This window comes from Ambystoma mexicanum, chromosome 13, assembly GCF_040938575.1.
Source record: "Ambystoma mexicanum isolate Mex_15411 chromosome 13, UKY_AmexF1_1, whole genome shotgun sequence".
Taxonomy (NCBI): Eukaryota; Metazoa; Chordata; class Amphibia; order Caudata; family Ambystomatidae; genus Ambystoma; species Ambystoma mexicanum.
In genome coordinates this window covers 12,703,260-12,773,417 of record NC_090938.1, presented here as the reverse complement: position 1 = coordinate 12,773,417, position 70,158 = coordinate 12,703,260, and the positions used below count along the sequence as shown (strand labels likewise).

General features: G+C 52.2%; 1 protein-coding gene across 2 annotated transcripts; it reads left to right on the top strand.

Annotated features, from left to right (window-relative positions):
• Positions 1–14,764: 14,764 nt before the first annotated feature.
• On the top strand, positions 14,765–47,474 carry LOC138520742 (triggering receptor expressed on myeloid cells 2-like). 2 transcript variants are annotated; one of them, XM_069633025.1, is made up of 5 exons: positions 14,765–15,078; positions 20,075–20,419; positions 26,923–26,977; positions 33,913–34,040; positions 47,056–47,474. In XM_069633025.1, the coding sequence occupies exons 1-5, from the start codon at positions 15,033–15,035 to the stop codon at positions 47,067–47,069; spliced, it is 588 nt and encodes a 195-aa protein (XP_069489126.1). In that variant the 5' UTR covers positions 14,765–15,032; the 3' UTR covers positions 47,070–47,474. The 2 variants fall into 2 exon arrangements, with proteins under 2 accessions (XP_069489126.1, XP_069489125.1); XM_069633024.1 differs by having other exon boundaries at positions 14,885–15,078; positions 33,913–34,033; positions 47,056–47,358.
• Positions 47,475–70,158: the final 22,684 nt, after the last annotated feature.

Here is a 70,158-nt window from a genome sequence, read left to right as displayed (position 1 = left end):
CTCACAGTATATCAATGCTTTGATGCAAGGAGAAGACGCGTTGCTACTCTCCAAGGAGCCTGCAAACGCTTTGTGAGTCCATGTGAGGGAATTCTTCTCTCAAAATCCTTGACTTACTCTTTGCTCCTGTGTGTGGTTGTATGAATCAGTATGCGAGTTTAGGCGTCACCTCTTAACATCGTTTTCCTACATTCAAAACTCTTTGCAGTTGTCAGTTTCTTCGATCCGGTTGGAACGGCTGGAGCCACAAAGAACACTCGAGTCTGATACTCGCCAGTTTGAGATTCTGCTGCAACAATCACCCCTTACCGGTGTTTGTTCGGGTAGACTATTATTACTTCTTCTGATAGGGTATTTTTCTTACTTGCCTTGGCAGTATTAGAGATTCCTTTCTGAATTATTCTATTCTTTTCTATAGATCTGACAAGGTCCTTTTTTCTAGCAAGAGATAACTTTATTAGGATTGATTCTGGTTGTTCACAGGTAGACTTCTTTTCTGTTTTACTTTCTCTCTTGGAGTATTCTGAGTTTTTGTTTTCAGAATAGGTTGATGGTAATTGTACTCTGACTTACTTCCTGACCTAGAATTCCGGTCCTACCAGAACATCCTCATTCCCCTTTGTGATATCACCCTTACTTCCTGGCCATTGATAAGAATTTTGGACTTTGGATCTTCATCTTCTATCTCTACTAGTTGGTATCTAACCACTCTTATCTCTTTCTCCTCACCAGTCATTCTGACATCACCGGTCAGGATCAGAAATTCTAAAGCCAATTCCGTTCTACATCAGACTCCCGGGATAATACATCTTGATCACTGGGACCTGCCAAGGAGCCTATGTACTCAAGCAGCTCCTCAGGGTTTTATTCCCTGTGAGGGTTTCCCTGGGATTCTCCCGGGGATCAAGCTTATTGCCGGGTCGCCTCTGGAGTCTCAGGGGGATTCTATTTTCATCTAGGAGATCACCCCTCTTCCAGTCTGGTTAAATAAGATATCTAATTCACATCCTCAGCTCTTCTAGAGTCAGGTGAGAGACCTATGGTTTGATGTGTATCTTACTGGGCACAATAATGTTTGCAAAATTGTACAATATTTAATTATTCATAACACACACACCCTCTCCACACTGCTCTTCTCCTACCTCCACCCAGTTTCTCCACACTGCTCTTCTCCCACCTCCATCCCGTCTCCACACTGCTCTTCTCCCACCTCCACATGCCGTCTCCACGCTGCTCTTCTCCCACCTCCACAAACCGTCTCCACACTGCTCTTCTCCCACCTCCACCCCCGTCACCACACTGCTCTTCTCCCACCTCCACGCAGCCTCTCCACACTGCTCTTCTCCCACCTCCACACCCTGGCTCCACACTGCTCTTCTCCCACCTCCACACAGCGTCTCCACACTGCTCTTCCACCACCTCCACACGCATCGCCACACTGCTCTTCTCCCACCTCCACACGCCGTCTCCACGCTGCTCTTCTCCCACCTCCACACGCCGTCTCCACACTGCTCTTCTCCCACCTCCACCCCCGTCACCACACTGCTCTTCTCCCACCTCCACACAGCCTCTCCACACTGCTCTTCTCCCACCTCCACACCCTGGCTCCACACTGCTCTTCTCCCACCTCAACACAGCGTCTCCACACTGCTCTTCCACCACCTCCACACAGCATCTCCACACTGCTCTTCTCCCACCTCCACACGGCGTCACCACACTGCTCTTCTCCCACCTCCACATGCCGTCTCCACACTGCTCTTCTCCCACCTCCACACGCCATCTCCACGCTGCTCTTCTCCCACCTCCCCACACCGTCTCCACACTGCTCTTCTCCCACCTCCACCCCCGTTACCACACTGCTCTTCTCCCACCTCCACACAGCCTCTCCACACTGCTCTTCTCCCACCTTCACACCCTGGCTCCACACTGCTCTTCTCCCACCTCCACACAGCGTCTCCACACTGCTCTTCCACCACCTCCACACAGCATCTCCACACTGCTCTTTTCCCACCTCCACACGCCGTCTCCACGCTGCTCTTCTCCCACCTCCACACATCGTCTCCACACTGCTCTTCTCCCACCTCCACCCCCGTCACCAGACTGCTCTTCTCCCAACTCCACACAGCATCTCCACACTGCTCTTCTCCCACCTCCACACACTGTCTCCATACTGCTCTTCTCCCACCTTCACACAGCATCTTCACACTGCTCTTCCCCCACCTCCATACAGTGTCTCCACACTGCTCTTCTCCCACCTCCAAACAGCATCTCCACACTGCTCTTCTCCCAGCTGCACATGCCGTCTCCACACTGCTCTTCTCCCACCTCCACACACCATCTCCACACTGTTCTTCTCCCACCTCCACCCCCATCTCCACAATGCTCTTCTCCAACCTCCACACAGCATCTCCACACTGCTCTTCTCCAACCTCCACACCCCATCTCCACACTGCTCTTCTCCCACCTCCACACAGCGTCTCCACACTGCTCTTCTCCCACCTCCACACAGCGTCTCCATGGTGCTCTTCCCCCACCCACCTCCACACACCATCTCCACGCTGCTCTTCTCCCACCTCCACATGCCGTCTCCACACTGCTCTTCTCCCACCTCCACCCCGTCTCCACACTGCTCTTCTCCCACCTCCACACAGCATCTCCACACTGCTCTTCTCCCACCTCCAAAGCCCGTCTCCACACTCCTCTTCTCCCACCTCCACACAGCGTCTCCACACTGCTCTTCTCCCACCTCCACACAATGGCCCTCATTACGACCCTGGCGGAAAGCGACTGACCGGAGCGCCACAGCGTAAATAGCGTTTCCGCCATTGCACGAAGGAGCAAAGTGCGGCCCATTCCGACCCATCGGGCACGAGCACCACGGCATGGCGGAAGTGCAAAGTCCGCGATGGCGGAAATGACCCCAAAACGGCCCACACCGCCGCCGTACGGCGCCCCAGGTGCAATACCGCCACCCCTCTTAGCGGTCACCGCAGTGTGCGCCTACCGGAAAGTACGGTGCCCGGAAATATACGGAAACGGAAGTCAAAACATCCCGGCGTACACCTATAAATACACTAAAACCACACAACCACTAAAATCACTACCCTGAAACACACCCCAACCCGTCAACCACCCTAGCGAAACCAAGAATAATGGGAAAAGCAGCGAAGAAAGCGTGCGACCGCAAGCGGCAGGTCCACTTCTCCCGTGAGGAACTCACCGTGCTAACAGAGACCCTCCAGGAGAATGCTGCTGTCGTCTTCTGCACGCAAATGACCAGGACGGCACTTGCAAACAAGAAGGCCATATGGGCTCTGGTGGCACAGCGGGTAAGTGCGGTGGGGACCGCACCCCGCACCCCACAGCAATGCCGCAAGCGATGGGACGACCTGCGGATACGCGTCCGCAGCATACTCTCTGCCAACCGCAACATTGCCACAGCCACCGGGGGAGGTCCTGAATCACCCATCAAGTTGACCCCCTGGGAAGAAATCTGTGCCTCCACCATCGGAATGGAGAGCATAGAGGGAGTCGGAGGGATGGAGAAAGGAGTGCAGACATCCGAAGATACAGGTAGGTGGGCCAGAAAAAACAATGCCAAATCCACACAGTCCATCCATGTGAAGTACCATGCGTCCACATAGTGCAACAGTAACACATGTCCAGGAGAACGTCCACACACATCGGCCTGATAGCGCACGTTAAAACCCACAATAAATACATAAATAATTAAAAACCCCTAATACACGCACTACACGTGCAGCAGGCACACCCTAACTGCAGGCTGCCAAACAACTGCACCCTCACTCCACACACAAATCAAAGCACCTCCAAGGGCCCGGCCCAAATCACCCTCAGGTACCACCCCAATGCATGTGATAAAATGCCATTCCAATTCCCACAGACCCACCAATAACCCTCGCCCTCCTCTACTCCACCACAGGGTCCGATCCAAACGACGAGCTACAGGACACCCCTACCAGCACACCTGCAAAGAGGGCCAAGTCCAACGGCCAGAGACCCTCCACCTCAGCTGCACGCATCAAGACACGGCAGCAGCACAAATCAGGTGGCAGCACAGAGGAGGGAACATCAACAGGCACCCCAGCAGCCAGCATGCCCACAACACCACCACCACAGGTCCCCCCAATGGATGCCACAGAAGGCACTGCCTCCGGTGGCAGCAGCACCATAGGTGACACCCCATTGATGGCAGCATGCTCCGACACAGAAAACGGGGATGCCGAAGTCAGATCCATCCATGACCTGTCCCAATCCCCCTGTCTGTACCATCCCGTACAACATGAGGATACCACGCAGGGGCACCCACCAGACGACGACTGGCCATCCCCCACAAGCCCTGTGGCAAGGCAACATGAGGACAACAGCCCCTCTGTGACACCCCCGCAAATGGCCTTGGCCCAGCAGAGGCAACAGTCCCTCGACCAGTTGATCGAACAACAGCAGCAACTGGCCACGCTCCTCAAGGACCATGCTGATGAATGTGGGGGCACTAAGGCAGACATAGAAACATCAACTGAGACACTTAGGGCACAAATCGAGAGTAGCACCGAGAGCCTGAGAGTCCAAATGGAGAGAAGCACCGAGAGCCTGAGAGTCCAAATGGAGAGAAGCACCGAGAGCCTCAGGGGGGAACTGCATGCGACGGCCAAGGACGTATGTGCCGAACTTGCCGCAGTGCGCCGTGTGCTCACTGAGCTCTCGCAAACCCTTAGGGACATGCATGGACGTGAGCAGGCAGACACATCATCCGTTGCAAGCTCCGTCCAGGGCAGCCCCCAACGTAGATCTGGAAGGAACCTGCGCTCCACAGGCAGGGGTGCCCCTGATACCCACAGAGGGGGCTTGCAATAGCGACAGCCCACTGACAATGAGCATCTTTGGACACTGGTGTTCGGGGGGAGGTAGGGGGGTGGAGGGGGTGTGTTGGGCTCACTTGGGTGGCGGGTCGATAGGGTGTTCAACATGACATCACATATGCCATAAAAAGTGCACGATCAACCAATGAGATGTGTGGACATTGATCTTTGTGTACTAGGCCATCATAGGCGTACAGTCCATATTGTGCATGTCCCAGACACACGCAGTGCCACGAGTCCCGTGTCCATGTATCAGCCACCAGGCGTGAGTGCTAGAAGCATACATCAATGAGATGCTGACGAATGTCACGGGCCTCCGGTGCCTCGCAGACTCCATGAGGTGCTGCCACATCCCCACCCTCATCATGACCATCTTCAGGTGCTTGCAGTTCTGCGTCAGGGGGCATGGGCACATTTCTACGTACGCACATGTTGTGGAGCATGACACATGCCATCACCATCTTTGCAACCTTCTCATGGCGGTACAGGAGTGCCCCGCCAGACCTGCTGAGGCAGCGGAAACGGCCCTTCAGTAGGCCGAATGCCTGTTCTATGACTACACGGGTACGTGAGTGGGCATGGTTGTAGTCCTCCTCATGCTGGTCCCGTGGGTTCCGGACTGGTGTGAGGAGCCATCTCTTCAGTGGATATCCAGCATCACCTGTATGTGGACGAGAAACGTATGATGTGGAATGCCATTGATACGTACGCACACCCCCCCCCCTTCCTGCCAGGTCATTGCCAATTCACATACCCCACATCATCATGCATGTAATGAGACTCACCGAGTAGCCAGGATCTGTTCCCTGCGTGTCGCTCCATGTAGCGTGGTATTGTAGAGTTCCTCAAGACCATAGAATCATGGGTTGATCCAGGGAATCGGGCACAACAATGTGTAATGATCCTGTTGGAGTCACACACCATTTGTACATTCAGGGAATGAAATTGTTTTCGGTTGCGGTACTGGGCCTCCATGGCATGTGGGACGACCAATTCAACATGGGTGCAGTCGATGGCACCAATGCAACCCGGTATGCCGGCAAGTGCATGGAATCCCACTTTCGTGTTTGTAATTTCCTGCTCCGAGCGTGGTAGGGAGATGTAGTCGTCTGCGTGCTGCAGGAGGGCATCGAGCACTTGCAATAGTGTCCGTGAGAACAGTGGCTGAGAAATGCCATGCAACTGTCCGACTGTGTGCTGGTAGGTGCCTGTGGCCAGGAAGTGGAGTACAGACACCACCTTCAGTAGGGGTGGGATGGCGGTTGGGCTATCTATCATGCTGACAAGGTCAGCCTGTGTCATGTCCACAATGGCGGCTATGGTGTCCCGGTCCAAACGGTAGAGGGTGTGGATCTGCTCATCAGTGAGGTTGAACGGATGTGCTCGGAGGCGTGGGATTGCGGGCTGCCTGCGTGGTGGTAGTGGCTGTGCTGGTGGGCCTTGCTGGCCCTGCCTTGCCCTCCTCCTCCTCCTGCGTCTCCTCCGTGCGGCCGGTTGTAGTTGGTGTTCGTCTTCCTCTTGGAGTTGGAGCACTTGCAGTGCTAGCAGGTCCCCCAGGGCCAACATCGCGAGTCCTGCCGGTAGCATTTCGGTGTGGTTGTGGGAGGAGACTGGCTGTGCAATTTATGTGTTTTCAGGCTGTATGGCCTCCACCTGTGGTGATTCATTCCACCTGTGCAAACTGCCCTCCCCTTTGGCCGAGCACGTCACGCGCACAACGCTGCAATTCGGGGAATGGTATCTTGCTATTGCTATCATGTATTTGTACCCGATGGCCATGTTGGATTGGTTGTTATGTTCATTCGGCTATGGTCCCATTGTTTCCCATTCTATCTGTGCAGTCGCGAACAGACTTGTGAAGGGTCAGTGGAACGTAGTACTCGAGTAACGGTGGGCCCTCATGCATCACTGTACCGAGTTGCAACGACGGGCGGGGCGTCCCATTCGTGGGTGAAGGCAGTTGCCATTTTCACACACAGCCGCACTCGATGGAATAATTAGTGATTTCAAACGGCCACAGATGCCTTTCCGACGTGGTGTTGCAAATGAGGAATTCGAAGGGCGGCGCTTTCGGTCTTCAGCTGGCGGCGAGGAGATGCCCACAGGTCTGACTGCAAATATAACGTTCTATTGTTCAATGTCCTTGAGACAGGGCCCATGGCGAGGGAGCAATGATTGATATGAATAGTTTGGGATGCGCATTAGCTACGTGGGCGATGAGGCCGGCCGTTCCCAAATACATGTTACTTCACAACACTGGAATTACGGGCTGGGGCACTGTGGATTTTGCAGGCTGCATAACGCACAGACTCAATGGATGTTTCTAATGTCATGTGAGTAATTATTCAGGCGTTTTGATCCCGGGATGAGGGAATGATGAATGGATGCATGGGCAGGTGATTTGATACAGAGTTTGCCATGTACAGGGCTTCTTGGGATCTATCCGCCTCCCCTACGCTATGTGATGCAGGGCTGCCATAGTGGGACCATCGTCTATCTGGCCTTGTTGAGCCCTCCCTGTCTCGAGGCGCCCTCAGACACTTGTGTCCATGCACGTTGACATTCCCATCTGATGGATTCTGTTTTGACAGGCGCATGCACAGGTACACTCGTTTGTGATGGTGTTTGCACCTCGATATAGATGGTTATGAGTCGCAAGTGGTTTTGGGGTGGTGATGATCCTTTTGAGTGGGCTAGCATGCATATGGCTGTGGATTTCGTGTGATCATTGAAGTGAGTTGTTCGAATGTAGTTCTGATGGCCATTCTGTTCTTTTTCTTTTCTTTTGGTTGACAGGTATCTCCTCCCCTTTTGCCACTGCCATCTGTATGCCACTCCTGCAGATGGATTTTACTCCCGACACCTGCTGCTTCGTGTTAATCGGTGGAGCAGCATTACGATCTTATGGGACGATCGCCTATGGCCCACATGCCCTTACGCAGTACTGGTGTCTCGGAGCAACATTTCGGCCTTTCAGCTGGACTAGTGCCTCCCCATTGGGACAGCCCTGCGGTTCTGTGCGCTTCCATGTTGCCTTTTCGTACGTGAATGTGGCTCTGTGTACCATGGGGGTACAGGGCGACACACAAGTAGTGGCTGGTCATTTCTTGCGGATGCAGCCCACAATGGTGATTAGTGTTTTGGAGTTCATGGCCTGATGGCTGTATGGGCTTGGTGTCTTTGATGTGCATAAATTGCTATTCTGATTTGGCCCGTGTAGCGTTTTTCTTTGCAAGTGATGTGGCATATGCCTATTTGGGGGGCGATGTATTGTGAGGAGATCTGCATTGGGTTCCAGCTTCGGGGTTTAGTTGCGTGGTACTGTACTGGGCGCGTTTGCCTACTGAGCCCGTGAGGTCAGGGATGGGGGCTGCCTATATGACAGTTTGAATGTTGTCATGCTCAGGGGCGGGGGATTGGGTTTTGTGTAACAGATGCCGGTCAGCCAGGTGGACTGGTGGAATGATGTGATTTTCGGAATATTGCTGGGCACAGGTGCCTGTGTTTGCGTGCGTTTCTTGGTGGGGGACTGTGGTCATGTCCATTGGGATGGCTTCTGTATTCGTGCCATCTGTGACCTGCAGCTCCCATTGGCCCCTCTTGTGTTGCTTTTGTTCGTTGGCATGCATGGGTGCTTTGTACATTTCAATGGTTGCATTGTGACTTCATTGCACCTACCGGGAGTTGTACTTTGTGGGCAGGGAGCGGTGTACAGGCACTCAGTGGGGCCGTTTACGGTTGATTCGCGATGCCGTACTTCTCGCCATGGCGGAATGGTACATTCCGCCATGCCTGATGGCGTTAGGTACATGTCCGCTAGGGTCGGAATTGGCGTTCCGTTGCACCATGGTGGTGTTTGCGGTTTGGCATGGCGCGCGCGCGCGTGCTTGGTGCAGTTAGCGTTGGCGTTCACTACGGTGTCGCTAATGGCTTCGTACTTTGCGGTGACGGGTCATAGTCGCACCGAGCGCTATTCGATGGCGGTATTGCATTTCCGCCATCGTTTTTCGATTTCCGCCAGGGTCGTAATGAGGGCCAATGTCTCCACACTGCTCTTCTCCTACCTCCACTCAGTGTCTCCACACTGCTCTTCTCCCAACTCCACACAGCATCTCCACACTGCTCTTCTCCCACCTCCACACCCCGTCTCCACACTGCTCTTCTCCCACCTGCACACACCATCTCCACACTGTTCTTCTCCCACCTACACACCCCGTCTCCACACTGCTCTTCTCCCACCTAGACACCCTGTCTCCACACTGCTCTTCTCCCACCTCCACACACCATCTCCACACTGCTCTTCTCCCACCTCCACACAGCGTCTCCACACTGCTCTTCTCCCACCCCCACACAGCGTCTCCACACTGCTCTTCTCCCAGCTCCACACGCCATCTCCACACTGCTCTTCTCCCACCTCCACCCCCTTCTCCACAATGCTCTTCTCCAACCTCCACACAGCATCTCCACACTGCTCTTCTCCAACCTCCACACCCGGTCTCCACACTGCTCTTCTCCCACCTCCACACAGCATCTCCACACTGCTCTTCTCCAACCTCCACACCCGGTCTCCACACTGCTCTTCTCCCACCTCCACACAGCGTCTCCACACTGCTCTTCTCCCACCTCCACCCCGTCTCCACACTGCTCTTCTCCCACCTCCACACAGCATCTCCACACTGCTCTTCTCCCACCTCCACCCCGTCTCCACACTGCTCTTCTCCCACCTCCACACAGCATCTCCACACTGCTCTTCTCCTACCTCCACACAATGCCTCCACACTGCTCTTCTCCCACCTCCACACCCCGTCTCCACACTGCTCTTCTCCCACCTGCACACACCATCTCCACACTGCTCTTCTCCCACCTACACACCCCATCTCCACACTGCTCTTCTCCCACCTGCACACCCCGTCTCCACACTGCTCTTCTCCCATCTGCACACAGCATATCCACGCTGCTCTTCTCCCACCTCCACACACCATCTCCACACTGCTCTTCTCCCACCTCCACACAATGTCAACACACTGCTCTTCTCCCAGCTCCACCCCCGTCTCCACACTGCTCTTCTCCCACCTCCACACAGTATCTCCACACTGCTTTTCCCCCACCTCCCCACAGCATCTCCACACTGCTCTTCTCCCACCTCCACACCCCGTCTCCACACTGCTCTTCTCCCACCTCCACACAGCATCTCCACACTGCTCTTCTCCCACCTCCACACAGCATCTCCACACTGCTCTTCTTCCACCTCCACACAGCGTCTCCACACTGCTCTTCTCCCACCTCCACACACCATCTCCACGCTGCTCTTCTCCCACCTCCACACGCTGTCTCCACACTGCTATTCTTGCACCTCCACACGCCATCTCCACGCTGCTCTTCTCCCACCTCCACACACCGTCTCCTCCCTGCCCTTCTCCCACCTCCACCCCCGTCTCCACACTGCTCTTCTCCCACCTCCACACAGCGTCTCCACACTGCTCTTCTCCCACCTCCACCCAGTGTCTCCACACTGCTCTTCTCCCACCTCCACACACCGTCTCCACACTGCTCTTCTCCCACCTCCACACGCCGTCTCCACGCTGCTCTTCTCCCACCTCCACACCCCCTCTCCACACTGCTCTTCTCCCACTACCACACCCCATCTCCACACTGCTCTTCTCCCACCTCCACACCCCCTCTCCACACTGCTCTTCTCCCACCTCCACACAGCTTCTCCACACTGCTCTTCTCCCACCTCCACATCCCCTCTCCACATTGCTCTTCTCCCACCTCCACACCCCGTCTCCATACTGCTCTTCTCCCACCTCCACACCCTGTCTCCACACTGCTCTTCTCCCACCTACACACCCCGTCTCCACACTGCTGTCTCTCAGTGAGAAATCAATCTCGTCTTACATTGCAGCTGCTTGTCTCATGAGCCTGCTCTCTCTTAGCTACCTAAGGCATCTCTCACTACAATACCCCAACACATCTGCACTCCTGATCGCGATCTTATCTCTCTCCCCTCTCCTTGCTGCACTCCTCATCACTCCTCAATCTCTCTCCACTCTCCTTCCTGTGCTCCTCATCACTCCCTACTTTCTTTCTGCTCTCTTTCCTACAATCCTCATCACTCCTTAATCTCTCTCTGCTCTCCTTCCTGCTCTCCTGATCACTCTCTAATGTCGCTCCCCTCTCCTTCCTGCACTCCTGATCACTCTCTAATGTCTCCCCCTCTCTCCTTCCTGCACTCCTCATCAATCCCTAATCTCTCTCCCCTCTCCTTCCTGCACTCCTCATTACAACCTAATCTCTCTCCCTTCCACTCCTCATTACAACCTAATCTCTCCATGCTCTCCTTCCTGCACTCCTGATCACTCCTTAATCTCTCTCCCCTATCCTTCCTGCACTCCTCATTACAACCTAATCTCTCCCCGCTCTCCTTCCTGCACGCCTGATCACTCCCTAATCTCTCTCCCCTATCCTTCCTGTACTCCTCATTACAACCTAATCTCTCCCCGCTCTCCTTCCTGCACTCCTGATCACTCTCTAATCTCTCTCCCCTCTCCTTCCTGCACTCCTCATTACTCCCTAATCTCGCCCCGCTCTCCTTCCTGCACTCCTGATCACTCCCTAATCTCTCTCCCCTCTCCTTCCTGCACTCTTGATCACTCCCTAATCTCTCTCCCCTCTCCTTCCTGCACTCCTGATCACTCCCTAATCTCTCTCCCCTCTCCTTCCTGCACTCCTGATCACTCCCTAATCTCTCTCCCCTCTCCTTCCTGCACTCCTGATCACTCCCTAATCTCTCTCCCCTCTCCTTCCTGCACTCCTGATCACTCCCTAATCTCTCTCCCCTCTCCTTCCTGCACTCCTGATCACTCCCTAATCTCTCTCCCCTCTCCTTCCTGCACTCCTGATCACTCCCTAATCTCTCTCCCCTCTCCTTCCTGCACTCCTGATCACTCCTTAATCTCTCTCCCCTATCCTTCCTGCACTCCTCATTACAACCTAATCTCTCCCCGCTCTCCTTCCTGCACGCCTGATCACTCCCTAATCTCTCTCCCCTATCCTTCCTGCACTCCTCATTACAACCTAATCTCTCCCCGCTCTCCTTCCTGCACTCCTGATCACTCTCTAATCTCTCTCCCCTCTCCTTCCTGCACTCCTCATTACTCCCTAATCTCGCCCCGCTCTCCTTCCTGCACTCCTGATCACTCCCTAATCTCTCTCCCCTCTCCTTCCTGCACTCCTGATCACTCCCTAATCTCTCTCCCCTCTCCTTCCTGCACTCCTGATCACTCCCTAATCTCTCTCCCCTCCCCTTCGTCTTCTCCCGCAGTCTTCTGCTCCTTCTCGCTTCTGATTCCTTTCAACGGGAATTTAACCCTTCACAGTAGAATCTGTACATGTCATTGCTCCTTCCAGTCCTCAGTTAAGCAGCACCACCTTGACGGTTGCCCATCCACCTAACACCACATTCCTCATCCGGCCTGACCCTGCAGCTTCTCGCCTTACTGTGCACTATTACCCGTCTGTACTGCGCGTGTGTCCTATCACCAGTCTCTGGGCCTTTATCACCCATCGTCCACCCACCCACAACCATCGTGCCCTCTCTAAAGAAGACTCAGGAATTCTAGGCGGTCTGTTTACTGCGTCTGCATGGGTTTCTGATCCAAGCCAGTTTCCTCAATACATGAATAAAATGCGAACTATGAGGTGACAAGGTTGCGACTGTTGCAGAAAAGGCGGCCATGTTTGCAAAGTTAGCCCAGGAGGGGGGCATCCACTTCATCTTTCTGCGGCAGAAGCTATTGCGCGCGTTCACATCTCCACCTACCTTGGGTTGTTAGTGAATGTAGACTTAGGGTACACAGCTGGGGTGCTGGGAACGCTCCCAGTTTATCTACCATGCTCGCTGCGCCAGCAGAAGAGAGCTCCACCTCTCTGATTGGACCTGTAACAAGCAACGTCAATGGGAGGCACAAAATGGCCGCCAAAGGGAAGTGCTTCTTGGGGAGGTAACATGTATTCAGACAATAGAAATAGAAGAAGGATTCTTCAATATGGAATCATAGATAAAGCTTGTCATGACCCCATTCCATTGTCCAGTAGAAGACCCTGCTCTTTCTCCTTGGGGTGCAGGTTTGTGGTTTTCCTGAACCCACTACCTGAGAGGTGGTATTAAGGGACCGGAGAGGCCAACATGTCACATTATCACAGCTCTATCTCCCCCCTCTAGCTTTCCTCCCACCTCCTCCCCAGTGGCAATGGCTCTCTCCATCTCCGCCTGGTCCTTACCTCCTCTCAAGATTCTCCCCCTTTTAAACTGCTGAATGACTCTCTCTCTCCCTCTCCAGATGGTATCAATTCTCCTCCAATATAACTTCTCCAACCAACAACTCCCCCCTTCCAGCTCGTCTCTCACTATTCTCTGAGCACCCTCCTCCAACTCCTTCGGGACCACCCACCCACTTGGACCGAGCAAGTTGGCTTTTAAAGAGTGGTCACCCTTTCCTTTGGGCATAGATGACACCTGTGTAGTTTGGGCTGGGGTGCTCTGTGAGAGGCTGTGTTGTTCTGGTCATGTGGGCTGAAAGTGGGTTGGCCTGAGGGTATTGCCTGCCTGCAGCAACCTTGGATTTCGAAACTGCCCTGGCCCGTCGCTCCCCTCTAGAATCCTGCGGACTAGGACTGCTGAGAACCGAACTGGGCCCAACTCTTTTCCCGGTGTGTACATACAATGGCCGGAAAATCTTTCGTGGGCAAGAGAAACAGTTTGGTAACAGATTCATATAGCATAGCATTGTCGTCTTTGTAACCTCTTAGCAGGAGTGAGAGGAAAGTGTTGGGTTGTTTTGCATCTCGTGCGGATAATGCACCTGCACCTGCACCTGCACCTGCGTGTTCGTTGAGCACCATGTGTCCTCTGGTGTGGCAGGGTCTGCGCTGGTCTGCGCAGCAGTGCCAAAGAATGGGACGCATTTACGCATGCGCGGGTGAATAAAGACTGCTGCCCCTCCATTCCTTCAAGGGGAAATAGCATCAATTCCTACACTGGGTGTTTGGGTCGGCTTTGAAGATGCAATAGCTCTCTGGGAGTACTAGTGCTTGAATAGGGTTATGCTCAAAGGCTTTGTCACTGACTGCCGTAGCCTGGTTGTCATTGGTGTTTATGGGTGGGGTGTGGGACTGCTCCTATGGCTGCCTCCTGCCTGAGCGCAGGGACCCAGGAGGGTTGGTCTGAGGATCCCTACGTGATATGATAGGTTATTTATAACGCGCATAATAGCCAGAGGTTTCTAAGCGCGGACCCGGGGATCGAACCTGTGATGCTCCGTATCGTCTTGCTTCCAAGGCGAGCGCGTTGCCGCTCAGCTATCCTCCCGAGAACGTGGATTCGTGCATTCTCTGCTTCCACTTGCTCTGGGCACACCTGGCCGCTTTAACCAACAATCAGTGGTCCCCAATCTTATGCAGCGGACTGTGTCCATCAGGCCCAGAACATGTCTGGGGTTGCTTGTGTTTCCCTGCCGAGGGGACCTGGCCTGGCAGTCCTGGCAGGGCTGCTCCCGTTGCTGGCAGTGCCCGACTGATCTGCATACGGTTGGTCCCCTTGTGCCGTGCCACAGATGGGCAAGACACGGTAGTGCGGCAGGTTTGCCAGAGCTCTGCCCGTGGTTAAGATTCATGCCAAGCCCCCCCCACCCGTCCCATGTTCTGGTTGTCAATGCATATGTGCCCAGGATATGGCGCACAGGGCATAGGAAAGTGTTTGCCCAATAGTCATGTCGGAACCGCAGCCAAGTCGACAGATTTTGTGCTTCGGGCAGCAGCTGATGCCAAGTTGCTCAATCTCCGGGCAGCAGAGATAAATCAGAGCCTCCGGCACGTGGTTCCTCACAGTCGTTCCTCGCCCCACTCCCTGACAGGGGCCAGAAGAGCGTGCCAGACTCCGGCGACCACCAAGCAGCTCTGTGCCCGACGGTGGGGTCTTCCCAGCGTAGTGGCCATGTCCTCGACTCTCTTCAGCCTCCTCCATCACTGACTGCTGGGCCTTGGGCTGTGCTGGGCCACCTCCTTACAGGACTGGCAAGTCTGCGGGTTTCCTCGAGCCCCTCGGGTTCACACTGACAGCTCCTCCTGGGCACCTGGGAGATCCGGACAGCGATGGACGTCCTGCCCCTGCTCCTCCTCCTCCTCATCCCTCCGAGAGGTAAGAAGCTGCACGTGACACTCCAGAGTCTGGGGTCTGCGAGGGGCCTCTGAGAGCGGGGGCTTTGGGAATGTGATGCCACGGCGGATGGCTGTGAGCAGAGGTTTATCCATTGCACGCCAATTCCAGGGCAGCTTCCGCGTGCCCACAGGGCACCATCCACGCGCCCACAGGGCTGCATCCGGAAGCCCACAGGGCACAACACGCGAGCTCACAGGGCATCATCCGTGCGCCCACAGGGCAGCATCCGGGAGCCCACAGGGCACAACACGCGAGCTCACAGGGCATCATTCGCGCGCCCACAGGGCAGCATCCGTGCGCCCACAGGGCAGCATCCGTGCACCCACAGGGCACCATCCACGCGCCCACAGGGCAGCATCCGCACGCCCACAGTGCACCATCCACGCGCCCACAGGGCAGCATCCGTGCGCCCACAGGGCACACCACACGAGCTCACAGGGCAGCATCTGCACGCCCACAGGGCACACCACACGAGCTCACAGGGCAGCATCCGCACGCCTACAGGGCACACCACAGGAGCTCACAGGGCAGCATCCGCGTGCCTACAGGGCAGCATCCGCGCACCCACAGGGCACACCTCACGAGCTCACAGGGCAGCATCCGCGTGCCTACAGGGCAGCATCCGCGCGCCCACAGGGCACACCTCACGAGCTCACAGGGCAGCATCCGCGTGCCTACAGGGCAGCATCCGCACGCCTACAGGGCACACCACAGGAGCTCACAGGGCAGCATCCGTGTGCCTACAGGGCAGCATCCGCGCGCCCACAGGGCACACCACACGAGCTCGCAGGGCAGCATCCGCGCGCCCACAGGGCACACCACACGAGCTCACGGGGCAGCATCCGCGCTCCTACAGGGCACACCACACGAGCTCACGGGGCAGCATCCGCGCTCCTACAGGGCACACCACACGAGCTCGCAGGGCAGCATCCACGCTCCTACAGGGCACACCACACGAGCTCACAGGGCAGCATCCGCGCTCCTACAGGGCACACCACACGAGCTCACGGGGCAGCATCCGCGCTCCTACAGGGCACACCACACGAGCTCGCAGGGCAGCATCCACGCTCCTACAGGGCACACCACTCGAGCTCACGGGGCAGCATCCGCGCTCCTACAGGGCACACCACACGAGCTCACGGGGCAGCATCCGCGCTCCTACAGGGCACACCACACGAGCTCGCAGGGCAGCATCCACGCTCCTACAGGGCACACCACACGAGCTCGCAGGGCAGCATCCGTGCTCCTACAGGGCACACCACACGAGCTCGCAGGGCAGCATCCGCGCTCCTACAGGGCACACCACACGAGCTCACAGGGCAGCATCCGCACGCCCACAGGGCACACCACACGAGCTCACAGGGCAGCATCCGTGCTCCTACAGGGCACACCACACGAGCTCACAGGGCAGCATCCGCGCGCCCACAGGGCACACCTCACAAGCTCACAGGGCAGCATCCGCGTGCCTACAGGGCAGCATCCGCGCACCCACAGGGCACACCTCACGAGCTCACAGGGCAGCATCCGCGCGCCTACAGGGCACACCACATGAGATCAACGATTACGTTATGTTATGTTGCACTGCCTCATGTGGAATGGATGTTCCGGGTCTCTGATCTGTTAACAAGCCAGAGGGTTGCACAACCCAAGATCAGTAACACGAATGTGCTCCCCTCTTTGTCACCTCATGCTAGATGTGCGTGCTGATTTGTAGAGGATCGGGTGCTGCTGATTGGAAGAGGATCGGGTGCTGCTGATTGGTAGAGGATCGGGTAATGCTGTTTGGTAGAGGATCGGGTCATGCTGATTGTTAGAGGATCCGGTCGTGCTGATTGGTAGAGGATCGGGTCGTGCTGATTGGTAGAGGATCGGGTCATGCTGATTGGTAGAGGATCGGGTCATGCTGATAGGTAGAGGATCAGGTGGTGCTGATTGGTGGAGGATCAGGTAATGCTGATTGGTAGAGGATCCGGTGATGCTAATTAGTGGAGGATCGGGTAATGCTGATTAGTGGAGGCTCAGGTCATGTTGATTGGTAGAGGATCAGGTGATGCTGATTAGTGGAGGCTCAGGTCATGCTGATTGGTAGAGGATCAGGTAATGCTGATTGGTAGAGGATCGGGTCATGCTGATTGGTAGAGGATCGGGTCATGCTGATTGGTAGAGGATCGGGTGATACAGATTGGTAGAGGATCGGGTGATGCTGATTGGTAGAGAATCAGGTGATGCTGATTGGTAGGGGATCAGGTCATGCTGATTGGTAGAGGATCGGGTAATGCTGATTGGTAGAGGATCGGGTCATGCTGATTGGTAGATCAGGTCGTGCTGATTGGTAGAGGATCGGGTAATGCTGATTGGTAGAGGATCGGGTCATGCTGATTGGTATAGGATCAGGTCATGCTGATTGGTAGAGGATCAGGTCATGCTGACTGGTAGAGAATCAGGTGATGCTGATTGGTAGAGGATCGGGTCATGCTGATTGGTAGAGGATCGGGTCTTGCTGATTGGTAGAGGATCGGTCATGCTGATTGGTAGAGGATCGGGTCATGCTGATTGGTAGAGGATCATCGGGTCATGCTGATTGGTAGAGGATTGGGTCATGCTGATTGGTAGAGGATCGGGTAATGCTGATTGGTATAGGATCGGGTCATGCTGATTGGTAGAGGATCGGTCATGCTGATTGGTAGAGGATCGGGTCATGTTGATTGGTAGAGGATCATCGGGTCATGCTGATTGGTAGAGGATTGGGTCATGCTGATTGGTAGAGGATCGGGTAATGCTGATTGGTATAGGATCAGGTCATGCTGATTGGTAGAGGATCAGGTCATGCTGATTGGTAGAGGATCGGGTCATGCTGATTGGTAGAGGATCGGGTAATGCTGATTGGTATAGGATCGGGTAATGCTGATTGGTATAGGATCAGGTCCTGCTGATTAGTAGAGGATCAGGTCATGCTGACTGGTAGAGAATCAGGTGATGCTGATTGGTAGAGGATCAGGTCATGCTGATTGGTAGAGGATCAGGTCATGCTGATTGGTAGAGGATCGGCTCATGCTGATTGGTAGAGGATAAGGTCATGCTGATTGGTAGAGGATCGGGTCATGCTGATTGGTAGAGGATCCGGTGATGCTAATTAGTGGAGGATCGGGTAATGCTGATTGGTAGAGGATTAGGTCATGCTGATTGGTAGAGGATCGGGTCATGCTGATTGGTAGAGGATCCGGTGATGCTAATTAGTGGAGGATCGGGTCATGCTGATTAGTGGAGGCTCAGGTCATGCTGATTGGTAGATGATCAGGTGATGCTGATTAGTGGAGGCTCAGGTCATGCTGATTGGTGGAGGATCAGGTAATGCTAATTGTTAGAGGATCCGGTGATGCTAATTAGTGGAGGATCGGGTAATGCTGATTGGTAGAGGATCGGGTCATGCTGATAGGTAGAGGATCAGGTGGTGCTGATTGGTGGAGGATCAGGTAATGCTGATTGGTAGAGGATCCGGTGATGCTAATTAGTGGAGGATCGGGTAATGCTGATTAGTGGAGGCTCAGGTCATGTTGATTGGTAGAGGATCAGGTGATGCTGATTAGTGGAGGCTCAGGTCATGCTGATTGGTAGAGGATCAGGTAATGCTGATTGGTAGAGGATCGGGTAATGCTGATTGGTAGAGGATCAGGTCATGCTGATTGGTAGAGGATCAGGTGATGCTGATTGGTGGAGGATCAGGTAATGCTGATTGTTAGAGGATCCGGTGATGCTAATTAGTGGAGGATCGGGTAATGCTGATTGGTAGAGGATCGGGTCATGCTGATAGGTAGAGGATCAGGTGGTGCTGATTGGTGGAGGATCAGGTAATGCTGATTGGTAGAGGATCCGGTGATGCTAATTAGTGGAGGATCGGGTAATGCTGATTAGTGGAGGCTCAGGTCATGTTGATTGGTAGAGGATCAGGTGATGCTGATTAGTGGAGGCTCAGGTCATGCTGATTGGTAGAGGATCAGGTAATGCTGATTGGTAGAGGATCGGGTAATGCTGATTGGTAGAGGATCAGGTCATGCTGATTGGTAGAGGATCAGGTGATGCTGATTAGTGGAGGCTCAGGTCATGCTGATTGGTGGAGGATCAGGTGATGCTGATTGGTAGAGGATCAGGTGATTCTGATTAGTGGAGGCTCAGGGACCATTTTTGTCAGGAGTCAGTAGAAAAGTTGAAAGCAAACATCATAAAAGAAAGTAATGAACACAAGATTTAAATGTTTTCCTTTAAGACACGTTCTTCATGTGAGAACTTCTATAATTTGGCCGAAAAATACAAAATATTTGTTTCCACATTGAAATCCAGGGAGGAGGAGAGTCAAGAGAAAGTTCCCAGGGAGTGAAGACCCCTGAGAGGAGCAAAGAGCCGAGGGGCTCAACATCTCAGGGGGGGGGGGAGAGACAGCAAGAAGGGGGGCGTGGAGGAAAGGGCTGGCAAAGGGTCACTAGGAAAAAACACAAATAGAAAGAAGGTGGAGCCCCCCCCCATCTCCACAGCAAACGTCAACCTTTTTGATATTTCCAAATTCCTGTCAAATCAGCCAATGTTCCTTTCTGTGACATCATCAGGTGTGACCAAAGGCTTTGGGGGGAGGGCTTCCTCTAGCGTGTTGGGGGGCTCCAGCACCCCAGGCTTCAGGTACCTGTGGGGAGGGGGGAGGGGGGGCTGGTGATCAGGTTTCAGGTCTCCAAGGAGGAGGGCTTCCTCTAGCGTGTTGGGGGGCTCCCTCCAGCACCCCAGGCTTCAGGTACCTGGGGGGGTGGGGCTAATGATCAGGTTTCAGGTCTCCAAGGGGGAGGGCGTCCTCTAGCGTGTTGGGGGGCTCCAGCACCGCAGGCTTCAGGTACCTGGGGCCAGGGGGGTTGATGATCAGGTTTCAGGTCTTGAATTCCCTAAGCTTCTGCTGTATCACCTGACTCTCCTAACTTTCTTCTTCCCACAGAAGTGGCCTCAGCATACCCCAACGCTACAGTGTCGGCCCTCCTGGGGGGAGCAGTGACCATAGATTGCCCCTATAGGAAGCGGGGGGACGTGTGGAAGGAGAAGGTCTGGTGCAGAGAGGATGGCGCGGGTCGGTGCCAGGAGATACTCAGGACCTCCAGCTTCTACCTGCCCTACGTACGACGCAGCCGCGGCAACACCACACTCACTGACTACGTCCGGGAGCATCGCATGGTGGTGACCATGAAGAACCTAAGCCTAGAAGATGCCGGAGAGTATCAGTGCCAGACACATGCCGGGGGCCACTTCCACACGCTGAGGGAGGTCACAGTGGAGGTACTTGAAGGTAAGTGAGCTACCGTGCACCGCAACCGGCTCTACTCAAACCCAACAACAGGGCCAGTGTGGAAAGGTCCCCCTGGAAGGGAATTTTGTGGGAGCGGGTTGGCGCAGTGTCAGGTAGTATGCCGGATCTTTCTGGGTGATCATTTTAGGCCAAACATGGCATGTGTGATCCTTGGATCGCCCCGGGGTTGCACATGCGATGCTAGACTCCTGTCGCCACCATGTTCTCTGTGAGTTCAGCTCTTAGGCCCAGCGGCACTTTGCATGCTGGCACTTGCAGGCCGATGCACTTAAGAGTAAATGTAATGAAACTAAGTGTTGTTGCTGCAGGGAGGGTCTGGCTCCACCCTGTCTAGAAGGCACTGGGGCGCTTGGTAGTGCTGCGCGCACCCCCAGCCTGAGCCCTCCGGAGCCCCTGGTCGGGGGACTCAGGGTGTATGCAGACACCCTGTGCAGGCACAGTGTGCACAGTGTACGTAGCTTTGTAATGTGTAATCTCGTGGCAGACATATGAATGGCTCCCGCCAGTATGTAAACGTGGAGCTCCGCCATGTTCCTGTCTGAATGTGCAATGTGCAATCAATCTCCTCGTACCCGAGCCAGGAGCAGGAAGCTGTCAGGGTGGGGCGGGGGCGGGGGAGGGTGAGGGAGGGCTCTAACGCATCATGATGTCATAATCGGAGGCAGGGCCTAGAAAGGCTCTGGCTTAGCCTCGAATTGCCAGCAGCCAATTAAACTTCAAAGGGGCGGGGCCTAAGTAGTAGCGCGACACATCTGGCCCAATCACATTTTCATAAGTGCAGTAAAAAAGGGCCTAGATTCCACTTTAAAAGATGTCTTAAAATATAATTCATGGTCTGAAAAAATATTGAGCAAAATAAATATATTCAAATATAAGAGAGACCATCAAATCAAAATAGCTGCATGCACCGTGCAATAAAGACATCCATGATTCTTAAACATGCACCGTGCAAGAAAGACATCCATGATTCTTAAACATGCACCGTGCAATAAAGACATCCATGATTCTTAAACATGCACCGTGCAAGAAAGACATCCATGATTCTTAAACATGCACCGTGCAAGAAAGACATCCATGATTCTTAAACATGCACCGTGCAAGAAAGACATCCATGATTCCTAAACATGCACCGTGCAATAAAGACATCCATGATTCTTAAACATGCACCGTGCAAGAAAGACATCCATGATTCCTAAACATGCACCGTGCAATAAAGACATCCATGATTCTTAAACATGCAACGTGCAATAAAGACATCCATGATTCCTAAACATGCACCGTGCAATAAAGACATCCATGATTCTTAAACATGCAACGTGCAATAAATATATCCATGATTCTTAAACATGCACCGTGCAATAAAGACATCCATGATTCTTAAACATGCACCGTGCAATAAAGACATCCATGATTCTTAAACATGCACCGTGCAAAAAAGACATCCATGATTCTTAAACATGCACCGTGCAATACATACATCCATGATTCTTAAACATGCACCGTGCAATAAAGACATCCATGATTCTTAAACATGCAACGTGCAATAAAGACATCCATGATTCTTAAACATGCACTGCAATAAAGACATCCATGATTCTTAAACATGCACCGTGCAATAAATACATCCATGATTCCTAAACATGCACCGTGCAATAAATACATCCATGATTCTTAAACATGCACCGTGCAATAAAGACATCCATGATTCTTAAACATGCACCGTGCAATAAAGACATCCATGATTCTTAAACATGCACCGTGCAATACAGACATCCATGATTCTTAAACATGCACCATGCAATTAAGACATCCATGATTCTTAAACATGCACCGTACAATAAATACATCCATGATTCTTAAACATGCACCGTGCAATAAAGACAGTCGTGATTCTTAAACATGCACCGTGCAATACATACATCCATGATTCTTAAACATGCACTGTGCAATAAATACATCCATGATTCTTAAACATGCACCGTGCAATAAAGACAGTCGTGATTCTTAAACATGCACTGTGCAATACATACATCCATGATTCTTAAACATGCACTGTGCAATAAAGACATCCATGATTCTTAAACATGCACCGTGCAATAAAGACATCTTAAACATGCACCGTACAATACATACATCCATGATTCTTAAACATGCACCGTGCAATAAAGACATCCATGATTCTTAAACATGCACCGTGCAATTAAGACAGTCGTGATTCTTAATCATGCACCGTGCAATAAATACATCCATGATTCTTAAACATGCACCGTGCAATAAAGACATCCATGATTCTTAAACATGCACCGTGCAGTAAAGACATCCATGATTCTTAAACATGCACCGTGCAATACATACATCCATGATTCTTAAACTTGCAACGTGCAATAAAGACATCCATGATTCTTAAACATGCACCGTGCAATAAAGACATCCATGATTCTTAAACATGCACCGTGCAATAAATAAATCCATGATTCTTAAACATGCACCGTGCAATAAAGACATCCATGATTCTTAAACATGCACCGTGCAATAAAGACATCCATGATTCTTAAACATGCACCGTGCAATAAAGACATTCATGATTCTTAAACATGCACCGTGCAATACATACATCCATGATTCTTAAATATGCACCGTGCAATAAAGACATCCATGATTCTTAAACATGCACCGTGCAATAAAGACATCCATGATTCTTAAGCATGCACTGTGCAATACATACATCCATGATTCTTAAACATGCACCGTGCAATAAAGACAGTCGTGATTCTTAAACATGCATCGTGCAATACATACATCCATGATTCTTAAACATGCACCGTGCAATAAAGACATCCATGATTCTTAAACATGCACCGTGAAATAAAGACATCCATGATTCTTAAACATGCACCGTGCAATACATACATCCATGATTCTTAAACATGCACCGTGCAATAAAGACATCCATGATTCTTAAACATGCACCGTGCAATACATACATCCATGATTCTTAAACATGCACCGTGCAATAAAGACATCCATGATTCTTAAACATGCACCGTGCAATAAAGACATCCATGATTCTTAAACATGCACCGTGCAATACATACATCCATGATTCCTAAAAATGCACCGTGCAATAAAGACAGTCGTGATTCTTAAACATGCACCGTGCAATACATACATCCATGATTCTTAAACATGCACCATGCAATAAAGACATCCATGATTCTTAAACATGCACCGTGAAATAAAGACATCCATGATTCTTAAACATGCACCGTGCAATACATACATCCATGATTCTTAAACATGCACCGTGCAATAAAGGCATCCATGATTCTTAAACATGCACCGTGCAATACATACATCCATGATTCTTAAACATGCACCGTGCAATAAAGACATCCATGATTCTTAAACATTCACCGTGCAATAAATACATCCATGATTCTTAAACATGCAACGTGCAATACATTCATCCATGATTCTTAAACATGCACCGTGCAATAAAGACAGTCGTGATTCTTAAACATGCACCGTGCAATACATACATCCATGATTCTTAAACATGCACCGTGCAATAAAAACAATCGTGATTCTTAGGTGCTAATGAAAATAATTGTAATAACACTTCATAACAATGTGTTGCAAACATCAAATGATGTAATTCTAATAATTTCCCTTCAGTGTGTGAAAACAGCCTGAGTCCAAATGTATTGAACTGATCCTGGGACTCTAATCATGGCTGATAGTGACATCTACTGTCAAACAGCAGTATTGCCACTCATCTTTTTACGTACATTACTACAGGGGTGAAATCTGGAGAACCCTGGCAGAGTCCCAGCTCAATGGAAATACTTGCAGACTGCCAGGACTCAGTCCTGGCTAGCCCTGCTTGACTTAAAGCCCTGTGGATCATCCTAAGGTTAGGAGGGTCAGGGATCACATGCCCTGAGATTCTTACAGGTGGATCTTAGGATAGGGTCATAGCTAGAAACCTCATACACTAGATTGTCTGTCTTGCTGTTTTGCATAGCGCTAAGATTGTGTTTCTGAGCACTTATAGACAGTGTAGCATGGTGCAGTGCATGCAAAAGCCAAGAAAGTGAGGATCTAATCCACCAGAGGGCCTATGCTTGGAGCAGCTGCATATAAACAAGAGGATGTGGGTAACGCGCGACAAATTGCTGAGACACTCAAGCAAAATAAGTAACCATCATATGGGAGCCCAAATGAGGGGATAGGCCAGGTCAAGGATAATAAAATCAATTAATCTTTATTGTTTACATATCAAATCACATAACATATGGTACTGAATCCATCATAAAACAGCATAAAAACAGACAATCAATATAGAATATATACAGATAAAGTGCATGACAACCACCTAAGCTCCCTGCTATGCAGGATGAATACAAAGTGCAAAGTGCAATGTTTAACAGTCTGTTTAGGTCAAAATGGTGGCAAGCGTTGCAGGTGGCACCTCTTACATATCTTGCACTGCAAGCTTGTCCATTAAGTTGTATAAATAATTTCTGTCACTTTTGAATATGATACTGGAGAGGTGTCGTAATTTTGTAATTTTTGCATTTCTCAAATTTTTCTTATTTTCTATTCTTAATTGTTGGAATAGTTGCAGCTAGATTCAGAATTAATTTTTGGACGGTGCATGCATTTCGAGATTTGAGTCAGTATTAGGACTGCCCCTTTTCAATTTGCTCTGATCCTCCCGGTAGATTGGTTTCTCCTTTCCTTTCTCCCTGGGGGGCTATTGCACTTTGCACTTTGTATTCATCCTGCATTGCAGGGAGCTTAGGTGGTTGTCATGCACTTTATCTGTATATATTCTATATTGATTGTCTGTTTTTATGCTGTTTTATGATGGATTCAGTACCATATGTTATGTGATTTGATATGTAAACAATAAAGATTAATTGATTTTATTATCCTTGACCTGGCCTATCCCCTCATTTGGGCTCCCATATGATGGTTACTTATTTTGCTTGAGTGTCTCAGCAATTTGTCCCGTGTTACCAACATCTGGTTGAGTTGATTGTTTATAAAACTCGTACAGAGCCTCCTGAGAGGGAGCAGATCACCCCACGAGACAAACGTCTCAGATTATAGCTACAAACACTGTAACAATTGTATAATCGTTGTGATACTTATGTTATGCTCTTATGTTGTTTGATTAGACGACTACGTCAGAAATTTATATTTGGAAAACCGTTGATTGGTTAATTAACATGAACCATATCTATAAACACAGTTGCAAATACTGGTCTATACCTTTGGTCTATTGAATTACATGCTTGACAGTGAAGGTACCATTGAAAACAGTATTGTACAACCTTTACTAATTTAGTAAAAGACCGTTTTAAGTTACTTGCATTTATCTAAACCCGGTAGGGTATAAAATCCACTTAAAAGTCATTAATCGAATATCTGAACTTATGTTCCTTTAGGCGTGCATTTGGGCTTACTGCTGAGCAATACGCAGTTCTGTTTTTGAGCAGCTGCATAGACCCCAGAGGGCCCCTTTGATAGGATCCTGAGAAGGCTGGTCAGATAGCACAGAGAGTTGAGTGCTTGTTCTGACATCCGTGCGTAGCCTGATAACGCAGGTCCCAATCCCGGCAGGGCCAACTCAGCCTTTCATCTTTCTGAGGTTGATAAATTGAGTACCATGAAGTGGGATAACAATAACAACTGTTATTGCAGCACTCAGATACCTGCGAGATTGTAGCGCTATATAAAAACAAATTATTATTATTAAGGCCTGATAAATCAAGTGCAAATCTGATATGCTCATGAGGGCAGTGATATTCCATTGTGTCCAGTTAGAACAAGCACAACCATGCAGCCAGATTACATTATTCCCAGGTGTGACTAAATGCCAATCCATCATTCACTTAAATGCAAATATTATTGAAAAAGTCCCAACGAGTTTATGCGAAGCTTCTCCAGAGAACACACACGGGTAATAGTTATTTTAGTGAGTCAATCTTTAGTTTGGAACTTGGACATGGTAGTTTACTGCATACGTAACACTAGCCAGAGCAACAGCAATAGCAGAAGACGTCAAAGGAAACAGGTAATTATTGCGGTCCATATTGGCCTACAAATTCTAGCCCACTTGGTCTGTTGAAACGTTTGTGCGGGCGTTGATGTATTACCCAATGGCCAGTCCACGTTTGCCCCCAGGCTGCATGAGGAGGGGAGGCTGGGTTACCCAAAAGATTCCAGGTTTCATCCAGGGGCTCTTCTGTGTGCGGGTGAGTCCTTGGTGCACCCAAAATCTCTCCCTGAAGGATCCCATTTTCTCCCAGTTGTACAGGGTTCTGGCCCATCCCAAGGCTCTTCAAGCACTGTGAGCAGCGGGCAGAGGGCAGCAGAGGGCTCCCCTGAGCCCCCCCACCCCCGCAGCCTGAGATGAATTATATTTCACAAGATGGAAAGGGTTTGATAGAAAATGTCTCTGATTTTATCCTCAGCGCCCTCCGAGATGCCAGTGATGCAGGAATCTAGGATCGACAACAGGAACCACAGGTATGGGGGGTGGGGGAGATTAAAGGGTGGGTCAGTGTGGGTGTGCATGGGTGGTATAGTGCTAGTGTGCATGGGAGGTACAGTGCAGATGTGCATGGCTGGTATGCTGCAGTGTGCATGGGAGGTACAGTGTGGTGTGCATGGGTGGTACAATGCAGGTGTGCATGGGTGGTACGGTGTGAGTGTGCATGGGTGGTACAGTGCAGGTGTGCATGGGAGGTACAGTGTGGGTGTGCATGGGAGGTACAGTGTGGGTGTGCATGTATGGTATAGTGTGGTGTGCATGGGCAGTACAGTGTGGGTGTGCATGGGTGGTACAATGCAGGAGTGCATGGGAGGTACAGTGTGGGTCTACATGGGAGGTACAGTGTGGGTGTGCATGGGTGGTATAGTGCGGTGTGCATGGGAGGTGCATGGGAGGTATAGTGTGGGTGTGCACGGGTGGTACATTGCAGGTGTGCATGGGTGGTACAGTGTGGGTGTCCATGAGAGGTACAGTGCAGGTGTGCATGAGAGGTACATTGCAGGTGTGCATCGTTGGTACAGTGCTGGTGTGCATGGGTGGCACAGTGTGTGTATGCATGGGAGGTACAGTGCAGTGTGCATGGGCTGTACAGTGTGGGTGTGCATGAGAGGTGCATGGCAGGTATAGTGTAGGTGTGCATGGGTGGTGCAGTGGAGGTGTGCATGGGAGGTACAGTACAGGTGTGCATGGGTGGTACAGTGTGGTGTGCATGGGAGGTACATTGCTGGTATGCATGGGTGGTACAGGGTGGATGTGCATGGGTGGTACACTGCTTTGTGCATGGGAGGCACAGTGTGGGTGTGCATGGGTGGTACAGTACAGGTGTGCATGGTGGTACAGTGCGGATATGCATGGGAGGTACAATGCAAGTGTGCACAGGAGGTACAGTGCAGGTGTGCATTAGAGGTACAGTCCAGATTGTGCAGGGGAGGTACAGTGCAGTTGTGCATGGGTGGTACAGTGTGGTGTGCTTGGGAGGTATATTGCTGGTGTGCATGGGAGGCACCGTGTGGGTGTGCATGGCTGGTACAATGCAGGTGTGCATGGGTTGTACAGTACATGTGTGCATGGGTGTTATAGTGGGTATGCATGTGAGGTACAGTGCGGGGTGCATGGGTGGCACAGTGCGGTTATACATTGGAGGTACATTGCGGGTGTGCATGGGTGGTATAGTGCAGTGTGCATGGGAGGTCCATGGGAGGTATAGTGCGGGTGTGCATGGGTGGTACAGTGCAGGTGTGCACGGGTGGTACAGTGTGGGTGTGCATGGGTGATACCGTGTGGGTGTGCATGGGTGGCACAGTGTGGGTGTGCATGGGAGCTACAGTGCAGGTGTGAATGGGTGGTAGAGTGAAGGTATACATGGGAGGTACAGTGTGGGTGTGCATGGGTGGTATAGTGTGGGTGTGCATGCGAGGTACAGTGCGGGTGTGCATGAGTGGTATTGTGCGGTGTGCATGGGAGGTGCATGGGAGGTATAGTGTGGGTGTGCATGGGTGGTACAGTGCAGGTGTGCATGGGAGGTACAGTGTGGTGTGCATGGGTGGTACAGTACAGGTGTGCATGGGTGGTACAAAGCAGGTATGCATGGGAGGTGCAGTGCGGGTGTGCATGGGTGTATAGTGTGGGTGTGCATGGGAGGTACAGTGCGGGTGTGCATGGGAGGTACATGGGAGGTATAGTGCAGGAGTGAATGGGTAGTACAGTGCAGGTGTCCATAGGTGGTATAGTGTGGGTGTGTATGGGAGGTACAGTGCAGGTGTGCATGCATGGTACAGTACGATGTGCATGGGTGGTACAGTGCGGGTATGCATGGGCGGCAGAGGCTGGTGTATGGGACATTATTTTTGTGCACTGGGTGAGAGAGTGTGAGTTTTGGGTCACTGAGGGAGAAGGGAGAGCTGGGGGTCAAAGGGTGCTGATGTTAATGTTTCAGAGAGAGTAGGTATGCATTGTGAGCGCGATGAGCGATCGAAGGGGGCTCAACGAGTGCTAAAAACACTTTGGGGAGTGGCTAAAGGAGTGTCTGTAAGAAATTACCCTTTCATACATTCATCAGTGCTGTAAAATCCGTACAAACAGTACATGCAATATGATAAGGGACAGTAAAGGCACTTATCACCCAGAGAGTATATGCTTAAATGGCCTGTGGTGGCATGTGGCATGTCAGAAGAAGGATACAGACCTTGTGTATCTGGGTGACATCCCAAGAACGCCTGCCATGCCCCCTCCCGTTTCTCCCTCCCTGCCCCCCCAACCCTGATGCCCCTTTGCCTCCAAAGGTTATCTGCTGCCTTCCATGACTGACCATTACCCTCTTACCACTCCCCCTCGGCCGCCTTTCACTACCTTGTTTGAGCAATGGACATTTTGCACGTGTTGCCTGTCAATCACCAGAAGCCCACCGAGTCAGGTCCAGCGTGGTGCTACTGCTTGCCTTCACCAGGTGACACTTGGAAAAATCGCTGTAACAGGTAGGGTTAGAGGTTTGGGGTTAGGAGTTAGCGCTTGGGGTTAGGGGTTAGGGTTAGCGTCAGTCCCCTGTAATCAGAAGGGTTAGGGTTAGCACCAATCCCTTGTAATCAGAAGAGTTAGGGTAAGGGAAAGGGAAAGGGAAAGGGAAAGGGTAAGAGTTAGGGTTAGGGTTAGGGATAGCTCCAGTCCCCTGTAATCAGAAGGGTTAGGGTAATGGTTGTGGTCAGCCCCAGTCCCCTGTAATCACAAGGGTTAGGGTAGGGGTCAGGGTAAACCCCAGTCCCCTGTAATTAGAAGGGTTAGGGTAGCGGTTAGCAAATGTCCCCTATAATCGGAAGGGTTAGGGTAAGGGTTAAAGTAAGGGTTAAGGTTAGCACCAGTCCCCTGTAATCAGAAGGGTTAGGGTAAGCCCTTGCCCCCTGTAATTACAAGGGTTAGGGTAAGCCCCAATCCCCTGTAATCAGAAGGGTTAGGGTTAGCACCAGTCCCCTGTAATTAGAAGGTTAAAGGTAAGGGGTAGGGTTAGCACCAGACCCCTGTAATCAGAAGGGTAAGCCCCAATCCCCTGTAATCAGAAGGGTTAAGGTTAGCAACCCCTGTAATCAAAAGAGTAAGGGTTAGCCCCAGCCCTTGTAATCAGAAGGATTAAGGTTAGCCCCAGTCCCCTGTAATCAGAAGGGTCAGGGTTAGGGTCAGTCTCCTATAGTCAGAAGTGTTAGGGTTAGTGGGTAGGGGTAGGGCTTAGGGGTTTGGGGTTAAGTGTTACATTTAGGGGTTAGGTTTAGCACCAGTACCCTATAATCAGAAGAGTCAGGGTTAGGGATATCCCCAGTCCCCTGTAATCAGATGGGTTAGGGTAAGGGTTAGGATTTGCACCCATCCCCTGCAATCAGTAGGGTTAGGGTAAGGGTTAGAGTAGGGGTGGGCATCAGTCCCCTGTAATCAGAAGGGTTAGGGTAAGGGTTAAGGTAAGGGTTAAGGTTCACCACAGTCCCCTGTATTCAGAAGGGTAAGTGTTAGCCCCAGTCTCGTGTAATCAGAAGGGTTAGGGTTAGCCCCAGTCCCCAGTAATCAGAAGGGTTAGGGTAAGGGTTATGGTTAGCACCCACCAGTCCCCTGTAATCAGAGGGGTTAGGGTAAGCCCCTGCCCCTGTAATTACAAGGGTTAGGGTAAGCCCTCAATCCCCTGTAACGTAAGGGTTAGGGATAGCCCCAATCCCCTGTAATCAGAAAGGTCAGGGTTAGGGTCAGTCTCCTGTAATCAGAAGGGTTAGGGTCAAAGGGTAGTGGTAGGGGTTAGGGGTTTGGGGTTAAGGGTTACGGTTAGGGGTTAGGTTTAGCACCAGTACCGTATAATCAGAAGAGTTAGGGTTAGGGATATCCCCAGTTCCCTGTGATCAGATGGGTTAGGGTAAGGGTTATGATTTGCACCCATCCCCTGTAATCAGTAGGGTTAGGGTAAGGGTTGGAGTAGGGGTGGGCATCAGTCCCCTGTAATCAGAAGGGTTAGGGTAAGGGTTAAGGTAAGGGTTAAGGTTCACCCCAGTCCCCTGTATTCAGAATGGTAAGTGTTAGCCCCAGTCCCCTGTAATCAGAAGGGTTAGGGTTAGCCCCAGTCGCCAGTAATCAGAAGGGTTAGGGTAAGGGTTGGGGTTAGGGTTAGAGTTAGGGCAATGGTTAGGGTTAGGGTTGGCATCACTCTCCTGTAGTCAGAAGGGTAATGGGTAAGGGTCAGGGCTAGTGGTTAGGGATAGGGGTTCATGGTTATGGTTAGGTTAGGGTTAGTGGGTAGGGTTAGCATCAGTTCCCTATAATCAGAAGAGTTAGGGTTAGAGTAAGCCCCAGTCCCCTGTAATCAGATGGGTTAGGATAAGGGTTAGGGTACGGGTTAGCACCAGTCCCTTGTAATCAGAAGAGTTAGGGTAAGCGTTAGGGTTAGCACCAGACCCCTGCAATCAGAAGAGTTAGGGTAAACTGCCCCTGTAATCAAAAGGGTAAGGGTTAGGGTTAGCCCCAGTGCCCTGTAATCAGAATGGTTAGGGTTAGCCCCAATCCCCTGTAATCAGAAAGGTCAGGGTTAGGGTTAGGGTCAGTCACCTGTAATCAGAAGGGTTAGGGTCAAGGGGTAGTGGTAGGGGTTAGGGGTTTGGGGTTAAGGGTTACGGTTAGGAGTTAGGTTTAGCACCAGTACCCTATAATCAGAAGAGTTAGGGCTAGGGATATCCCCAGTCCCCTGTAATCAGATGGGTTAGGGTAAGGGTTAGGATTTTCATCCATCATCTGCAATCAGTAGGGTTAGGGTAAGGGTTAGAGTAGGGGTGGGCATCAGTCCCCTGTAATCAGAAGGGTTAGGGTAAGGGTTAAGGTAAGGGTTAAGGTTCACCCCAGTCCCCTGTATTCAGAAGGGTAAGCGTTAGCCCCAGTCCCCTGTAATCAGAAGAGTTAAGGTTAGCCCCAGTCCCCAGTAATCAGAAGGGTTAGAGTAAGGGTAAGGGTTAGGGTTAGGGTTAGGACAATGGTTAGGGTTAGCGTCACTCTTCTGTAGTCAAAAGAGTTAGGGTAAGGGTCAGGGGGTAGTGGTTAGGGATAGGGGTTAAGGGTTATGGTTAGGGATTAGGGTAAGGGTTAGGGTTAGTGGGTAGGGTTAGCACCAGTTCCCTATAATCAGAAGAGTTAGGGTTAGGGTAAGTCCCAATCCCCTGTAATCAGATGGGTTAGGGTAAGGGTTAGGGTAAGGGTTACGGTGAGCCCCAGTCCCCAATAATCAGAAGGGTTAGGGTAAGAGTTAGGGTTAGGGTTAGCACCAGTCCCATGTAATCAGAAGAGTTAGGGTAAGCGTTAGGGTTAGCACCAGACCCCTGCATTCAGAAGAGTTAGGGTAAGCGCTAGGGTTAGCACCAATACCCAGTAATCAAAAGGGTTAGAGTTAGCACCAGTCCCCTGTAATCAGAAGAGTTAGGGTTAGGGTTAGCCCCAGTCCCCTGTAATCAAAAGGGTTAGGGTTAGCCCCAGTCCCCTGTAATCAGAAGCGTTAGGGTTAGGGTTAGCCCCAGTCCCCTGTAATCAGAAGCGTTAGGAATAGGGTTAGCCCAATGCCCTGTAATGAGAAGCGTTAGGGTTAGCCCCAGTCCCCTGTAATCAAAAGGGTTAGGGTTAGGTTTAGCCCCAGTCGCCTGTAATCAGAAGCGTTAGGTTTAGGGTTAGCCCCAGTCCCCTGTAATCAGAAGCGTTAGGGTTAGGGTTAGCCCCAGTCCCCTGTAATCAGAAGCGTTAGGGTTAGGGTTAGCCCCAGTCCCCTGTAATCAGAAGCATTAGCGTTGGGGTTAGCCCCAGTCCCCTGTAATCAAAAGGGTTAGGGTTAGCCCCAGTCCCCTGTAATCAGAAGCGTTAGGGTTAGGGTTAGCCCTAGTCCCCTGTAATCAGAAGCGTTAGGGTTAGGGTTAGCCCCAGTCCCCTGTAATCAGAAGCGTTAGGGTTAGGGTTAGCCCCAGTGCCCTGTAATCAGAAGCGTTAGGGTTAGCCTCAGTCCCCTGTAATCAGAAGCGTTAGGGTTAGGGTTAGGCCCAGTCCCCTGTAATCAAAAGGGTTAGGGTTACGGGTAGGGTTAGCCCCAGTCCCCTGTAATCAGAAGCGTTAGGGTTAGGGTTAGGGATAGGCTTAGCACCAGTACCCTCTTGTCAGAAGGGTTAGGGTTAGGGTAAGTACCAGTCTTCTGTAATCAGGCGGGTTAGGGTAAGGATTAGGGTTAGGGTTGGGGTTAGGGTTAGCCCCAGTGCCTGTAGTCGGAGCGGCCTCTTAATCAGCAGACTACATTAATCACTGGGCCACTAAATTCACAAGCCCATTTAATGACAAGCCCACTGCATTCACTGGGCGTCCTTAATCACCTACACTAATGAGGACCCCTGATTCACAAGACACATTTAATAACCAGGCGCCTGGAATCTCATGGCCCCCTCTATCACCATATTCATACTATCGCTTGGTCCATTTACTTCTCACCCCTCCAGGAATCACAAGACCCCATTAATAGCTCAAGCACAGCAACAATAAGGGCCGCTTAATCATTACACCCACGTGATCACCCATCCTCCTTCAACACCAGTCTCCTACAATCAAATGAACACATTCATAAACAGCAATACAGCAAGACCCTTCAATCACAGAACCCATATTAATCAACAGACGTCCTTAATCAGTGGCTCCCCTTAAACACCAGACCCCTGCAATCATAAGCCCCCTTAATTACCAGCCCCCCTTTAATCACCAGAACCCTGCAATCATAAGCCCCCTTAATTACCAGCACCCCTTAATCACCAGAACCCTGCCATCATAAACGGCCTTGACGACCTGTTAATCTCTTGACCCTCTGAAGCACCAGATCCCGCACACATGAGCTCCTTAATCACCAGACGGCTCTTCTCCCTCTTTTCAGCTCCCTGGTGGTGATGACGCGGCGAGTGCTCATCACCCTCATCACTGGGATCCTCCTGAGTAAAGTGCTGGTGGCTCTTGGGATGTACGCGTTGCTGAGAAGGTGCAAGATGGCGGACAGGGTGAGAGGTAAGGGCAGGCGAGAGAGGGAGACGCCAGGACATGGGGCAGTGCGGGGGGTCGGGATATGACAGAAAGGGGGGCAGTGGTAGAGGGGATGCCCCCTTCCAGGACACAGTGAGCGGTACGCTCTTTACTCAATCTCAGTTACATAGATGGGTTCAGGATAAGCAGGGACACAGGTAAGATGCGAGGGAAACATCCCCAGCCACTCTCCACCAGCTCAGTCACTCATCACCCCTTGCCAGGGCCAGCACACAACACTTTATCACGCCCGAGCCCTCATCACATTCTAATGAATACTGTAACAGAGGGGAAGTCAGACCGAACCACAACACGGGCACAAGACAGGGACTGACATGTATTGTATCTGGTTATTTATAAAGCGCTCTTTCCCCACTCGTGTGGCCTCAATGCACTTTTTCAGTTGGAACGCCCTCAGTGACCGCAGTCAATGTGCTGGAAAATTCTAGAGGGTTTAGATTAGGAAATGCCTGTGTGCATTTGGCCAGACTAGGACTTGGGTGGCTGGCTAGGCTCGACTAAGCAGCCCAAAGCGAGGTCAGGCACGTGGGTGGGCGCTGTTGGTGGTTTGCGATAAGAGTGCTATTGTTGAGAGAATCGATGTGTGGCCAGCTATACCAGATTTCTTTTGGTTGGTAGTCGCTGTATGCTAGTCGCAGAGGTGTTGAGGTATGCCAGGTTTCAGCGTGGGCGGCTATGGAGCTGCTAGACCAGAAAGCATTGCCATAGCTGCATTCTACGGTGCATGCATGCCTGGCCGTGCCTGCAGCCTCTGTCCACAGATGTGGTGTGAGGTATACGTACCCTGATCTTCAGGGTTATACGCAGCATAGCCGTGCTGGAGAATATTCACAGTTCTATCTAAAAAGTGGCACTGGCTGAACATTCACAATCCTGTCTAGTTGTTAAGAGAAAGAACGGTAGGGACACCAGCAGAGGGGAGTAAGGGATGTGGCAGAGTGAGAATCAAAGACAGAGAGGCAGCAAGACAATACAAGAGACAAGACGAGGGAGATGCAGGGATATGGGACGGAGCAAGTGATGAGATCGTAAGGCAGTTAAACAATGGAGGACTTGGGACAGAGACAGAGGTCATGAAATGAGAGAGGGAAAGCAGTAAATACGAGGAGCAAACGGAGGGGTAAGGATCCAAGGCAGAGGGAAGTAAGGACGCGTGACCGTGAACGAATCAAACACATGCAATGGAGGGAGAGGAAGGGGCAGCCCTGAAAGAGAAGTAAGGCCATGGAGGTGGGAGTCACACAAAGAAGTAAAGACTAACGACAGGTAAGGAAGAAGACTCAACAGAGAGATAGTGAGAGAGGGAAGTACACATGGCAAGGAACATGTAAGGAGGTAAGGGCATGTAACAGCAGTGAGGGGTCAGGAAAAGAACAGACGATGAAGAAAGGGGCCAAGACAGACGACAGAGAGAGGTTAAGAGGCAGAGGATGTAAGGATGTGGAACAGGGAGTGCTAAGGGCATGGAACAGAAAGAGAGCAAAAGGGGGAAGAAAGAAGGTGCAAAGGTCGCTAAACAGAGAGCTAAGGGCAAAAGACAGTGAAAGTGTGAGAAGTCGATACACCAGGCTGAGAGGTAAGGGCAAAAGACAGAGCAAACGTGTGAGAGGTTGATACACCAGACTGAGAGGTAAGGGCAAAAGACAGCAAAAGTGTGAGAGGTCAATACACCAGACTGAGAGGTAAGGGCAAAACACGGGTGAAAGTGTGAGACGGCGATACACCAAGCTGAAAGGCAAGGGCAAAAGACAGAGCGAAAGTGTGAGAGGTCGATACACCAGACTGAGAGGTAAGGACATATAATATGGCAGGAGAGAGCGTGGGAAAAGTCGAGCGAGAGACAGAGAGAGAGAGAGAGAGAGAGAGAGAGAGAGAATGACTCAAGTTAGGGATGAAGAAGCATGGAAAAGAGACAGCCAATAGATGGAGAGGTAGAGGCATGTGCGATACCTCTAACCACTGGAAATGCCCCGAGGAGCCTCCCACAGCCTCCATCTTGAGGTCGTCGATACTCAGAATAGGATCAGCTATATGTACATGAGTTTAGCGCTTCCTTAAATATGGAGACCAGACAGGGCTGCTCAAGTGTGTCCCATCTTCCATGAAAACCAAGCACCTCCAATCACGGTCCAGTCTCCCGAGCATCACCCAGAAGGTGCGGCTTGATGCCTGCGGCAGAGCACACAAGACGCTCGCATCTGGGCACTGAGGTCCCTAGGCTGCCCATCTCCTAAAACCACCAACAGGCTTAAAAAAGGAGCCCAAGGGGCAACCCCCAGAGAGTCTGGGAGCTTAGACCAGGGCACTGATGCAGGCTAGCACCTGCCATGGCTCACTTGCCCTAAGGGAAAGATCTCTGAAAGTAGCCAGACCTAGAGGGCAGTCACCCAAGACATGGCTAGGGTGGCTACCCACCTGCTGGGGCCCAGTCCCAGGCTGGGGCAGCGGGATCTTTCACACCTTTCATCAAAGCATGGAGGGAGAAGAGACCAGTGAAAAGGTGGTCCAAGACATGCTTAGGCAGAAAGAGGAAAGGTCCACGCGAGCTCCAGGCTGGAGGGTTAAGAAGACCACTTCTGGACTCTCTAGCGAGCAGAGGGTCCCAGCATAGGAGTCAATAGTGCCTCCCAAGTTGGGATGCCAGCAGTGGATGGTGAGTCGCTGGGTGTGTCTAAGCGCCTGGCAGAGAGTGCAGGATGGGATCGGCGAAGAGGAGAAAGCAACTCTGGCCTGTGCCCAAAAATGCCAGCTGTTGAAGGATCTCACTGGAGCCTGAGCCCCTTCGCCTCCAGGTACTTGAGACCCTTGCAGGTGGTCTGTCATCTTCTCCACCTCCTGGGACGGTGATGGGCCTCCAGTCCAAGGACTACAGACGCTTGGTCCTGGAGTGAGAGGGGCCCACAGTCCAGGGACAGCACTATGGACTACATGCTCCTGGCCCTGGAGTGAGAGGTGCCCCCAGTCCAAGGACAGCGCTATGGACTACATGCTCCTGGCCCTGGAGTGAGAGGGGCCCCCAGTCCAAGGACAGTGCTATGGACTACAGGCTCCTGGCCCCGGAGTGAGAGGGGCCCACAGTCCAAGGACAGCACTATGGACTAAAGGCTCCTGGCCCTGGAGTGAGAGGGGCCCCCAGTCCAAGGACAGCACTATGGACTACAGGCTGCTGGCCCTGGAGTGAGAGGGGCCCACAATCCAAGGACAGCGCTATGGGCTACAGGCTCCTGGCCCTGGAGTGAGAGGGGCCTCCAGTCCAGGGACAGCACCATGGACTACAGGCTCCTGGCCCTGGAGTGAGAGGGGCCCCCAGTCCAAGGACAGCGCTATGGACTACATTCTCCTGGCCGTGGAGTGAGAGGGGCCCCCAGTCCAAGGACTACAGACTATTGGCCCTGGAGTGAGAGGGGCCCAGTCCAAAGACAGGGCTATGGACTACAGGCTCCTGGACTGGAGTGAGAGGGGCCCACAGTCCAAGGACAGCACTATGGACTACAGGCCCCTGGCCCTGGAGTGAGAGGGGCCCACAGTCCAAGGACAGCACTATGGACTACAAGCTCCTGGCCCTGGAGTGAGAGGGGCCCCCAGTCCAAGGACAGCGCTGTGGACTACAGGCTGCTGGCCCTGGAGTGAGAGGGGCCCACAATCCAAGGACAGCACTATGCACTACAGGTTCCTGGCCCTGGAGTGAGAGGGGCCCACAGTCCAGGGACAGCGCTATGGACTACAGGCTCCTGGCTCTGGAGTGAGAGGGCCCCCAGTCCAAGGACAGCACTATGCACTACAGGTTCCTGACCCTGGAGTGAAAGGGGCCCCCAGTCCAAGGCAGCGCTATGGACTACAGGCTCCTGACCCTGGAGTGAGAGGGGCCCCCAATCCAAGGACTACAGACTATTGGCCCTGGAGTGAGAGGGGCCCCCAGTCCAAGGACAGCGCTATGAACTAAAGGCTCCTGCCCTGGAGTGGGAGGGGCCCACAGTCCAAGGACAGCGCTATGGACTACAGGCTCCTGGCCCTGGAGTGAGAGGGGCCCCCAGTCCAAGGACAGTGCTATGGACTACAGGCTCCTGGCCCTGAAGTGAGAGGAGCCCACAGTCCAAGGACAGCGCTATGGACTACAGGCTCTTGGCCCTAGAGTGAGAGGGGCCCCCAGTCCAAGGACTACAGACTCTTGGCCCTGGAGTGAGAGGGGCCCACAGTCCAAGGACAGCGCTGTGGACTACAGGCCCCTGTCCCTGGAGTGAGAGGGGCCCCCAGTCCAAGGACAGAGCTATGGACTACAGGCTCCTGGCCCTGGAGTGAGAGGGGCTCACAGTCCAAGGACAGCACTATGGACTACAGGCACCTGGCCCTGGAGTGAGAGGGGCCCACAGTCCAAGGACAGCGCTATTGACTACAGGCTCTTGGCCCTGGAGTGAGAGGGGCCCCCAGACCAAGGACTACAGACTATTGGCCCTGGAGTGAGAGGGGCCCACAGTCCAAGGACAGCACTGTGGACTACAGGCTCCTGGCCCCGGAGTGAGAGGGGCCCACAGTCCAAGGACAGTGCTATGGACTACAGACTCCTGGCCCCGGAGTGAGAGGGGCCCCCAGTCCAAGGACAGCGCTATGGACTACATGCTCCTGGCCATGGAGTGAGAGGGGCTCACAGTCCAAGGACAGCACTATGGACTACAGGCACCTGGCCCTGGAGTGAGAGGGGCCCACAGTCCAAGGACAGCGCTATTGACTACAGGCTCTTGGCCCTGGAGTGAGAGGGGCCCCCAGTCCAAGGACTACAGACTATTGGCCCTGGAGTGAGAGGGGCCCCAGTCCAAAGACAGCACTATGGACTACAGGCTCCTGGACTGGAGTGAGAGGGGCCCACAGTCCAAGGACAGCACTATGGACTACAGGCCCCTGGCCCTGGTGAGGGGGGCCCACAGTCCAAGGACAGCGCTATGGACTACAACCTCCTGGCCCTGGAGTGAGAGGGGCCCCCAGTCCAAGGACAGCGCTGTGGACTAAAGGCTCCTGGCCCTGGAGTGAGAGGGGCCCACAGTCCAGGGACAGGGCTATGGACTACAGGCTCCTGGCCCTTGAGTGAGAGGGGCCCCCAGTCCAAGGACAGCGCTATGGACTACAGGTTCCTGACCCTGGAGTGAAAGGGGCCCCCTGTCCAAGGACAGCGCTATGGACTACAGGCTCCTGACCCTGGAGTGAGAGGGGCCCCCAGTCCAAGGACTACAGACTATTGGCCCTGGAGTGAGAGAGGCCCCCAGTCCAAGGACAGCGCTATGAACTAAAGGCTTCCGGCCTGGAGTGGGAGGGGCCCACAGTCCAAGGACAGCGCTATGGACTACATGCTCCTGGCCCTGGAGTGAGAGGGGCCCCCAGTCCAAGGACAGCGCTATGGACTACAGGCTCCTGGCCCTGAAGTGAGAGGAGCCCACAGTCCAAGGACAGCACTATGGACTACAGGCTCTTGGCCCTAGAGTGAGAGGGGCCCCCAGTCCAAGGACTACAGACTCTTAGCCCTGGAGTGAGAGGGGCCCACAGTCTAAGGACAGCGCTGTGGACTACAGGCCCCTGTCCCTGGAGTGTGAGGGCCCCCCAGTCCAAGGACTACAGACTATTGGCCCTGGAGTGAGAGGGGCCCACAGTCCAAGGACAGCGCTGTGGACTACAGGTTCCTGGCCCCGGAGTGAGAGGGGCCCACAGTCCAAGGACAGTGCTATGGACTATAGGCTCCTGGCCCCGGAGTGAGAGGGGCCCCCAGTCCAAGGACAGCGCTATGGACTACATGCTCCTGGCCGTGGAGTGAGAGGGGCCCCCAGTCCAAGGACTACAGACTATTGGCCCTGGAGTGAAAGGGGCCCCAGTCCAAAGACAGCACTATGGACTACAGGCTCCTGGACTGGAGTGAGAGGGGCCCACAGTCCAAGGACAGCACTATGGACTACAGGCCCCTGGCCCTGGAGTGAGAGGGGCCCACAGTCCAAGGACAGCTCTATGGACTACAAGCTCCTGGCCCTGGAGTGAGAGGGGCCCCCAGTCCAAGGACAGCGCTGTGGACTAAAGGCTCCTGGCCCTGGAGTGAGAGGGGCCCACAGTCCAGGGACAGCGCTATGCACTACAGGCTCCTGGCCCTGGAGTGAGAGGGGCCCCCAGTCCAAGGACAGCGCTATGGACTACAGGTTCCTGACCCTGGAGTGAAAGGGGCCCCCAGTCCAAGGACAGCGCTATGGACTACAGGCTCCTGACCCTGGAGTGAGAGGGGCCCCCAGTCCAAGGACTACAGACTATTGGCCCTGGAGTGAGAGGGGCCCCCAGTCCAAGGACAGCGCTATGAACTAAAGGCTCCTGCCCTGGAGTGGGAGGGGCCCACAGTCCAAGGACAGCGCTATGGACTACATGCTCCCCGCACTGGAGTGAGAGGGGCCCCCAGTCCAAGGACAGTGCTTTGGACTACAGGCTCCTGGCCCTGAAGTGAGAGGAGCCCACAGTCCAAGGACAGCGCTATGGACTACAGGCTCTTGGCCCTGGATTGAGAGGGGCCCCCAGTCCAAAGACTACAGACTCTTGGCCCTGGAGTGAGAGGGGCCCACAGTCCAAGGACAGCACTGTGGACTACAGGCCCCTGTCCCTGGAGTGAGAGGGGCCCCCAGTCCAAGGACAGTGCGATGGACTACAGGCTCCTGGCCCTGAAGTGAGAGGAGCCCACAGTCCAAGGACAGCACTATGGACTACAGGCACCTGGCCCTGGAGTGAGAGGGGCCCACAGTCCAAGGACAGCGCTATTGACTACAGGCTCTTGGCCCCGGAGTGAGAGGGGCCCACAGTCCAAGGACAGCGCTGTGGACTACAGGCTCCTGGCCCTGGAGTGATAGGGGCCCACAGTCCAAGGACAGCGCTATGGACTACAGGCTCCTGGCCCTGGAGTGAGAGGGGCCCCCAGTCCAAGGACAGCGCTATGGACTACAGGCTCTTGGCCCTGGAGTGAGAGGGGGCCCCCAGTCCAAGGACTACAGACTATTGGCCCTGAAGTGAGAGGTGCCCACAGTCCAAGGACAGCACTGTGGACTACAGGCCCCTGGCCCTGGCGTGAGAGGGGCCTACAGTCCAAGGACAGCGCTGTGGACTACAGGCCTCTGGCCCTGGAGTGAGAGGGGCCCACAGTCCAAGGACAGGGCTATGTACTACATGCTCCTGGCCCTGGAGTGAGAAGGGCGCACAGTCTAAGGACAACGCTATGGACTACAGGCTCCTGGAGTGAGAGGGGCCCTTAGTCCAAGGACAGCGCTATGGACTACAGGCTCCTCGCCCTGGAGTGTGAGGGCCCCCAGTACAAGGGCAGTGCTATGGACTACAGGCCCCTGGCCCTGGAGTGAGAGAGGCCCACAGTCCAAGGACAGCGCTATGGACTACAGGCTCCTGGCCGTGGAGTGAGAGGGGCCCACAGTCCAGGGACAGCGCTGTGGACTACGGGCTCCTGGCCCTGGAGTGAGAGGGGCCACAATCCAGGGACAGCGCTGTGGACTACAGGCTCCTGGCCTTGGAGTGAGAGGGGTCCCCAGTCCAAGGGCAGCGATATGGACTACAGGCCCCTGTCCCTGGAGTGAGAGGGGCCCAGCCTCAGATGAGCCTGAAGACCTGGCTGTGCCCAGGTGGGCTCTTTAAACAGCCCACCTTCATCCGTCAGTGCTGTGAGTCCACACGTGGCACCACGTATGAAGCCAAATTATCCCCAATTCACTGGCTGGGGGCAGGGGTCAGCTAGGAGCTCTGCAGTGGATCTGATGGCAGGAACAGATGGATCCAGGGGAACACCATCTGAAGGGCGTGCCAAAGCTCTCTTACCCAAGTTTCTGATTTTTCAGTGAGCTCCCTTCCCCTGTGTTCCCTTCTCTGGAGGGAGTTCTTTCTCTTATTTTCTCATCTCTTTTAAGAGCTTAGTCTCCTGTACTTCCGCCATGCGCTCACTTCCTTTATGCTTTAATTTCTGAAGTGACCTCCCTTCCCCTGTGTTCTTATAGCTGGAGTGAGCTCCCTTCTACTATCTTCCCCTTCTGGAGTGACCTCCCTAGATCTGTGTTGCTATTTCTAGAGTGACCTACCTTGCCCTGGGATGCCATTTCTGGAGTGACCTCCCTTGCCCTGTGATGACATTTCTGGAGTGACCTCCCTTGCCCTATGATACCATTTCTGGAGTGACCTCCCTAGCTCTATGATGCCATTTCTGGAGTGACCTCCCTTGCCCTGTGATGCCATTTCTGGAGTGACCTCCCTACTTTTCGAGTGAGCATCTTTCCCTATGGTCTAATTTCTGGAGTGACCTCCCTAGCCATGTGATGCCATTTCTGGAGTGCCCTCCCTTGCCCTGTGATGCCATTTCTGGAGTATCTCCCTGGCTCTGTGATGCTATTTCTGCAGTGACGTCGCTAGCCATGTAATGCTATTTCTGGAGTGCCCTCCCTTGCCCTGTGTTCTTATAGCTGGAGTGCGCTCCCTTCTACTATTTTCCCATTTCTGGAGTACTTCCCTAGCTCTGTGATGCTATTTCTAGAGTGACCTCACTAGCAATGTGATGCTATTTCTGTAGTGAACTCCCTAGCTATGTGATCCTATTTCTGCAGTGACCTCCCTTGCCCTGTTATGCCATGTCTGTAGTGACCTCCCTAGCTCTGGGATGTCATTTCTGGAGTAACCACCCTTTCCCTGTGGTGCTACTTCTCGACTGAGCATCTTTCCCCTATGTTCCCATTTCTGGGGTGACCTCCCTAGCCCTCTGATGCCATTTCTGTATTGACCCATCTAGCCCTGTGATACAATTTCTGGAGTGACCTCCCTTGCCCTGTGATGCCATTTCTGGAGTGCCCTCCCTACTTTTCGAGTGAGCATCTTTTCCTGTGGTCTCATTTCTGGAGTGGCCTCCCTAGCCCTCTGATGCCATTTCTGGAGTACCCTCCCTTGCCCTGTGATGCCATTTCTGGAGTACCCCCCTAGCTCTGTGATGCTATTTCTGCAGTGACGTTGCTAGCCTTGTGATGCTATTTCTAGAGTGACCTCCCTTGTCCCGTAATGCTATTTCTGGAGTGACCTCCCTTGCCCCATGATGCTATTTCTGCAGTGACCTCCCTTGCCCTGTGATGCCATTTCTGGAGTGACCTCCCTTGCCCCATGATGCTATTTCTGCAGTGACCTCCCTTGCCCTGTGATGCCATTTCTGGAGTGACCTCCCTTGCCCCATGATGCTATTTCTGCAGTGACCTCCCTTGCCCTGTGATGCCATTTCTGGAGTGACCTCCCTTGCCCTGCGATGCCATTTCTGGAGTGACCTCCATACTTCTCGAGTGAGCATCTTTCCCTATGGTCTAATTTCTGGAGTGACCTCCCTTGCCCTGTGATGCCATTTCTGGAGTACCTCCCTAGCTCTCTGATGCTATTTTTAGAGTGACCTCTCTAGCCATGTGATGCTATTTCTGGAGTGACCTCCCTTGCCCTGTATTCTTATAGCTGGATTGAGCTCCCTTATACTATTTTCCCATTTCTGGAGTACTTCCCTAGCTCTGTGATGCAGTTTATGGAGAGACCTCCCTAGCCCTGTGATGCCATATCTGGAGTGACCTCCCTTGCCCTGATGCCATTTCTGTTGTGACCTCCCTAGCACTTTGATGCCATTTCTGGAGTAGCCACCCTTTCCATGTGGTGCTACTTCTCGACTGAGCATCTTTCCCCTATGTTCCCATTTCTGGAGTGACCTCCCTTGCCCCATGATACTATTTCTGCAGTGACCTCCCTTGCCCTGTGATGCCATTTCTGGAGTGACCTCCCTTGCCCTGTGGTTTGTCTTTTCTGGAGTGACCTCCCTACTTCTCGATTGAGCATCTTTCCCTATGGTCTCATTTCTGGAGTGACGTCCCTAGCCCTGTGATGTCATTTCTGGAGTGACCTCCCTTGCCCTGTGATGCCATTTCTGGAGTGACAGCCCTACTTTTCGAGTGAACATCTTTCCCTATGATTTCATTTCTGGAGTACCTCCCTAGCCCTCTGATGCCATTTCTGGAGTGCCCTCCCTTGCCCTGTGATGCCATTTCTGGAGTACCTCCCTAGCTCTATGATGCTATTTCTAGAGTGACCTTGCTAGCCATGTGATGCTATTTCTGGAGTGACCTCCCTTGCCCTGTGTTCTTATAGCTGGAGTGCGCTCCCTTCTACTATTTTCCCATTTCTGGAGTACTTCCCTAGCTCTGTGATGCTATTTGTAGAGTGACCTCACTAGCAATGTGATGCTATTTCTGTAGTGAACTCCCTAGCTATGTGATGCTATTTCTGGAGTGACCTCCCTTGCCCCATGATGCTATTTCTGCAGTGACCTCCCTTGCCCTGTTATGCCATGTCTGTAGTGACCTTCCTAGCTCTGGGATGTCATTTCTGGAGTAACCACCCTTTCCCTGTGGTGCTACTTCTCGACTGAGCATCTTTCCCCTATGTTCCCATTTCTGGGGTGACCTCCCTAGCCCTCTGATGCCATTTCTGTATTGACCCATCTAGCCCTGTGATACAATTTCTGGAGTGACCTCCCTTGCCCTGTGATGCCATTTCTGGAGTGCCCTCCCTACTTTTCGAGTGAGCATCTTTTCCTGTGGTCTCATTTCTGGAGTGGCCTCCCTAGCCCTCTGATGCCATTTCTGGAGTACCCTCCCTTGCCCTGTGATGCCATTTCTGGAGTACCCCCCTAGCTCTGTGATGCTATTTCTGCAGTGACGTTGCTAGCCTTGTGATGCTATTTCTAGAGTGACCTCCCTTGTCCCGTAATGCTATTTCTGGAGTGACCTCCCTTGCCCCATGATGCTATTTCTGCAGTGACCTCCCTTGCCCTGTGATGCCATTTCTGGAGTGACCTCCCTTGCCCCATGATGCTATTTCTGCAGTGACCTCCCTTGCCCTGTGATGCCATTTCTGGAGTGACCTCCCTTGCCCCATGATGCTATTTCTGCAGTGACCTCCCTTGCCCTGTGATGCCATTTCTGGAGTGACCTCCCTTGCCCTGCGATGCCATTTCTGGAGTGACCTCCATACTTCTCGAGTGAGCATCTTTCCCTATGGTCTAATTTCTGGAGTGACCTCCCTTGCCCTGTGATGCCATTTCTGGAGTACCTCCCTAGCTCTCTGATGCTATTTTCAGAGTGACCTCTCTAGCCATGAGATGCTATTTCTGGAGTGACCTCCCTTGCCCTGTATTCTTATAGCTGGATTGAGCTCCCTTCTACTATTTTCCCATTTCTGGAGTACTTCCCTAGCTCTGTGATGCAGTTTATGGAGAGACCTCCCTAGCCCTGTGATGCCATATCTGGAGTGACCTCCCTTGCCCTGATGCCATTTCTGTTGTGACCTCCCTAGCACTTTGATGCCATTTCTGGAGTAGCCACCCTTTCCATGTGGTGCTACTTCTCGACTGAGCATCTTTCCCCAATGTTCCCATTTCTGGAGTGACCTCCCTTGCCCCATGATACTATTTCTGCAGTGACCTCCCTTGCCCTGTGATGCCATTTCTGGAGTGACCTCCCTTGCCCTGTGGTTTGTCTTTTCTGGAGTGACCTCCCTACTTCTCGAGTGAGCATCTTTCCCTATGGTCTCATTTCTGGAGTGACGTCCCTAGCCCTGTGATGTCATTTCTGGAGTGACCTCCCTTTCCCTGTGATGCCATTTCTGGAGTGACAGCCCTACTTTTCGAGTGAACATCTTTCCCTATGGTTTCATTTCTGGAGTACCTCCCTAGCCCTCTGATGCCATTTCTGGAGTGCCCTCCCTTGCCCTGTGATGCCATTTCTGGAGTACCTCCCTAGCTCTATGATGCTATTTCTAGAGTGACCTTGCTAGCCATGTGATGCTATTTCTGGAGTGACCTCCCTTGCCCTGTGTTCTTATAGCTGGAGTGAGCTCCCTTCTACTATTTTCCCATTTCTGGAGTACTTCCCTAGCTCTGTGATGCTATTTCTAGAGTGACCTCACTAGCTATGTGATGCTATTTCTGGAGTGACCTCCCTTGCCCTGTGGTTTGTCTTTTCTGGAGTGACCTCCCTACTTCTCGAGTGAGCATCTTTCCCTATGGTCCCATTTCTGGAGTGATGTCCCTAGCCCTGTGATGTCATTTCTGGAGTGACCTCCCTTGATCTGTGATGCCATTTCTGGAGTGACAGCCCTACTTTTCGAGTGAACATCTTTCCCTATGGTTTCATTTCTGGAGTGACCTCCCTAGCCCTCTGATGCCATTTCTGGAGTGCCCTCCCTTGCCCTGTGATGCCATTTCTGGAGTACCTCCCTAGCTCTATGATGCTATTTCTAGAGTGACCTTGCTAGCCATGTGATGCTATTTCTGGAGTGACCTCTCTTGCCCTGTGTTCTTATAGCTGGAGTGAGCTCCCTTCTACTATTTTCCCATTTCTGGAGTACTTCCCTAGCTCTGTGATGCTATTTCTAGAGTGACCTCACTAGCTATGTGATGCTATTTCTGGAGTGACCTCCCTAGTCCCGTGTTGCTATTTCTGGAGTGGCCTCCCTTGCCTCATGATGCTATTTCTGGAGTGACCTCCCTTGCCCCGTGATGTCAGTTCTGGAGTGACCTCCCTTGCCCTGTGATGCCATTTCTGGAGTAATCTCCCTACTTCTCAAGTGAGCATCTTTCCCTATGGTCTCATGTCTGGAGTGACCTCCCTAGCCCTCTGATGCCATTTTTGGAGTGGCCTCCTTATCCCTGTGATTTCATTACTGGAGTGACCTCCCTACCCCTTTGATGCCATTTCTGGAGTGCCCTCCCTTGCCTTCTGAAGCTATTTCTCGGGTGATCACCTTTCCCCTTTCTTCTCCTGTCTGGGGTGACTTCCCCTGTGTTCTTATATCATCACACTGAGGGGGGTTGCTTTGCTCTCTTTTATCTCAGGTGTCAACACCCTGGCCTTGGCACTAACCTGTCCTTGTCTCCTCGCCCCATTTCCTCCAGGGGACCTCTTATGACCTCAGCACCAGGATGGGAGAGTTTGACACTGGGAACAGCGGAGCCTCAGCACCACAGCAGGACTTCATACCACCAGTTCTTCACATGTGCTTTGCGAATGGCCACACATGGATAAGAATCCCGAAGAGTGATGTTAGAGTGAACATGTGAACAGGGGTGCATGCCCTGAGAGGATTTCTGACTGTGCTGAAGGATCTCCACCAGAAAGCAGAAGTAAGCCCAGAGTGCATGAGCCCAGCTGAGTACTAAAAGCAACCGTTAAGGCAGCAAATGACTTGCTGGCTGTTGGTAGCGAGGGCCGAGCGTAAGGCTTCTTTTACAAAGAGTGAGGGTCAAAATAACAAATGAAACATGATGTAATGTTTGAACCGAGAATTAAAATAAAGAAGTTCCTGTGATGGAAATATCTGGCAATTGTGCGCCTGTCCAGACAGGCTCAGGGAAGGGAAGAGTGTGCATCGCAGCAATGATGTGATGTTATGTTATGTAATTCGAATTTGTACTGCACATCACTGCCATTTTGCAGGATAAGACTCAGGATGTCAGAGGAGGGGCCCGCGCCCTCCCCCAGGCTCCCCCTAGCGACGCCACTGGATTCCGCCCCCTTATTGGATAGGCCATGCTGGACTTGGCTCCCTCCATAGAGATGCCATGCTGGACTCTGCGCCATCATTTATTTATTTTTAGTTATTTATTTATTCATTTGCTTACAGCGCCCAAGACCAGGAGGTATCACGGCGCTAGTACAGTTGCAAAGTACATGGCGTATGTGTCGCAGTATGGTCCAGAGCTTCAGCAGAGGATGGAGTTCACACCTCGAGTAGGGTGCAGTATCTTAGTGCTACTTGTTGAAGAAACAGGTCTTTAGGAGCTTTTTCAATATAGGGTGGGAGGGCTCATTTATGATAGGTGGAGGGAGTGAGTTCCAAAGTGTGGGGACGGTGACCACAAAACTGGCGCCGCTCGCAAGTTTTTGGTTGAATCTATGGGTTTGTAGGGTGAGGGCAGATGAGGATCGTATGTGATGGATAGATGGTTTCTTGTGTAGTCGGGGGTGGGGGGGTGGAGTATGCTGGGGCTGTTTTGTGTATGCTGGGGCTGTTGTGTGTATGCTGGGGCTGTTTTGTGTATGCTGGGGCTGCTTTGTGTATGCTGCGGCTGTTTGTGTATGCTGGGGCTGCTTTGTGTATGCTGGGGCTGTTTTGTGTGTGCTGGGGCTGCTTTGCGTATGCTGGGGCTCTTTTGTGTATGCTGGGGCTGTTGTGTGTATGCTGGGGCTGTTTTGTGTATGCTGGGGCTGCTTTGTGTATGCTGGGGCTGTTTTGCGTGTGCTGGGGACGTTTTGTGTATGCTGGGGCTGTTTTGTGTGTGCTGGTGCTGTTTTGTGTATGCTGGGGCTGTTTTGTGTGTTGTGCTGGGGCTGTTTTGTGTGTGCTGGGGCTGTTTGTGTATGCTAGGGCTGCTTTGTGTGCGCTGGGGCTGTTTGTGTATGCTGGGGCTGCTTTGTGTATGCTGGGGCTGTTTTGTGTATGCTGGGGCTGCTTTGTGTATGCTGCGGCTGTTTGTGTATGCTGGGGCTGCTTTGTGTATGCTGGGGCTGTTTTGTGTGTGCTGGGGCTGTTTTGTGTATGCTGGGGCTGCTTTGTGTATGCTGCGGCTGTTTGTGTATGCTGGGGCTGCTTTGTGTATGCTGGGGCTGTTTTGCGTGTGCTGGGGACGTTTTGTGTATGCTGGGGCTGTTTTGTGTGTGCTGGTGCTGTTTTGTGTATGCTGGGGCTGTTTTGTGTGTTGTGCTGGGGCTGTTTTGTGTGTGCTGGGGCCGTTTGTGTATGCTAGGGCTGCTTTGTGTGCGCTGGGGCTGTTTTGTGTATGCTGGGGCTTTTTTTGTATGCTGGGTCTGTTTTGTGTATGCTGTGGCTGTTTTGTGTGTGCTGGGGCTGTTTTGTGTATGCTGTGGCTGTTTTGTGTGTGCTGGGGCTGTTTTGTGTATGCTGGGGCTGTTTTGTGTGCGCTGGGGCTGTTTTGTGTGTGCTGGGGCTGTTTTGTGTGTGCTGGGGCTGTTTTGTGTATGCTGGGGCTGTTTTGTGTGCGCTGGGGCTGTTTTGTGTGTGCTGGGGCTGTTTGTGTATGCTGGGGCTGCTTTGTGTATGCTGCGGCTGATTTGTGTGTGCTGGGGAAGGTTTGTGTATGCTGGGGCTGTTTTGTGTATGCTGGGGCTGTTGTGTGTATGCTGGGGCTGTTTTGTGTATGTTGGGGCTGCTTTGCGTATGCTGGGGCTCTTTTGTGTATGCTGGGGCTGTTGTGTGTATGCTGGGGCTGTTTTGTGTGTGCTGGGGCTGTATTGTGTATGCTGGGGCTGCTTTGTGTATGCTGCGGCTGTTTGTGTATGCTGGGGATGCTTTGTGTATGCTGGGGCTTTTTTGCGTGTGCTGGGGCTGCTTTGTGTATGCTGGGGCTGATTTGTGTGTGCTGGGGAAGGTTTGTGTATGCTGGGGCTGTTTTGTGTATGCTGGGGCTGTTGTGTGTATGCTGGGGCTGTTTTGTGTATGTTGGGGCTGCTTTGCGTATGCTGGGGCTCTTTTGTGTATGCTGGGGCTGTTGTGTGTATGCTGGGGCTGTTTTGTGTGTGCTGGGGCTGTTTTGTGTATGCTGGGGCTGCTTTGTGTATGCTGCGGCTGTTTGTGTATGCTGGGGATGCTTTGTGTATGCTGGGGCTTTTTTGCGTGTGCTGGGGCTGTTTTGTGTGTGCTGGTGCTGTTTTGTGTATGCTGGGGCTGTTTTGTGTGTTGTGCTGGGGCTGTTATGTGTGTGCTGGGGCTGTTTTGTGTATGCTGGGGCTGTTTGTGTATGCTGGGGCTGTTTTGTGTGTTGTGCTGGGGCTGTTTGTGTATGCTAGGGCTGATTTGTGTATGCTGGGGCTGTTTGTGTATGCTGGGGCTGTTTTGTGTGTGCTGGGGCTGTTTTGTGTGTCCTGGGGTTGTTTTGTGTGCACTGGGGCTGTTTTGTGTATGCTGGGGCTTTTTTGTATGCTGGGTCTGTTTTGTGTATGCTGGGGCTGTTTTGTGTATGCTGTGGCTGTTTTGTGTGTGCTGGGGCTGTTTTGTGTATGCTGGGGCTGTTTTGTGTGCGCTGGGGCTGTTTTGTGTGTGCTGGGGCTGTTTATGTATGCTGGGGCTGCTTTGTGTATGCTGGGGCTGATTTGTGTATGCTGGGGCTGTTGTGTGTATGCTGGGGCTGTTTGTGTATGCTGGGGCTGCTTTGTGTATGCTGGTGCTGTTTTGTGTATGCTGGGGCTGTTTTGTGTGTTGTGCTGGGGCTGTTTTGTGTGTGCTGGGGCTGTTTTGTGTATGCTGGGGCTGTTTGTGTATGCTAGGGCTGCTTTGTGTATGCTGGGGCTGTTTTGTGTGTGCTGGGGCTGTTTTGTGTGTCCTGGGGTTGTTTTGTGTGTGCTGGGGCTGTTTTGTGTATGCTGGGGCTGTTTTGTGTGTGCTGGTGCTGTTTAGTGTGTGCTGGGGCTGTTTTGTGTATGCTGGGGCTCTTTTGTGTATGCTGGGGCTGTTGTGTGTATGCTGGGGCTGTTTTGTGTGTACTGGCGTTGTTTTGTGTGTGCTGGGGCTGTTTTGTGTATGCTGGGGCTGTTTTGTGTGTGCTGGTGCTGTTTAGTGTGTGCTGGGGCTGCTTTGCGTATGCTGGGGCTGTTGTGTGTATGCTGGGGCTGTTTTGTGTGTGCTGGGGCTGTTTTGCGTGTGCTGGGGACGTTTTGTGTATGCTGGGGCTGTTTTGTGTGTGCTGGTGCTGTTTTGTGTATGCTGGGCTGTTTTGTGTGTTGTGCTGGGGCTGTTTTGTGTGTGCTGGGGCTGTTTTGTGTATGCTGGGGCTGTTTGTGTATGCTAGGGCTGCTTTGTGTATGCTGGGGCTGTTTTGTGTGTCCTGGGGTTGTTTTGTGTGTGCTGGGGCTGTTTTGTGTATGCTGGGGCTGTTTTGTGTGTGCTGGTGCTGTTTAGTGTGTGCTCGGGCTGTTTTGTGTATGCTGGGGCTGATTTGTGTGTGCTGGGGCTGTTTTGTGTATGCTGGAGCTGTTTTGTGTATGCTGGGGCTGTTGTGTGTATGCTGGGGCTGTTTTGTGTATGCTGGGGCTGCTTTGCGTATGCTGGGGCTCTTTTGTGTATGCTGGGGCTGTTGTGTGTATGCTGGGGCTGTTTTGTGTGTGCTGGGGCTGTTTTGCGTGTGCTGGGGACGTTTTGTGTATGCTGGGGCTGTTTTGTGTGTGCTGGTGCTGTTTTGTGTATGCTGGGGCTGTTTTGTGTGTTGTGCTGGGGCTGTTTTGTGTGTGCTAGGGCTGCTTTGTGTATGCTGGGGCTGTTTGTGTATGCTGGGGCTGTTTTGTGTGTGCTGGGGCTGTTTTGTGTATGCTGGGGCTGTTTTGTGTGCGCTGGGGCTGTTTTGTGTGTGCTGGGGCTGTTTATGTATGCTGGGGCTGGTTTGTGTATGCTGGGGCTGATTTGTGTGTACTGGGGAAGTTTTGTGTATGCTGGGGCTGTTTTGTGTATGCTGGGGCTGTTGTGTGTATGCTGGGGCTGTTTGTGTATGCTGGGGCTGCTTTGTGTATGCTGGTGCTGTTTTGTGTATGCTGGGGCTGTTTTGTGTGTTGTGCTGGGGCTGTTTTGTGTGTGCTGGGGCTGTTTTGTGTATGCTGGGGCTGTTTGTGTATGCTAGGGCTGCTTTGTGTATGCTGGGGCTGTTTTGTGTGTGCTGGGGCTGTTTTGTGTATGCTGGGGCTGTTTGTGTATGCTGGGGCTGTTTTGTATGTGCTGGGGCTGTTTTGTGTGTGCTGGGGCTGCTTTGCGTATGCTGGGGCTCTTTTGTGTATGCTGGGGCTGTTGTGTGTATGCTGGGGCTGTTTTGTGTATGCTGGGGCTGCTTTGTGTATGCTGGGGCTGTTTTGCGTGTGCTGGGGACGTTTTGTGTATGCTGGGGCTGTTTTGTGTGTGCTGGTGCTGTTTTGTGTATGCTTGGGCTGTTTTGTGTGTTGTGCTGGGGCTGTTTTGTGTGTGCTGGGGCTGTTTGTGTATGCTAGGGCTGCTTTGTGTGCGCTGGGGCTGTTTGTGTATGCTGGGGCTGCTTTGTGTATGCTGGGGCTGTTTTGTGTATGCTGGGGCTGCTTTGTGTATGCTGCGGCTGTTTGTGTATGCTGGGGCTGCTTTGTGTATGCTGGGGCTGTTTTGTGTGTGCTGGGGCTGTTTTGTGTATGCTGGGGCTGCTTTGTGTATGCTGCGGCTGTTTGTGTATGCTGGGGCTGCTTTGTGTATGCTGGGGCTGTTTTGCGTGTGCTGGGGACGTTTTGTGTATGCTGGGGCTGTTTTGTGTGTGCTGGTGCTGTTTTGTGTATGCTGGGGCTGTTTTGTGTGTTGTGCTGGGGCTGTTTTGTGTGTGCTGGGGCCGTTTGTGTATGCTAGGGCTGCTTTGTGTGCGCTGGGGCTGTTTTGTGTATGCTGGGGCTTTTTTTGTATGCTGGGTCTGTTTTGTGTATGCTGTGGCTGTTTTGTGTGTGCTGGGGCTGTTTTGTGTATGCTGTGGCTGTTTTGTGTGTGCTGGGGCTGTTTTGTGTATGCTGGGGCTGTTTTGTGTGCGCTGGGGCTGTTTTGTGTGTGCTGGGGCTGTTTTGTGTGTGCTGGGGCTGTTTTGTGTATGCTGGGGCTGTTTTGTGTGCGCTGGGGCTGTTTTGTGTGTGCTGGGGCTGTTTGTGTATGCTGGGGCTGCTTTGTGTATGCTGCGGCTGATTTGTGTGTGCTGGGGAAGGTTTGTGTATGCTGGGGCTGTTTTGTGTATGCTGGGGCTGTTGTGTGTATGCTGGGGCTGTTTTGTGTATGTTGGGGCTGCTTTGCGTATGCTGGGGCTCTTTTGTGTATGCTGGGGCTGTTGTGTGTATGCTGGGGCTGTTTTGTGTGTGCTGGGGCTGTATTGTGTATGCTGGGGCTGCTTTGTGTATGCTGCGGCTGTTTGTGTATGCTGGGGATGCTTTGTGTATGCTGGGGCTTTTTTGCGTGTGCTGGGGCTGCTTTGTGTATGCTGGGGCTGATTTGTGTGTGCTGGGGAAGGTTTGTGTATGCTGGGGCTGTTTTGTGTATGCTGGGGCTGTTGTGTGTATGCTGGGGCTGTTTTGTGTATGTTGGGGCTGCTTTGCGTATGCTGGGGCTCTTTTGTGTATGCTGGGGCTGTTGTGTGTATGCTGGGGCTGTTTTGTGTGTGCTGGGGCTGTTTTGTGTATGCTGGGGCTGCTTTGTGTATGCTGCGGCTGTTTGTGTATGCTGGGGATGCTTTGTGTATGCTGGGGCTTTTTTGCGTGTGCTGGGGCTGTTTTGTGTGTGCTGGTGCTGTTTTGTGTATGCTGGGGCTGTTTTGTGTGTTGTGCTGGGGCTGTTATGTGTGTGCTGGGGCTGTTTTGTGTATGCTGGGGCTGTTTGTGTATGCTGGGGCTGTTTTGTGTGTTGTGCTGGGGCTGTTTGTGTATGCTAGGGCTGATTTGTGTATGCTGGGGCTGTTTGTGTATGCTGGGGCTGTTTTGTGTGTGCTGGGGCTGTTTTGTGTGTCCTGGGGTTGTTTTGTGTGCACTGGGGCTGTTTTGTGTATGCTGGGGCTTTTTTGTATGCTGGGTCTGTTTTGTGTATGCTGGGGCTGTTTTGTGTATGCTGTGGCTGTTTTGTGTGTGCTGGGGCTGTTTTGTGTATGCTGGGGCTGTTTTGTGTGCGCTGGGGCTGTTTTGTGTGTGCTGGGGCTGTTTATGTATGCTGGGGCTGCTTTGTGTATGCTGGGGCTGATTTGTGTATGCTGGGGCTGTTGTGTGTATGCTGGGGCTGTTTGTGTATGCTGGGGCTGCTTTGTGTATGCTGGTGCTGTTTTGTGTATGCTGGGGCTGTTTTGTGTGTTGTGCTGGGGCTGTTTTGTGTGTGCTGGGGCTGTTTTGTGTATGCTGGGGCTGTTTGTGTATGCTAGGGCTGCTTTGTGTATGCTGGGGCTGTTTTGTGTGTGCTGGGGCTGTTTTGTGTGTCCTGGGGTTGTTTTGTGTGTGCTGGGGCTGTTTTGTGTATGCTGGGGCTGTTTTGTGTGTGCTGGTGCTGTTTAGTGTGTGCTGGGGCTGTTTTGTGTATGCTGGGGCTCTTTTGTGTATGCTGGGGCTGTTGTGTGTATGCTGGGGCTGTTTTGTGTGTACTGGCGTTGTTTTGTGTGTGCTGGGGCTGTTTTGTGTATGCTGGGGCTGTTTTGTGTGTGCTGGTGCTGTTTAGTGTGTGCTGGGGCTGCTTTGCGTATGCTGGGGCTGTTGTGTGTATGCTGGGGCTGTTTTGTGTGTGCTGGGGCTGTTTTGCGTGTGCTGGGGACGTTTTGTGTATGCTGGGGCTGTTTTGTGTGTGCTGGTGCTGTTTTGTGTATGCTGGGCTGTTTTGTGTGTTGTGCTGGGGCTGTTTTGTGTGTGCTGGGGCTGTTTTGTGTATGCTGGGGCTGTTTGTGTATGCTAGGGCTGCTTTGTGTATGCTGGGGCTGTTTTGTGTGTCCTGGGGTTGTTTTGTGTGTGCTGGGGCTGTTTTGTGTATGCTGGGGCTGTTTTGTGTGTGCTGGTGCTGTTTAGTGTGTGCTGGGGCTGTTTTGTGTATGCTGGGGCTGATTTGTGTGTGCTGGGGCTGTTTTGTGTATGCTGGAGCTGTTTTGTGTATGCTGGGGCTGTTGTGTGTATGCTGGGGCTGTTTTGTGTATGCTGGGGCTGCTTTGCGTATGCTGGGGCTCTTTTGTGTATGCTGGGGCTGTTGTGTGTATGCTGGGGCTGTTTTGTGTGTGCTGGGGCTGTTTTGCGTGTGCTGGGGACGTTTTGTGTATGCTGGGACTGTTTTGTGTGTGCTGGTGCTGTTTTGTGTATGCTGGGGCTGTTTTGTGTGTTGTGCTGGGGCTGTTTTGTGTGTGCTAGGGCTGCTTTGTGTATGCTGGGGCTGTTTGTGTATGCTGGGGCTGTTTTGTGTGTGCTGGGGCTGTTTTGTGTATGCTGGGGCTGTTTTGTGTGCGCTGGGGCTGTTTTGTGTGTGCTGGGGCTGTTTATGTATGCTGGGGCTGGTTTGTGTATGCTGGGGCTGATTTGTGTGTACTGGGGAAGTTTTGTGTATGCTGGGGCTGTTTTGTGTATGCTGGGGCTGTTGTGTGTATGCTGGGGCTGTTTGTGTATGCTGGGGCTGCCTTGTGTATGCTGGTGCTGTTTTGTGTATGCTGGGGCTGTTTTGTGTGTTGTGCTGGGGCTGTTTTGTGTGTGCTGGGGCTGTTTTGTGTATGCTGGGGCTGTTTGTGTATGCTAGGGCTGCTTTGTGTATGCTGGGGCTGTTTTGTGTGTGCTGGGGCTGTTTTGTGTATGCTGGGGCTGTTTGTGTATGCTGGGGCTGTTTTGTATGTGCTGGGGCTGTTTTGTGTGTCCTGGGGTTGTTCTGTGTGTGCTGGGGCTGTTTTGTGTATGCTGGGGCTGTTTTGTGTGTGCTGGTGCTGTTTAGTGTGTGCTGGGGCTGTTGTGTGTATGCTGGGGCTGTTTTGTGTATGTTGGGGCTGCTTTGCGTATGCTGGGGCTCTTTTGTGTATGCTGGGGCTGTTGTGTGTATGCTGGGGCTGTTTTGTGTGTGCTGGGGCTGTTTTGTGTATGCTGGGGCTGCTTTGTGTATGCTGCGGCTGTTTGTGTATGCTGGGGATGCTTTGTGTATGCTGGGGCTTTTTTGCGTGTGCTGGGGCTGTTTTGTGTGTGCTGGTGCTGTTTTGTGTATGCTGGGGCTGTTTTGTGTGTTGTGCTGGGGCTGTTATGTGTGTGCTGGGGCTGTTTTGTGTATGCTGGGGCTGTTTGTGTATGCTGGGGCTGTTTTGTGTGTTGTGCTGGGGCTGTTTGTGTATGCTAGGGCTGATTTGTGTATGCTGGGGCTGTTTGTGTATGCTGGGGCTGTTTTGTGTGTGCTGGGGCTGTTTTGTGTGTCCTGGGGTTGTTTTGTGTGCACTGGGGCTGTTTTGTGTATGCTGGGGCTTTTTTGTATGCTGGGTCTGTTTTGTGTATGCTGGGGCTGTTTTGTGTATGCTGTGGCTGTTTTGTGTGTGCTGGGGCTGTTTTGTGTATGCTGGGGCTGTTTTGTGTGCGCTGGGGCTGTTTTGTGTGTGCTGGGGCTGTTTATGTATGCTGGGGCTGCTTTGTGTATGCTGGGGCTGATTTGTGTATGCTGGGGCTGTTGTGTGTATGCTGGGGCTGTTTGTGTATGCTGGGGCTGCTTTGTGTATGCTGGTGCTGTTTTGTGTATGCTGGGGCTGTTTTGTGTGTTGTGCTGGGGCTGTTTTGTGTGTGCTGGGGCTGTTTTGTGTATGCTGGGGCTGTTTGTGTATGCTAGGGCTGCTTTGTGTATGCTGGGGCTGTTTTGTGTGTGCTGGGGCTGTTTTGTGTGTCCCGGGGTTGTTTTGTGTGTGCTGGGGCTGTTTTGTGTATGCTGGGGCTGTTTTGTGTGTGCTGGTGCTGTTTAGTGTGTGCTGGGGCTGTTTTGTGTATGCTGGGGCTCTTTTGTGTATGCTGGGGCTGTTGTGTGTATGCTGGGGCTGTTTTGTGTGTACTGGCGTTGTTTTGTGTGTGCTGGGGCTGTTTTGTGTATGCTGGGGCTGTTTTGTGTGTGCTGGTGCTGTTTAGTGTGTGCTGGGGCTGCTTTGCGTATGCTGGGGCTGTTGTGTGTATGCTGGGGCTGTTTTGTGTGTGCTGGGGCTGTTTTGCGTGTGCTGGGGACGTTTTGTGTATGCTGGGGCTGTTTTGTGTGTGCTGGTGCTGTTTTGTGTATGCTGGGCTGTTTTGTGTGTTGTGCTGGGGCTGTTTTGTGTGTGCTGGGGCTGTTTTGTGTATGCTGGGGCTGTTTGTGTATGCTAGGGCTGCTTTGTGTATGCTGGGGCTGTTTTGTGTGTCCTGGGGTTGTTTTGTGTGTGCTGGGGCTGTTTTGTGTATGCTGGGGCTGTTTTGTGTGTGCTGGTGCTGTTTAGTGTGTGCTGGGGCTGTTTTGTGTATGCTGGGGCTGATTTGTGTGTGCTGGGGCTGTTTTGTGTATGCTGGAGCTGTTTTGTGTATGCTGGGGCTGTTGTGTGTATGCTGGGGCTGTTTTGTGTATGCTGGGGCTGCTTTGCGTATGCTGGGGCTCTTTTGTGTATGCTGGGGCTGTTGTGTGTATGCTGGGGCTGTTTTGTGTGTGCTGGGGCTGTTTTGCGTGTGCTGGGGACGTTTTGTGTATGCTGGGGCTGTTTTGTGTGTGCTGGTGCTGTTTTGTGTATGCTGGGGCTGTTTTGTGTGTTGTGCTGGGGCTGTTTTGTGTGTGCTAGGGCTGCTTTGTGTATGCTGGGGCTGTTTGTGTATGCTGGGGCTGTTTTGTGTGTGCTGGGGCTGTTTTGTGTATGCTGGGGCTGTTTTGTGTGCGCTGGGGCTGTTTTGTGTGTGCTGGGGCTGTTTATGTATGCTGGGGCTGGTTTGTGTATGCTGGGGCTGATTTGTGTGTACTGGGGAAGTTTTGTGTATGCTGCGGCTGTTTTGTGTATGCTGGGGCTGTTGTGTGTATGCTGGGGCTGTTTGTGTATGCTGGGGCTGCTTTGTGTATGCTGGTGCTGTTTTGTGTATGCTGGGGCTGTTTTGTGTGTTGTGCTGGGGCTGTTTTGTGTGTGCTGGGGCTGTTTTGTGTATGCTGGGGCTGTTTGTGTATGCTAGGGCTGCTTTGTGTATGCTGGGGCTGTTTTGTGTGTGCTGGGGCTGTTTTGTGTATGCTGGGGCTGTTTGTGTATGCTGGGGCTGTTTTGTGTGTGCTGGGGCTGTTTTGTGTGTCCTGGGGTTGTTCTGTGTGTGCTGGGGCTGTTTTGTGTATGCTGGGGCTGTTTTGTGTGTGCTGGTGCTGTTTAGTTTGTGCTGGGGCTGTTTTGTGTATGCTGGGGCTGATTTGTGTGTGCTGGGGAAGTTTTGTGTATGCTGGGGCTGTTTTGTGTATGCTGGGGCTGTTATGTGTATGCTGGGGCTGTTTTGTGTATGCTGGGGCTGCTTTGTGTATGCTGATGCTGTTTTGTGTATGCTGGGGCTGTTTTGTGTATGCTGGGGCTGTTGTGTGTATTCTGGGGCTGTTTTGTGTATGCTGGGGCTGCTTTGCGTATGCTGGGGCTCTTTTGTGTATGCTGGGGCTGTTGTGTGTATGCTGGGGCTGTTTTGTGTGTGCTGCGGCTGTTTGTGTATGCTGGGGCTGCTTTGTGTATGCTGGGGCTGTTTTGCGTGTGCTGGGGACGTTTTGTGTGTGCTGGGGCTGTTTTGTGTGTGCTGGTGCTGTTTTGTGTATGCTGGGGCTGTTTTGTGTGTTGTGCTGGGGCTGTTTTGTGTGTGCTGGGGCTGTTTTATGTATGCTGGGGCTGTTTGTGTATGCCAGGGCTGCTTTGTGTATGCTGGGGCTGTTTTGTGTGTCCTGGGGTTGTTTTGTGTGCGCTGGGGGTGTTTTGTGTGTGCTGGGGCTGTTTGTGTATGCTGGGGTTGCTTTGTGTATGCTGGGGCTGTTTTGTGTGTGCTGGGGCTGTTTTGTGTGTCCTGGGGTTGTTTTGTGTGTGCTGGGGCTGTTTTGTGTATGCTGGGGCTGTTTTGTGTGTGCTGGTGCTGTTTAGTGTGTGCTGGGGCTGTTTTGTGTATGCTGGGGCTCTTTTGTGTATGCTGGGGCTGTTGTGTGTATGCTGGGGCTGTTTTGTGTGTACTGGCGTTGTTTTGTGTGTGCTGGGGCTGTTTTGTGTATGCTGGGGCTGTTTTGTGTGTGCTGGTGCTGTTTAGTGTGTGCTGGGGCTGCTTTGCGTATGCTGGGGCTGTTGTGTGTATGCTGGGGCTGTTGTGTGTGTGCTGGGGCTGTTTTGCGTGTGCTGGGGACGTTTTGTGTATGCTGGGGCTGTTTTGTGTGTGCTGGTGCTGTTTTGTGTATGCTGGGCTGTTTTGTGTGTTGTGCTGGGGCTGTTTTGTGTGTGCTGGGGCTGTTTTGTGTATGCTGGGGCTGTTTGTGTATGCTAGGGCTGCTTTGTGTATGCTGGGGCTGTTTTGTGTGTCCTGGGGTTGTTTTGTGTGTGCTGGGGCTGTTTTGTGTATGCTGGGGCTGTTTTGTGTGTGCTGGTGCTGTTTAGTGTGTGCTGGGGCTGTTTTGTGTATGCTGGGGCTGATTTGTGTGTGCTGGGGCTGTTTTGTGTATGCTGGAGCTGTTTTGTGTATGCTGGGGCTGTTGTGTGTATGCTGGGGCTGTTTTGTGTATGCTGGGGCTGCTTTGCGTATGCTGGGGCTCTTTTGTGTATGCTGGGGCTGTTGTGTGTATGCTGGGGCTGTTTTGTGTGTGCTGGGGCTGTTTTGCGTGTGCTGGGGACGTTTTGTGTATGCTGGGGCTGTTTTGTGTGTGCTGGTGCTGTTTTGTGTATGCTGGGGCTGTTTTGTGTGTTGTGCTGGGGCTGTTTTGTGTGTGCTAGGGCTGCTTTGTGTATGCTGGGGCTGTTTGTGTATGCTGGGGCTGTTTTGTGTGTGCTGGGGCTGTTTTGTGTATGCTGGGGCTGTTTTGTGTGCGCTGGGGCTGTTTTGTGTGTGCTGGGGCTGTTTATGTATGCTGGGGCTGGTTTGTGTATGCTGGGGCTGATTTGTGTGTACTGGGGAGGTTTTGTGTATGCTGCGGCTGTTTTGTGTATGCTGGGGCTGTTGTGTGTATGCTGGGGCTGTTTGTGTATGCTGGGGCTGCTTTGTGTATGCTGGTGCTGTTTTGTGTATGCTGGGGCTGTTTTGTGTGTTGTGCTGGGGCTGTTTTGTGTGTGCTGGGGCTGTTTTGTGTATGCTGGGGCTGTTTGTGTATGCTAGGGCTGCTTTGTGTATGCTGGGGCTGTTTTGTGTGTGCTGGGGCTGTTTTGTGTATGCTGGGGCTGTTTGTGTATGCTGGGGCTGTTTTGTGTGTGCTGGGGCTGTTTTGTGTGTCCTGGGGTTGTTCTGTGTGTGCTGGGGCTGTTTTGTGTATGCTGGGGCTGTTTTGTGTGTGCTGGTGCTGTTTAGTGTGTGCTGGGGCTGTTTTGTGTATGCTGGGGCTGATTTGTGTGTGCTGGGGAAGTTTTGTGTATGCTGGGGCTGTTTTGTGTATGCTGGGGCTGTTATGTGTATGCTGGGGCTGTTTTGTGTATGCTGGGGCTGCGTTGTGTATGCTGATGCTGTTTTGTGTATGCTGTGGCTGTTTTGTGTATGCTGGGGCTGTTGTGTGTATTCTGGGGCTGTTTTGTGTATGCTGGGGCTGCTTTGCGTATGCTGGGGCTCTTTTGTGTATGCTGGGGCTGTTGTGTGTATGCTGGGGCTGTTTTGTGTGTGCTGCGGCTGTTTGTGTATGCTGGGGCTGCTTTGTGTATGCTGGGGCTGTTTTGCGTGTGCTGGGGACGTTTTGTGTGTGCTGGGGCTGTTTTGTGTGTGCTGGTGCTGTTTTGTGTATGCTGGGGCTGTTTTGTGTGTTGTGCTGGGGCTGTTTTGTGTGTGCTGGGGCTGTTTTATGTATGCTGGGGCTGTTTGTGTATGCTAGGGCTGCTTTGTGTATGCTGGGGCTGTTTTGTGTGTCCTGGGGTTGTTTTGTGTGCGCTGGGGGTGTTTTGTGTGTGCTGGGGCTGTTTGTGTATGCTGGGGTTGCTTTGTGTATGCTGGGGCTGATTTGTGTGTGCTGGGGAAGTTTTGTGTATGCTGGGGCTGTTGTGTGTATGCTGGGGCTGTTTTGTGTATGCTGGGGCTGCTTTGTGTATGCTGGTGCTGTTTTGTGTATGCTGGGGCTGTTTTGTGTGCTGGGGCTGTTTTGTGTGCGCTGGGGCTGTTTTGTGTGTGCTGGGGCTGTTTGTGTATGCTGGGGTTGCTTTGTGTATGCTGGGGCTGATTTGTGTGTGCTGGGGAAGTTTTGTGTATGCTGGGGCTGTTGTGTGTATGCTGGGGCTGTTTTGTGTATGCTGGGGCTGCTTTGTGTATGCTGGTGCTGTTTTGTGTATGCTGGGGCTGTTTTGTGTGTTGTGCTGGGGCTGTTTTGTGTGTGCTGGGGCTGTTTTGTGTATGCTGGGGCTGTTTTGCGTGTGCTGGGGATGTTTTGTGTGTGCTGGGGCTGTTTTGTGTGTGCTGGTGCTGTTTTGTGTGTGCTGGGGCTGTTTTGTGTGTGCTGGTGCTGTTTTGTGTATGCTGGGGCTGTTTTGTGTGTTGTGCTGGGGCTGTTTTGTGTATGCTGGGGCTGTTTTGTGTGTGCTGGGGCTGTTTTGTGTGTCCTGTGGTTGTTTTGTGTGCACTGGGGGTGTTTTGTGTATGCTGGGGCTTTTTTGTATGCTGGGGCTGTTTTGTGTGCGCTGGGGCTGTTTGTGTATGCTGGGGTTGCTTTGTGTATGCTGGGGCTGATTTGTGTGTGCTGGGGAAGTTTTGTGTATGCTGGGGCTGTTTTGTGTATGCTGGGGCTGTTGTGTGTATGCTGGGGCTGTTTTGTGTATGCTGGGGCTGCTTTGTGTATGCTGGTGCTGTTTTGTGTATGCTGGGGCTGTTTTGTGTGTTGTGCTGGGGCTGTTTTGTGTGTGCTGGGGCTGTTTTGTGTATGCTGGGGCTGTTTGTGTATGCTAGGGCTGCTTTGTGTATGCTGGGGCTGTTTGTGTATGCTGGGGCTGTTTTGTGTGTGCTGGGGCTGTTATGTGTGTCCTGGGGTTGTTTTGTGTGGGCTGGGCTGTTTTGTGTATGCTGGGGCTGTTTTGTGTGTGCTGGGGCTGCTTTGTGTATGCTGGTGCTGTTTTGTGTATGCTGGGGCTGTTTTGTGTGTTGTGCTGGGGCTGTTTTGTGTGTGCTGGGGCTGTTTTGTGTATGCTGGGGCTGCTTTGTGTATGCTGGTGCTGTTTTGTGTATGCTGGGGCTGTTTTGTGTGTTGTGCTGGGGCTGTTTTGTGTGTGCTGGGGCTGTTTTGTGTATGCTGGGGCTGTTTGTGTATGCTAGGGCTGCTTTGTGTATGCTGGGGCTGTTTTGTGTGTGCTGGGGCTGTTTTGTGTATGCTGGGGCTGTTTGTGTATGCTGGGGCTGTTTTGTGTGTGCTGGGGCTGTTTTGTGTGTCCTGGGGTTGTTCTGTGTGTGCTGGGGCTGTTTTGTGTATGCTGGGGCTGTTTTGTGTGTGCTGGTGCTGTTTAGTGTGTGCTGGGGCTGTTTTGTGTATGCTGGGGCTGATTTGTGTGTGCTGGGGAAGTTTTGTGTATGCTGGGGCTGTTTTGTGTATGCTGGGGCTGTTATGTGTATGCTGGGGCTGTTTTGTGTATGCTGGGGCTGCTTTGTGTATGCTGATGCTGTTTTGTGTATGCTGGGGCTGTTTTGTGTATGCTGGGGCTGTTGTGTGTATTCTGGGGCTGTTTTGTGTATGCTGGGGCTGCTTTGCGTATGCTGGGGCTCTTTTGTGTATGCTGGGGCTGTTGTGTGTATGCTGGGGCTGTTTTGTGTGTGCTGCGGCTGTTTGTGTATGCTGGGGCTGCTTTGTGTATGCTGGGGCTGTTTTGCGTGTGCTGGGGACGTTTTGTGTGTGCTGGGGCTGTTTTGTGTGTGCTGGTGCTGTTTTGTGTATGCTGGGGCTGTTTTGTGTGTTGTGCTGGGGCTGTTTTGTGTGTGCTGGGGCTGTTTTATGTATGCTGAGGCTGTTGGTGTATGCTAGGGCTGCTTTGTGTATGCTGGGGCTGTTTTGTGGGTCCTGGGGTTGTTTTGTGTGCGCTGGGGGTGTTTTGTGTGTGCTGGGGCTGTTTGTGTATGCTGGGGTTGCTTTGTGTATGCTGGGGCTGATTTGTGTGTGCTGGGGAAGTTTTGTGTATGCTGGGGCTGTTGTGTGTATGCTGGGGCTGTTTTGTGTATGCTGGGGCTGCTTTGTGTATGCTGGTGCTGTTTTGTGTATGCTGGGGCTGTTTTGTGTGCTGGGGCTGTTTTGTGTGCGCTGGGGCTGTTTTGTGTGTGCTGGGGCTGTTTGTGTATGCTGGGGTTGCTTTGTGTATGCTGGGGCTGATTTGTGTGTGCTGGGGAAGTTTTGTGTATGCTGGGGCTGTTGTGTGTATGCTGGGGCTGTTTTGTGTATGCTGGGGCTGCTTTGTGTATGCTGGTGCTGTTTTGTGTATGCTGGGGCTGTTTTGTGTGTTGTGCTGGGGCTGTTTTGTGTGTGCTGGGGCTGTTTTGTGTATGCTGGGGCTGTTTGTGTATGCTGGGGCTGTTTTGCGTGTGCTGGGGATGTTTTGTGTGTGCTGGGGCTGTTTTGTGTGTGCTGGTGCTGTTTTGTGTGTGCTGGGGCTGTTTTGTGTGTGCTGGTGCTGTTTTGTGTATGCTGGGGCTGTTTTGTGTGTTGTGCTGGGGCTGTTTTGTGTATGCTGGGGCTGTTTTGTGTGTGCTGGGGCTGTTTTGTGTGTCCTGGGGTTGTTTTGTGTGCACTGGGGGTGTTTTGTGTATGCTGGGGCTTTTTTGTATGCTGGGGCTGTTTTGTGTGCGCTGGGGCTGTTTGTGTATGCTGGGGTTGCTTTGTGTATGCTGGGGCTGATTTGTGTGTGCTGGGGAAGTTTTGTGTATGCTGGGGCTGTTTTGTGTATGCTGGGGCTGTTGTGTGTATGCTGGGGCTGTTTTGTGTATGCTGGGGCTGCTTTGTGTATGCTGGTGCTGTTTTGTGTATGCTGGGGCTGTTTTGTGTGTTGTGCTGGGGCTGTTTTGTGTGTGCTGGGGCTGTTTTGTGTATGCTGGGGCTGTTTGTGTATGCTAGGGCTGCTTTGTGTATGCTGGGGCTGTTTGTGCATGCTGGGGCTGTTTTGTGTGTGCTGGGGCTGTTATGTGTGTCCTGGGGTTGTTTTGTGTGGGCTGGGCTGTTTTGTGTATGCTGGGGCTGTTTTGTGTGTGCTGGTGCTGTTTAGTGTGTGCTGGGGCTGTTTTGTGTATGCTGGGGCTGTTTTGTGTATGCTGGGGCTGTTTTGTGTGTGCTGGGGCTGTTTTGTGTATGCTGGGGCTGTTTATGTATGCTGGGGCTGCTTTGTGTATGCTGGGGCTGTTTTGTGTGTGCTGGGGAAGTTGTGTGTATGCTGGGGCTGTTTTGTGTATGCTGGGGCTGTTGTGTGTATGCTGGGGCTGTTTTGTGTATGCTGGGGCTGTTGTGGTTATGCTGGGGCTTTTTTGTGTGTGCTGGGGCTGATTTGTGTGAGCAGGGGCTGTTTTGTGTATGCTGGGGCTGCTTTGTGTATGCTGGGGCTGTTTGTGTATGCTGGGGCTGCTTTGTGTATGCTGGGGCTGTTTTGCGTGTGCTGGGGACGCTTTGTGTATGCTGGGGCTGTTTTGTGTGTTGTGCTAGGGCTCCTTTGTGTATGCTGGGGCTGTTTTGTGTGTTGTGCTAGGGCTCCTTTGTGTATGCTGGGGCTGTTTTGTGTGTTGTGCTAGGGCTCCTTTGTGTATGCTGGGGCTGTTTTGTGTATGCTGGGGCTGTTTGTGTATGCTAGGGCTGCTTTGTGTATGCTGGGGCTGTTTGTGTATGCTGGGGCTGTTTTGTGCGTGCTGGGGCTGTTTTGTGTGTCCTGGGGTTGTTATGTGTGTGCTGGGGCTGTTTTGTGTATGCTGGGGCTTTTTTGTATGCTGGGTCTGTTTTGTGTATGCTGGGGCTGTTTTGTGTATGTGTCACGATCTGTCTCAGCCTTCCCCAACTCCTCCTCACCTGTCTTCTCCTTGTAGCAAGACGGCCCCTAAAGCAGCCCCCGAGGCATCGGTCTCCAGGATAAATGGTTTATTCTGCTCGGGCTGAGCCAAAACCGGGGCAGTGATGAAACGTTTTTTCAATGTCTCGAATGCCGCTTGAGCCGCCGAACCCCACTGGAATACTGTACCCTTTTTGAGAAGTGCTGTGATTTCCACTCGTCTCCATTCTTTATCCTTAACAGATGATATGCACCGCGGAGATCGAGCTTGGTGAATACCTTTGAATCTCTGACAGCTTCCAGAATGTCTCTGATAAGCGGCATTGGATACCTGTCTCGGATGGTAATGCTGTTCAAGCCCCTGTAATCGATACACGGGCGTAATTCCTTGGAGTCCTTCTTTGATATGAAGAACAATGATGCCCCTCCTGAAGACTTTGATGGTCGAATGAGCCCATTCTTTAAGTTTGAGTTGAGGTACTCCTTCAATGCTTCCTTTTCAGATAAGGATAATGGATACATTCGACCGAAAGGTAAGGAGGTCTCTTCCTTGAGATCTATGTTACAGTCCTCGTGGCGGTGAGGTGGGAGGAGTCTGGGATTAATGTCTTCAAACACTCTAGCAAAAGCCAGATACTGCCTAGGTATAGAGGATATCGAGAGGTTGCACTGAGTCGTAGGCAGACTGGAATGTATCTCCTTCTGGAATTCCTTAGTACTCATGCAGTGCTCCCGGCAGTATTCGGAGTCGAAGCTTAGCTTGTTATTAGTCCAATCAATCCTGGGGTTGTGTCTTCTTAACCATGAAATACCAATATTAACGGAAAATGAGCTGCTCTGATAACATCAAATTTAAGGGTTTCGACATGATGATCCATCTTTACCGTTATAGGTTCCGTTTCCATGGTAATGAGTCCAGATGAGAGCGGACGGCCATCTACTCCCTCTACCGGTATCGGTCTGTCCTCCCTCAGTGGAATCTGATTTTCCTGAGCCCATGTGATGTCTATAAAATTTCCTGCTGCTCCGCAGTCAAGCATAGTCAAGACCGATAGGTTCTGTCTCAGACTGTAGGAAATGGATAGCTGGAATACCATCAGACGATTGTCCTCTATTCCTTCATTAATGGGTCTTGTGAGGTTGCAAGGGTTTTTACGGTGGTCCCCATGGCTTCCCTTGCAAAAGCCTGGGGTCTGGAGTTTCCCTGTCTCTTAGAGGGAATGTCTGGACAATCTTTAAGAATGTGATTTGATGAACCATAGTACATACAAAGGTTGAGCTCCTGCCTTCTTCTCCTTTCAGTCTTGGTTAGCGGTCCCCTGGTTGCCCCTATTTGCATAGGTTCCTCCGGCATAGGTCGTTCCTTCCTTCCTGAAGGCGGGCTGGAGCGTGGCGCTGATCCTCTTCCTCTTCTCTTCTCTGCCCGTCTTTCCTGTAGACGGTTGTCGATCTGTAGGACTAGCGTAACCAGCTCTTGGAAGGTGTTGGGACGTACTGCTCTAGCCAGTTCGTCCTTCAGTTCCTCATTAAGCCCTCTCCGGAAAATGGTTTGTTGTGCCGTATCCGGCCATCCAGCTGATACCGCTAGTGCTTGGAATTGCGCAACATAACCCTGTAGATCTTGGTTTCCTTGTCTGACATCAAGATAGGCATCATATTTAGAGTACTGTACTTCGGAACGCTCAAACCTGTTCTTGAAACCTTGTATAAACTGGGCGTAATCGTTAACCAAAGGGTCTTGGTTGGTTACCAAAGGGGTGGCCCACGCTAGGGCGCTTCCTGTCAAGTTGGCTATGAGGAACCCAACTCTGGCCCTTCCAGACTCGAAGGCCCGAGGTCGGAAGGAAAAATAGACTGCACAAGCATCGAGGAATTCTTTGATAGACCTAGGGTTTCCATCGTATTTACCAAATGTGAATGGCATTGGAGGTAAATCATCTCTACCAGCATCTCTAGAGGCTGCTTGTTGCCGTAGAAGAAGGTTCTCGGCGTGCAGCGATTGCATGTCGACTCTGAGGCTCTGAATGGCATTACACATATCTTGAATTTGTTCTGGTGACGCCAATGTGTCTTCTGGGCGTTGTATACTGTCACAATCTGTCTCAGCCTTCCCCAACTCCTCCTCACCTGTCTTCTCCTGTACTTCTTCCGTCCTGATTAGAGCCTTCTTCTTCTTGACCTTTTCTCCTTTGGCTGGCTTCTTCTCCTTTTTTTTGTCGAAGGTAAGGACGCGCTCCCTCGGTAGCCTCCGTGATCTGGCTGATAATAGACCAAGGGAATACCCGAGGAGCACGCCTTAAAGAACGGGGAAAAAAGCCTCCTGGCAAAAAAAACCCGATCAGTATTCAGGTGTCCGTGGAATACTGATGTCCGGCAATTATATGGAGATGTTGATTCCTGCAGCAGCGGAGCTCCAGACACGTAGGAGGAATGTCCACACCTTGCTCAACTCGTTCCCTGAGAAAGGCGGTGAGACCAGGATATCACCTCCAGTGTTGTGCGGTCTCGATGTCTTATGGGCTGAGTTGTAATTGAAGGGAGGTCTCGGTCCGTCAGGACACCGGAGAGGCGTTACGAACGGAACAACAGAAGAAAGGAAGGTGGAAAGAAAGAGGTAAGGAAATGGACAGAAAAGTATGAACAGCCGAAAATGCTCACAGCGAAATGCTAACGCTGAAGCGCCGACTGAGTGAAAAAGACGGGAAAAATACTTACATGGAAAACGCTTGGTAGAACGCGTCGTGTAAGAAAGAACAGAAGATAAGACCCTAATCACCTTACCTGAAAACCTGAAAACACCACTAGTGCAGGGAAAGTAGGTAGGTAAGCAAAGGACCTGAACAAAAAGGCAATGTTGGAAAGCTAGACGCTGAGAGCGACTGGCTGGGCACGTAACGAATACGATACAACGCGCCGAGCGGTGCTATGGCCCGCTAGTTATAAAATACGTCGGCCATGTTGGAATAAACTAGACCGATAGAATGGAACAGACCGCCATCTTAGTAGTATCTCCAACGACTAGCAATTCTCCAGGGCTGGTGCATGACAGTATGCTGGGGCTGTTTTTTGTGTACTGGGGCTGTTTTGTGTGTTGTGCTAGGGCTGCTTTGTGTATGCTGGGGCTGTTTTGTGTATGCTGGGGCTGTTTGTGTATGCTAGGGCTGCTTTGTGTATGCTGGGACTGTTTGTGTATGCTGGGGCTGTTTTGTGTGTGCTGGGGAAGTTTTGTGTATGCTGGGGCTGTTTTGTGCATGCTGGGGCTGTTGTGTGTATGCTGCGGCTGTTTTGTGTATGCTGGGGCTGTTTTGTGTATGCTGGGGCTGTTTTGTGTGTGCTGGGGCTGTTTTGTGTGTGCTGGGGCTGTTTTGTGTATGCTGGGGCTGTTTGTGTATGCTGGGGCTGCTTTGTGTATGCTGGGGCTGTTTGTGTGTGCTGGGGCTGTTTATGTATGCTGGGGCTGCTTTGTGTATGCTGGGGCTGTTTTGTGTGTGCTGGGGAAGTTTTGTGTATGCTGGGGCTGTTTTGTGTATGCTGGGGCTGTTGTGTGTATGCTGGGGCTGCTTTGTGTATGATGGGGCTGTTTTATGTATGCTGGGGCTGTTGTGTGTATGCTGGGGCTGTTTTGTGTGTGCTGTGGCTGTTTTGTGTATGCTGGGGATGCTTTGTGTATGCTGGGGCTGTTTGTTTATGCTGGGGCTGCTTTGTGTTTGCTGGGGCTGTTTTGAGTGTGCTGGGGACGTTCTGTGTATGCTGGGGCTGTTTTGTGTGTGCTGGTGCTGTTTTGTGTATGCTGGGGCTGTTTTTTGTGTTGTGCTAGGGCTGTTGTGTGTATGCTGGGGCTGTTTTGTGTATGCTGGGGCTGTTTGTGTATGCTAGGGCTGCTTTGTGTATGCTGGGGCTGTTTGTGTATGCTGGGGCTGTTTTGTGTGTGCTGGGGCTGTTTTGTGTATGCTGGGGCTGTTTTGTGTATGCTGGGGCTGTTATGTGTGTGTTGGGGCTGTTTTGTGTATGCTGGGACTGTTTTGTGTGTGCTGGGGAAGTTTTGTGTATGCTGGGGCTGTTTTGTGTGTGCTGGGGCTGTTTTGTGTGTGCTGGGTCTGTTTGTGATGCTGGTGCTCTTTGTGATGCTGGGGCTGCTTTGTGTATGCTGGGGATGTTTTGTGTATGCTGGGGCTGTTTTGTGTGTGCTGGGGCTGTTTGTGTATGCTGGGGCTGCTTTGTGTATGCTGGGGCTGTTTTGTGTGTGCTGGGGAAGTTGTGTGTATGCTCGGGCTGTTTTGTGTATGCTGGGGCTGTTGTGTGTATGCTGGGGCTGCTTTGTGTATGCTGGGGCTGTTTTGTGTATCCTAGGGCTGTTTTGTGTATGCTGGGGCTGTTTTGTGTGTGCTGGGGCTGTTTTGTGTATGCTGGGGCTGTTTGTGTATGCTGGGGCTGCTTTGTGTATGCTGGGGCTGTTTTGTGTGTGCTGGGGCTGTTTTGTGTATGCTGGGGCTGTTTTGTGTGTGCTGGGGCTGTTTTGTGTGTGCTGGGTCTGTTTGTGATGCTGGTGCTGTTTATGATGCTGGAGCTGTTTGTGATGCTGGGGCTGCTTTGTGTATGCTGGGGCTGTTTGTGTATGCTGGGGCTGTTTTGTGTATGCTGGGGCTGTTTGTGTGTGCTGGGGCTGTTTTGTGTATGCTGGGGCTGCTTTGTGTATGCTGGGGCTGTTTTGTGTGTGCTGGGGAAGTTTTGTGTATGCTGGGACTGTTTTGTGTATGCTGGGGCTGTTTTGGGTATGCTGGGGCTGTTTTGTGTGTGCTGGGGCTGTTTTGTGTATGCTGGTGCTGTTTGTGATGCTGGTGCTGTTTGTGATGCTGGGGCTGCTTTGTGTATGCTGGGGCTGTTTTGTGTGTGCTGGTGCAGTTCTGTGTATGCTGGGGCTCTCTGTGTATGCTGGGGCTGTTTTGTGTGTTGTGCTGGGGCTGTTTGTGTATGCTGGGGCTGTTTTGTGTGTGCTGGTGCTGTTTGTGATGCTGGTGCTGTTTGTGATGCTGGGGCTGCTTTGTGTATGCTGGGGCTGCTTTGTGTACGCTGGGGCTGTTTGTGTTTGCTGGGGCTGTTTGTGTATGCTGGGGCTGTTTTGTGTGTGCTGGTGCTGTTTGTGATGCTGGTGCTGTTTGTGATGCTGGGGCTGCTTTGTGTATGCTGGGGCTGTATGTGTATGCTGGGGCTGTTTTGTGTATGCTGGGGCTGTTTGTGTGTGCTGGGGCTGTTTTGTGTATGCTGGGGCTGCTTTGTGTATGCTGGGGCTGTTTTGTGTGTGCTGGGGAAGTGTTGTGTATGCTGGGACTGTTTTGTGTGTGCTGGGGCAGTTTTGTGTGTGCTGGGGCTGTCTTTGTATGCTGGGGC

What these genes read in the sequence shown, in the direction of transcription:
- LOC138520742 (XM_069633024.1), top strand. Translation starts at nt 15,033, where the DNA reads ATGGACGTCCTGCCCCTGCTCCTCCTCCTCCTCATCCCTCCGAGAG. An exon ending in ATCGACAACAGGAACCACAG is followed by an intron (nt 26,978 to 33,912) that starts GTATGGGGGGTG and finishes CCCTCTTTTCAG; the next exon opens with CTCCCTGGTGGTGATGACGC. An exon ending in GGTGCAAGATGGCGGACAGG is followed by an intron (nt 34,034 to 47,055) that starts GTGAGAGGTAAG and finishes CATTTCCTCCAG; the next exon opens with GGGACCTCTTATGACCTCAG.